Raw genomic sequence first — 60,948 nt, forward strand, 5'->3', positions numbered from 1 at the left:
CTCACGCTCACCAAGGGATTCTCTGTAGTGTAGAAACATCAGAAAAAAAAGAGGATTATGACTCCATTTACTTCTTGGCAGCTTAATTGTTGTAACACATTTTAGAATAGAGCAGATATGATGGACTCAAACCATAAGGAGTCTCTCCAGCAGTTCCATCAGTCCAGTTTGTTTCACAAATTCACTCAGAGAAGACAAAGATGTGACTTTGCAGTGTGATTGGCAGGTCAGATCAGAGAAAACACTGGACAGCGCCCGTGGTTCGATCCCTGGTCGGGAGAGAGACCTGCGAAATCTCCAGGAGATTTGATGATCGAAGTAACCACTGAGCTATGCCAGTGCACTGCTGAGCAGAGGAAACCCATCTTATAAACACTGATGTGGTCACTCTGGAGGAGCTCCTGTCCTCTGTGGAAAAGATGCATCCGTTTATAATAATAATTATACATTTTATTTAAAGGCGCCTTTCTTGGCACTCAATGTCACCTTACAGAACGCATTTGAAAACATCAGAACACATTTAAAAACAGCAGCAATGAAGAATAAAAACAACAGAAAGAGGCAGAGAAATTAACATCAAGTGAGATAAGCAGTTTTGAACAGATGCGTTTTGAGTTGTGATATGAAATGGGTGAATGAGTCAGTGTTTCTGAGTTGGGCTGGTAATGAATTCCAGAGACGTTCCAGAGAGTTTACTCATTAGCCCCTTTATATACATGCCAGTCAGATTCACTGCTAGGTGTTTGCTAATTTGTTTCTTATTAAAACAGATTGGTAACTGCAGAGTAGCTCAGTGTGCGAAATAAAGGGGAGCAAAGGGGAGCTCAGCTCCCCTAGTAGTGACATGAGCTCCCCTGACTGGAAACATTGTGAAATTTTGGGGGAGCCCGGAGCCGTGCCTGCTCGGTGCCGGCCAGCACCGCACGGCGTGTGTGACCACCAGGTCAGGTCTGACGGATCTGGTTGATTATTATTATCAGTTGATTATTGATTGTGCAGTGCCGCGATTCGCAGTTAATCGCGCTGCGCGCATTAAACAATTTTGCGGAAGCAGGAGGATGGCGATGATTTACGTTGTATCCACGTTCGGAAACACCTCTAAGAATCAACATACACTACTCACAAAAAGTTAGGGATATTCGGCTTTCGGGTGAAATTTCAGGATGAACCTAAAATGCATTATAACTTTTACAGATGAACTTAACGTGACCTTCTGTAAACTTTTGAATGCACATGTCCACAACTGTTCAATGTTTCAGTACTTTTTGCACAAGTTGCTGTTCTCTAACAAGGAGTTTAACGGCAAAATTCACATCAGGTGTTTGATGCTCCAGCTCATGGAGGTCGTATCATTAGGGAATGGCTGCTGGAAACTGGGGTACCTCAAATGGAGTGGCCTGCACTTTCTCAGACCTGAATCCCATAGAAAACCTACGGGATCAGCTGAGTCACCGTGTAGAGGCTCGGAGCTCTGTACCCCAGAACCTCAATGTCCTGAGGGCTGCCCTTCAAGAAGAGTGGGATGCCATGCCTCAGCAGACAATAAGTCGACTTGTGAACAGCATGAGATGTTGTTGTCAAGCTGTAATTGATGCTCAAGGGCACATGACAAGTTATTGACACTGACATTTTTTGTTGTGGTATATCCACCACTGTTGTTAGCTTTTCTTTCAAGAAATTGTTTGAGATGAGGAAATCACCAGTGTATGCTTATACTTAAATGCCCTACATATAATATCACTGTAGCGTGAACTTTTTACATTTTCCATAAATTTCACCCAAAAGCCAAATATCCCTAACTTTTTGTGAGTAGTGTATAGCAGCATGTTGTTTCTTGTGGTGTCATCATGGGGTCAGCAGGTCTCAACTGAGATGGTAGTTGATCAAATAAGCCGGTCTTATTGAACAACATGATCAGACACCTTCATAGGAATTCATTTTAATGTGGATGGAAGTAGACACCAAAGTGGAGTTTGACAGGCGGGATCAAAGGCAGAGAAAACACTGGACAGCGTCCGTGGTTCGATCCCTGGTAGGGAGAGAGAGCTACGAAATCTCAGACAGATTTGTGCATTGAAGTAACCACTGAACTATGCCAGTGCACTGCTGAAAGGAGGAAACTCATCTGGTGTGCAGAGATACTGCAGCAGCAATCGTAGTCTGTCATGTAGTTTTGATTCCTGTTGCCCAGTGGTACCAAACCAGTCCTCAAGGCTCTGTCCTGCAGGTTTCTGTTTCAGCTCTACTCTTTCACACCTGGTCCAGTTAAAGGCTTCATGCTGATTGGCTGAAACAGATCTACCTGAGCAGGGCGTTCATGAGCCTTAATTGAGTCAAGTGTGCAGCCCTGCATTCCAAATCGCATGCTTATACTTTTTACTTTTAGTAGGTACTGCAGCTGCCCTTACAAAGTATGTAGTTTAGTATGAAATATGCATGCATAGCCTATGCATACTATTGGGACACACTACATACATCGTCCCTGAAGTCCGGCCCTCTCGCTCACTTCCGCTGCCGTCTGTAGCCGCAAATTTGAATGTTGTTGTCAAAATGCCGGTGCTGTTTCATACTGCGCTGTCCTCTCATATTTATTATCTTCTGTCTTCCTGTCGCTTCCACTGTCACTGAGCGAGTTTTGTGCGATATGTGCGTTTTGTTGTCGTCCATATGTGAGCGTGGCCTGTACACGCAACTCAGTCAGTGCGACGTAACGTCCGCTGCACAAAGGATTGTGGGTCAGAATGGCCAGAGCAGCCTGCTGAAATCCATACTGCGAAATCTGACCGGATGTAGTAGAACATCCTGGTACTCTTGGCATACTGCATCTGACATACTATGTATTGGGACACACTAAATCTTTTTTTCCCTGCTAAATAGTATGATAGTATGAGTATTGGAACGCAGGGCAAGAAAAGAGCTAGAGCAAACACCTGCAGGACAGGGGGGCCTTAAGGACTGGTGTGGGAGCCGATGGTGCAGCTGACTGACAAAACTGATTTTCATAATACCTCAGCCATGAAACAGCACCAAAACATGACTTCATGACTGTCAATCATTTCTGAACCACTTTTCTTCAGAGAAGAAGAGAATTATGACTGCATTCACTTCTTGGCAGCTTAATTGTTACAACACATTGTAACACATGTAACACATTTCACAATAGAGCAGATATGATAGATTCAAACCATAAGGAGTCTCTCCAGCGGTTCCATCAGTTCAGGTTGTGATAAATTCACTCAGAGAAGACAAAGATGTGACTTTGCAGTGTGTTCTTGCAGTTTGATTGGCAGGTCAGATAAGAGGCAGAGAAAACACTGGACAGTGGTTTGATCCCTGGTTGGGAGAGAGAGGGATAGAATCTCAAAGAAATTTGTGGATCGAAGTAACCACTGAGCTATGTCAGTGCACTAAAGGCATTAGGCTATTATTAAAGGTATCATCACGCTATTCAACACTGAAACTAAAAAAAGATGTTTTCCCTCTTACAGCTAGTGCAATTTATCCTTCATTTGGCAATGTTTCCAGTCTGCTGAGGTTTCCCCCGTCTCCCGGCACGCCAGTACAAAGACCGGATGGATATTTGTTGGTGGAGCTCAAACCATCAAAAAATCAATAATATTTTCACAGCTCTTTCCAAAAATAATCACACAGATATCCAGGATCCACAGTGCACGAAAAACAGTATGAATTTGGGGAAGACACATATAGTTTTGGTAGGAAATAGTTCCCAGCATCAGGTTGTGGATTATGCTCGGTGTCACTGTTTTTGGATGGAGCTGTTGCTGTTGAGTTTTTCCTCTTGTAGATTTTCAGTGGATTGAACTGGATTGACCCCCTTAGATTAATAACCATCCAGCCCCATCATGTTGGGAAACAGAGAAGACTGCTGCAGACTGGAAACCCTGCCAAATCACACAGACACTATCCAAATGAACAGATCACACTAGGAGGGATATTAATTAGTCTGTATATTTATTTAGTTGTTTGTTTAATGAGAACTATTGGGTGAGCTATTCCTTTAAATAGCTGAATAAACGTAACACAGTTAAATATTGAGGCAAGGTGTAAACAGTGTTTTTTCCCAATGAAGACTGCACTCAAGGAAGTATAGTGTGCATTCCTGATGTCTAGCTTTCTGATGCGGTGCTGTTCCAGCCTCCAGCTGGCAGAGCTGGAAGCTGGTCTGCCTCTAATCTGTGATGAGGAGCCTCCACAGCCACAGGGTCACCACAGGCCACAGGACGGTCGGAGCTTCATGCAGCAGCAAGCCTGCGGTGCCACGGCAGCGCTTGATGCGATCTGAGGGTAAAGAGAAAAATTATGTTCAGTATCATTTGTTGTTCTGCGCCCCTTCACCCAGTTATATTGAACTGTATTCATGCAAACTTAATACAAGGAGTTTCAAATTTATGCTATACTTCCACACCCAGGTCTTTAGAAAGAAAGTGAGTGATGCATGATCAATTCCAGGGCTTTAAAGTAGCAGGACACTGATTTAGGACCAGAGTGTCATCACACCTACTTGTGACTTTCTTTGGTCAGAGCCATGGTGGAAAAGTTATTGATTTTTTTGTGCTTGTTTTGTTTAGATTTGTATCATCATGAACTGGAGCGCATGCACAAAAGTCACATGAGTTCACTGGGCAGACTTCTAGTAAACCTGTCCTATGCCATGTGTGAAATTTTAGAGGTGTAGTCATACATATTCCTCAATTTATGAAGAAATGTAGCTGATCATCAGACCAGACCAGACTCTTTGCTAGGTTTTCCAACCATGAAGACTTTCCATATACCCATAAAACCTGAATTTTGATACAGACCTCTGTGCTTCAATTAGACATTCTTATACCTCACTGCATTGCATTTTGTTTTGAAAAAGGCTCAGGCTTTTTAGTGTCAAGCGTCTCTGTGCAGAATTTGCTGCTTTATGTTTGAATTTTATCGTTCTGACCTGCCAAACAAACTTCAGAGTCCAAAAGAGCCTTTCCAGACATGCTTGGAGTGTATACGCCCTCAGATCATGATGGAAGTATTGTCAGCAATCTTTGTTCACAGATCTTATGTTAGGACTTGTACTTAAATTTGCATTCACATTGTTAGAAATAATATCCAACAAGTAACCAGAGGCCTTTCATGTCTGACCGCTGAGTGACCAGGGAAGCTTATCTGATGTGTGGGTGGTTAACAAACTTGTAGCTGAAAAAAGTTGGCCACAGCAAACTATCAACCATTGCTGTGGCCAATTGCTCAGAAAGGTACAATATGTTCTTTACTTGCTCAAATATTAACTGTAACACAGGTGGGTGGAGGAGGAAAGGTTGTCATGGGTGTTGCTGCTCAGTGAAAAAAAAAGTGAAAAAAAAAGTCTCCCTCCACCTCACTTCCCAGCCAGGCTGATAAACCGTCAGGCCATGTCAGTCTAGAGCCGAGTCTTAACCAGGGATGGGAACGAGTATTCGTCATGAAACCACCTACTCAACTAGTAAAATAATACTAGAAATTTGAAAAAAAAAAAAAAAAAAAAAAAAAAAAACATGAAAAATTTGAGCAGAATAGAAAAAACGATATCCTTGCTTCCCAATAAATTTCACACGTGAACCTCACAGTTCAACCTAATCCACATGCCTGCTTCCTCTGTGATGGCAGAGCACCTTTTCTCCACAGTGGTGACAGTGTGTCTATGTTTATGTATGTTAAAGGAAAATTTCACCACTATTTATGTGGGTGTCCAATCAGTGTTGATATTAAATGTAAACAACTGAAGCGATAAATTCCTCACTTTGTGCTGTATTGACTGAGAAATTTGAGTTCTCCTGCTTGCTGAGCTGTGCCGGCAGTGCCTACATGTACCAGGATGCATTGCACACAAGTCTCTGACAACCACTGGCTAAATACTTCCAAAACCTGCCCAGCTCGAGGAGGTGGCTGGTGAGAGAGACTAAACTGACATACTGTGCCTCTGATTGGCTAACCCTAACTCTAACCCTAACCTAAACCACCCTAACCAACGAAGGCAACAATTACTAACCAATCGGAGGCGGGTAGGGTGGACATGCACGTCCAGTCAGTGGCGGTTCTGCCCATGTTGCCGCCCTGGGCGAAATAACTGCCTTGCGCCTTTCTGTGTTACTACTCCCGGCCGCTAGAGGCGCCCCTCCCAGAGCAGAGGCGCCAGCACCTGCACAAATACCTTAAACCTTATCTTAAATAAAATAAATCCCCCCCTACCCATCCTTAAAATGCTAAATAAAATAAAAAATAAAATAAAATAAATTCCCTACCTATTCATGCCCTTAAATGACAAGGAACCGGAACCCAAGGTAATTTGTTGTTTGGCCTAAAAAAGCCACCGGTTGGCATCAGGCAAGCCGGCTGGCATTAGGCGGGCCGGCCGCAGCACTGGCCTGATGCCGACCGGTGTGGCACCCAACTGGTCAGGTCTGCCGGATCTGACAGGTGAGCGGCGCACACATACTGCCATATATAGCTTTCATTATAAATCAACTTTTGTTCATACACGGCTGCAGCAGCACAACGGACAGTGACACAGACAACATGGTTGATTATTGACTGCGCAATGCGGCCATTCGCCGGTAATCGCGGCATCAGGCGAGCCTACTTACTGGTTTACATATGCAAGTAAAATACATGTGTAGCCTATTTTCTTAGACCCCCAATATTAGACAAAGTTTTTTTTTCAGCGCATTTACAATGGTAAAAAATATCGTCTTATATTCAGATGAATACTGTAATAGAAAACTGCTTTGCAGTGCTGCTGATTTTTTTTTTTTTTTTTTCGCTGTTCCGCCCCCCACGTGACATGAAGCTGCCCGCTTCGCCCGTGCCTAAAACCGCTACTGCGTCCAGTATGTCAATTTAGTCTCTCCTGGTGGCTAGCTCTGTGAACAAAAAGTCTTAAAAACTTCAGTTTTTGATCAGAATTGTATTTTGATTGTATTTGATGTATTTTGATTGTTTTCGATAAAACTAGTCAAATACAAAGATTTTTGAGAAAAAAGGAGAGAGAGCATGAGCAAGCTGATAGCAGTAGTGAGACAAAGGGCAGTGGTGGTCGAGCGAGCTAGGGACTGAATGAAGAGGGGGAGCAGTGGTAGTGAGAACAAAGCAGTGAATAAAAGAGGTAAAACATTATGTTATAATTGTTTCATAGCAGGTATGTTCAGAGGCACAAATAAGCATGCATGTCCACAGCACCACACAGTCCTGAGGGGAGGGAAGACATCACCAGATTCTGTCTGAGCGCAGCCTCGGTGACTCCTAGCTGCATTTCTATTACTGTGGCTCAAATATATACGGCTGAATATCCAAGTCAGCCATAAAACTGTAAAACATATCCTAGTCTATAAAATCCTATGCACCCATGTTTGGGGATGGCATTTTTGCTGTTGAAAACGTAACTACTTTGCAAGTGCAGAGAACAAGGAAGTTTTGTTTTTGAGTTGGCACGCCCTCTGACGCAGAGACTAGAAATCCAAGCTGAACTTGCCTGTAGTTCCTCCTTGATCCCAACTACATCTACAACTACGGCGCTGGTGCTGGATTAAAAACAGATTTTGCAGCTGAACATCGGGAACAGCTGTAGGTGTTTTTCACACTATAGCCGTGATTCAGATAGACAGAGATAAGGCTGAAACACTGCAGAACAATCCTTTAGTTGTTAAATTGACATGTTTTATTTTTACTCGTCATATAAGTGAGAGGAAAGCCAGAAAGAAAAGCAAGCACAGCTCTGATTGGTTCTATAAACAAAAGAAAGCCTAAATTCTATGCATGAATCAGATCTTTTGTCAGTCCATCATTTTCCAGAACTTGAGTTCTTGTTTTTTGTATCTAATGGAGTAATTGACTGTTAAATTACTCAATTCCCATCCCTAGCATTAACCAGGCTCAAGCTGTTGAAGTGATTGAGTCGTACACAGACATGGATGACGACAGCCACTTGATGGTGCCAAAGCTTCATTAAGGGACATAGTGTACCTTTAATTTGTGTCTAAGTGAGAAGCGACTGCATGCACACTAACGTTTTCCTGCGCGTATCTTGAAGTCTACAATGAGCTGCTTCTCTTCCTTCCTGTGTTTTCGCATTAGTGTGCAGTTGTAGCTGCTGGTTCTGTTGGTAGGCGGCAGCGGGAGAAGGTGGCTACACGTTTCCTTGGTTCCGCTGTGCAGCAGGGACCCATTCTCCGACTTAAACTCACAGTGAAAGGCTGGAGTGTTGTTGCATTTTGGGTAATAGCAGTCCAACCTTCAATTGATCAAAATGTCTTTGTGATTTATTTTTCAAAGGCACAATTTACTTCATGCAAGGCAAAATATATACCAAGCAAATAGCAGAAGCGTCACTGAGAGTGAGGATGAGTGCATGTATGTGTGTGTGTGTGTGTGTGTGTGTGTGTGTGTGTGTGTGTGTGTGTGTGTGTGTGTGTGTGAGGCGGGTCTGTGTCTCTGTGAGTGAGTCGACTGGGTGCTTGAACCTGAGGCTGTTGTTTTTGGTGATGCAAGCAGTGAAAATGCCAAACTCCCATTCCTTCTTTGAGGAACTTGCACCTGAAATTAGACGGCAGGCTGTTTGTGTAAACCATCCCATCACCAACATTTACTCAAAGCATACAAAGGCACAGAAATCACCAAAGCTGCAAATTTGGACAGAATTTTCAGCTGACTGCATAAGACAGTCAATTAATTATCAAAATACATAAACTGCTGCAGCTGATGACAAGGCACATTAATCAGGTTTCATGGCGTTTGTGTGAAATCACAAATTTGATTAGTGATTAGATTTAATTACAGTGGAGTAGAATAATCCAATTATTCTATTAGGTAATCTCAAACTGTCAGTGGGTTTATGAGAAGCATGCACAAGAGAGCATGACTGTCAGTATTTTGGGTGAAAGCATTAGGCCTATTTTTACTATCTTAGGAAGGAAAAAAAAAAAAAAAAAAAAAAAAAAAAAACATTTTCATACCAACAAATCACATGTATTCAATGTTAGGCTGAAAAGGCCTCTGAAACACAATTTAGGCCAAACTAAAAATCCTCACTGAAATCCAGACGGCTGAAATTATTTTAGGATTAGCAGCATTTTGAGGCAGAATAACCCCGCCTATTCAGTGACCAGAGGTGGGTAGTACGAGTTACATTTACTCCGTTACATTTACTTGAGTAAGTTTTTGAAAAAAATGTACTTCTAGGAGTAGTTTTAAATCACTATACTTTTACTTTTACTTGAGTAGATTTGTGAAGAAAAAACTGTACTCTACATTAGGCTACATTGAGCTCGTTACCTTTCTTTTATTCCCCCGCATACAGATTATTTTATTATGTTTTATTTTGTTAGAGAGAGACATATCCAGGCTAAACCATGTGACTGTGTTTCACCAATCACCAATGTGTTTCACCAATTTTTTAATAATTTCTTTACAGCAAATAATCAATTTCATAGCTATCCCACACAAACAGCTTTTCAGCCCCTGACCGGGTGGCCGTGCACACCTGCGGTGCTGCGGCCGGTGCCGGCCGGCACCAGGTCTGCCGGATCTACCGGGTGTGCCACGCATACAGATAATTATCGGATAACTGCTCGAATTCCATATCTCGCCACCGTGCATGCCTCTCTGCTCTGCCGCTCTGACCAGCTGAAGTAGCAGCACCCGAGCAGCAGATGGACGCAGTGACGGTAATGTTTTCAGCGAATCAACAATCAGAAAAAAATATATAACACATCAGACACTGGAGTGGTTTAGAGCCTATGTAAGACTTACAGTCCAGTCATTTTATGAAAAAACCTAGGACAAATTGCAAGAGAGGCAAACTCAACTGATTTTGTATCCTCAGTTTGTCCTGAGTGAGGGAAAAAAAAGTCCCAAGAAATCCCATTGGTGGAAAGTTTTGAAAATCACCTATTTATGACCACATATTATATATAGTAACCTTGAATTAAAAGGTTACTATATAACAGTGAATTAAAAGGTTACTGTATATATAGTAACCTTTTAATTCACTGTTTAAATATCTGGGTACTGGCATTTATTCCTTATATTCCTTATTAGCGCATATCAAATCAGATAATGTGTGATATGCATGTATAAACAGAATAATTCAAAGAACTTGTAATTGACTTTTTTTCTTGTCTTTGTGTGTGTAATCAACTTGTGAATTTTTATAGTGATATCTGAAAGTAAAATTTGGAACCCCTTTCCCCTGTGTGTTAAAAAGTGTTTTTTGGTAATATGTGGTCATAAATAGGTGAGTTTCAAAACAGTTTCCATCAATGGGATTCCTTGGGACTTTTTTTTCCTCACTCAGGACAAACTGAGGATACAAAATCAGTTGAGTTTGCTTCTCTTGCAATTTGTCCTAGGTTGACCCCAATTTTGGCCTAAAATTACTGGACTATTAAGCTTGTTTATAGTCACAAATGAGTACACATGATGAGTGGAAAAATTTACAATAGAAAACAAGTCAGATTTGGCATGAGATTTCTCTCTTAAGCGTGAGAGCGTGAATGCGTGACTGTCAAGGCCAATGCGTGAGAGTTGGCAACCCTGCATTGTTTAGGCGGTCTCGAGTGATTGTATTTATCATCACTGGAGTTATCAGGAGACTTTTGACAATGTCAATGAATGAATGGGGGAAGAGAAATATGACAGCTGCCTTGGAGATGCTCCAGAACCTGGACATTTTATTTATTTATTTTATTTTTATTTATTATTTTATTATTTATTTTACTTGAAGATTATTTTAATTTAAGCTATTTTTTTGATTTAATTAATTTTATTGATTGGATGAACTTTAATTTGCCTGAAGATGATTATTTTGTATTGTTGTCTGTCTGATTGAATGCTTGTGTTAAAAAATAGACATTACTCAACAGTTACTCAGTACTTGAGTAGTTTTTCCACCAAATACTTTTTTACTCTTACTCAAATAATTATTTGGATGACTACTTTTTACTTCTACTTGAGTCATATTATTCTGAAGTAACAGTACTTTTACTTGAGTACAATTTTTGGCTACTCTACCCACCTCTGTCAGTGACTAGGGAAATTCTAGGATACTTTACAGCTTTGGGAAAAAAAAAAAAAAGAAAAAAACATTCGGCTGTTATATTATTAAAATATTGATGTAACCAAATCAATAAACAAATCGTCAGTGTAATCCAATCCAGTCTCTCAAATCTGATTAAGGCTGTTTCCACTCACTGATGAGCTTGTTATGGAAGCAGCAGAAAAGAGCAAACTGCTGTCACCACCCCCTAAAACTTGTAAATCCTACCAGAAAGCCTTACCTCTATACATGGGGAAATAGATTATGCAAATAGTTAATCATGACATTTATTTATAATATTAGTCTTGTCTGATTTCAAAACCATCGTACCTAGAAAGAGGAAGAGAACAGCTGCCACCGAGTACATTTCCCCAGTGTTTTCGATGTTACTCTGAATAAAACAGGAGGGGAATACGTATTAAAATATATGATAGTACAAATCATTGATCCAAATGCGCTTTTTTCCTCATCATGCCACACATACATACAACAGCAACAATAACCACATACAACACCACATGCAGAGGCATCTAATCTAGTGTAGTTCAATCTTAGTCGACTTTGTTTACCAGCAGTGGATAAGAAACTGAGTGTTTGCTTTAATTAACAGAGCAGCTATGGTTTAATGCTAACGCCATGTGATTATAATACGGGCATCATCTTTTACGCACAATCAGCCTTCAGTTTAAACAGTTCACATAATGCTCAACAGGTCTCATGCAGCCCTACAAGTTAATGTGTGTGAATGTGTATCAATATTCCAGTGTCTTACCGTTGTCCACTGCACGGGCAAGCTTTTTTATTTTATCTTATTTTTTTATAACCGTGTTGGTGTCTTGATTGACTATCTGTACTGGATGTTACAGTAGCGGCTGGCAGAAATTATAGCATCACTGTTACAGGCTGGGCAGGGCACAGTGAGGGAAGCAGATGGGGTGGGGTGGAAGAGTGTGCTCGTAAAGTGCTACTGTACTGTCCAGGAAACTGTGTATTTGTGCATGTCAAGAAGCCTGATAGAAATTACACATGATCACTGCATTCATGGTAAACAAAGGCAATAAAAGTAATGATAAAGAACAGTGTCTTTCCTATACACTAAATATGTCCTCATTTATCAGATCTGATCACGATACAGCACCATGTCACTGGTTTTAGGTGATGATTGCCAGTTTTGTTGATTAAAAGACCCACTTTGCAGCACTGACCTATCAAAGGCTTCTGACCATGTCGATTACATGCTGTTTGTTCAGAGACTTTGATCAGCTGGCTCAGTGCCTGCCGCTGTGTCAGATCAGTGTTAATTTTACTGACTGAAACTATGGCTATGACACTTTTTCCAAGACAAAATTAAACAAAAATGAGCCTTTATTGACAAAAAAAAACTATGCCAAATATGATTGCATTTTCCTCAGTAAGTAAAAACAAGATGAAAATGCCAGAAAGGCAGAGATGAAAATCAGCTCCTAACCTCAGGCTGGAAGGGAACAGATATGTGCAAAGGCTTGGTACAAAATACAAGCATTTATAATGAGGAATGTAGATGAGTCTATGTATAAAGCTCACTTTTTATCAACAAAAAAATGTTTTTAATAGTTTAAGGAGCTATAATATGTCTTAAAACATTTCGATATGAGTTATCAAAGAGAGAGGAAATTTCCTTTTGTATCTCATAAAAAATATGACATTAAAGACTTGAGCATCCACAAATATGCATTGATGTTTTGTAAATACTAGATCTGACAGCTGCCCGTCAACTCTCCGCTACATCAGAGCAAACTGACAGAGCAACAAGTTTACAAGGTAAATCTGTTCCCAGCAGAGGAGAAATGCTTTTAACATTATCAAGCTGACAAACTTGGGATGGGTGCTTTGAAAATAAATTATTCACTCTTCATAATAGTGCCCTTGTGAGCTGCTTGTCATTAGTATATTTGATGATTTACCCTAACGAGTGCTTTTGATGTGTATTTCCTCTGCTGTCTGCTGGATATAATAATGTTGCCTGCTCATATTTTCATCGTGTCAAAAATGAAGGCTTTTGGAACGGTGTATTTACCATATCCTCATCATAATCATCCTTTCATTTCCTGCCGCTCAAATCAACTGGCACCATGCATTCTATTGTTTGCAAATCTGTATCTTTTCTCCATCTTAGCTAATGGCAATAAATTTGATTCTGGTCATAAGTGCATTAGAAGGAAATGGTAATGGACATGGGTTTCAGCATGATACCATGATGCGTGGTGGTGTGTAATAGAGGATGTTTGTTGTAGAGACGTAGACCGTCTACACTTCTAGGGTTTCAGTCCCTGAAGAGAAATAAACATCGGCCACGCCTCGGAAATTACAGACTTGAGGTTTTGGGGAGTGGGATGGACGGTGGGCAGTTGGCTTCAGATGGAAAATGGAGAGAGATACCAGAAATTCACAAAATGATGCTCTTTTATCCTAATTATATACATGAAAGCTGGACCGACATGTGTAACGATTTTTTACAAGTAGAAAACACAATTGCATTATCTCACGATGACAGATGTGAAAGATTATCTTTATTTATTTATTTTTTAAAGGTTTTTTTTTTTTTGGCATTTCAGCTTTACTTGATAGTGACGGTGTAGAGAGGCAGGAAAGGCAGGGGAGAGAGAAGGGATGACATGCAGCAAAGGGCCCAGCCAGATTAAAACTGTGCTGTGGTGATGACTTGATTCGCTATCTGCCAGGTGAGCAGCTGGGGTGCCCTGATTTTCTGTACAGACAATAAAATATATAACAGATAGTATATCCAGCCTCACCAGAAGGACAAACGATTAATTGTGTCTATCAAGAGGACAGACACGATGAAACCCTGGCGCTTATGTTTCATCTCACTTGGAAAAATTTGTAAAGATGTACAAAGTCGATGTACTTTGAAAACGTTTATCTTTTAATGTTTACCCTACTTTTTTCATTAAACCTGCACAATGCAATTTCAAAACCTATTAATAATTGCCAGAATCTGTGATGATCTCAACTTCCTGATCACCCTATGGCCGTTAGCCTTCCATGATGCATACTTGGGGAGAATGAGGGCAGGGGGGCAGAGAGAGGGACACAGCAGAGGCTTTGGGAAGTTTACATTCAAACTTGACGCTGCTCTTCATCCAAAGTGATCAGATAAGACCGTGCATTATTGTCAGAATCCAAAATATGTCATGAATTACAAGCAACCAAGAATCACATTTTCTTGTTTATGGCAGGAGGAAAAGCGGTAGATTACTTGACAGTGAAACCTGAAATGGCAAATGTAAAAATGCACTATGATGACTTCCACTGGAGTTCTGAGCAAGGTACAGTACAGGCCAAAAGTTTGGACACACCTTCTCATTCAATGCGTTTTATATTTATATTCTAGTTTCTTCAAAATAGCCACCCTTTGCTCTGATTACTGCTTTGCACACTCTTGGCATTCTCTCGATGAGCTTCAAGAGGTAGTCACCTGAAATGGTTTTCACTTCACAGCTGTGCCTTATCAGGGTTAATTAGTGGAATTTCTTGCTTTATCAATGGGGTTGGGACCATCAGTTGTGTTGTGCAGAAGTCAGGTTACTACACAGCCGACAGCCCTATTGGACAACTGTTAAAATTCATATTATGGCAAGAACCAATCAGCTAACTAAAGAAAAACAAGTGGCCGTCATTACTTTAAGAAATGAAGGTCAGTCAGTCCGGAAAATTGCAAAAACTTTAAATGTGTCCCTGAGTGGAGTCGCAAAAACCATCAAGTGCTACAACGAAACTGGCACACATGAGGACCGACCCAGGAAAGGAAGACCAAGAGTCACCTCTGCTTCTGAGGACAAGTTCATCCGAGTCACCAGCCTCAGAAATCGCAAGTTAACAGCAGCTTAGATCAGAGACCAGATAAATGCCACACAGAGTTCTAGCAGCAGACCCATCTCTAGAACAACTGTTAAGAGGAGACTGCTCGAATCAGGCCTTCATGGTCAAATAGCTAGGAAACCACTGCTAAGGAGAGGCAACAAGCAGAAGAGATTTGTTTGGGCCAAGAAACACAAGGAATGGACATTAGACCAGTGGAAATCTGTGCTTTGGTCTGATGAGTCCAAATTTGAGATCTTTGGTTCCAACCGCCGTGTCTTTGTGAGACGCAGAAAAGGTGAACGGATGGATTCCACATGCCTGGTTCCCACTGTGAAGCATGGAGGAGGAGGTGTGATGGTGTGGGGGTGTTTTGCTGGTGACACTGTTGGGGATTTATTCAAAATTGAAGGCACACTGAACCAGCATGGCTACCACAGCATCCTGCAGTGACATGCCATCCCATCCAGTTTGCGTTTAGTTGGACCATCATTTATTTTTCAACAGGACAATGACCCCAAACACACCTCCAGGCTGTGTAAGGGCTATTTGACCAAGAAGGAGAGTGATGGAGTGCTGCGGCAGATGACCTGGCCTCCACAGTCAACGGACCTGAACCCAGTTGAGATGGTTTGGGGTGAGCTGGACCGCAGAGTGAAGGCAAAGGGGCCAACAAGTGCTAAACACCTCTGGGAACTCCTTCAAGACTGTTGGAAAACCATTTCAGGTGACTACCTCATGAAGCTCATCGAGAGAATGCCAAGAGTGTGCAAAGCAGTAATCAGAGCAAAGGGTGGCTATTTTGAAGAAACTAGAATATAAAACATGTTTTCAGTTATTTCACCTTTTTTTGTTAAGTACATAACTCCACATGTTCATTCATAGTTTTGATTCCTTCAATTAGAATCTACAATGTAAATAGTCATGAAAATAAAGAAAACGCATTGAATGAGAAGGTGGTTAAGGTTGGGGCTATAGCTGGGTGAGGGCTTATTTCAAGACTCTTTGCAGATGAGCAGCAGGCCAATTAATTATCTGTCTAATCACAGCACATGGGCATATCTTGCCCAGAACTCCAGTGGGATTCATAATAACATGGTATATGCACATTGAGATCTTGATGATAAACTACCACAGTTAACTGAAGGCCTGTACAGACCCCCATTAGGCCAGACACACATCCTACAGTATCACAGCTGATTTCAGTCTCCCAAAAGTCCCATAAAGTCAAGACCAGAGAAAAAACAGCAGGTTTGAGAAGGTCATGGTGATGTCTTGATCTCCTGATGCATTCTGAGACCATCTGGAATGACAGATAATTTTCAAGTGTGTTGGAGTTTTTGTTGCTCTTGTAGTGTGTAAGACGACAATGAGCTGATATAATAATACATATTATACAAGAGGAGTCTTCCTTTGGAGAGTATGGCAGGGTTCATCTTCTGGGGAGCACAAATGTGTTCACCTTGGAGTAAATTAACAAATGAATGACTGACAATGCCATCATGCCAAAATAATTTAATAAGCTAATTTGAATTGTTACCCATAGGAACCAAACCACCAGACGTGCAAGAGAGAATATGGTATCGAACCTCTTAGTTCTGGGTAAGCAGGAAAAGGGGTACTGAGCCTAAAACATGGCAGTATTCCTTTAAATTGTACATCGTTGTGTGGGATTTAGAGGGGAGTTTTTTTCTTGCACCTATGAGGATTAAGTCAGGGGGTGTTGTCCTATTTGGTGTTAACATGTGGACATGTAAAGCCCTTTGAGACTGTAAACAGTGATACTGGGCTTTAAATAAACCTGAACTTGACCCTGAAGTTGAACACTCCAAAATTGTTTATTTAATGAAGTTTAGCAAAATGATGATGATAATCTTAAATGATTGAAAAATATATTGAATCTAATAGCAAGTGTAGGTTCCTATCACTTATGTGTCATTTATGTAGTTTTCACAAAGATTCTGGCATTTCATCAATGTTTTCTTATTTGAGATCATTTTAGCCAGCCAATCACACATTAGGGCATTTTCAGCTCTTAGAATATTGTGATGTCAGGAGGTAAATCAGAGAACCACCGAGAGGTGCTCTGATTTACATCAAATGTGTTTGGTATTGACTCGGCTTGGCTATCAGCTCCTCCAAAGGCTGGGGAAAGGCCCTCTAAAACAGGGGTTCTCAAACTTTTTTGGCCCAGGGACCCCCTGGAGGGGTCAAAATTTTACGGGGACCCCCTGACACTCGCAACACCAATAAGCATAATACTTATAACCACATTTGTACTCTTAGCTAGTTGATTAGCAGCATTAGCACATAACCTCATCCAAGGGCGTAGGTTTGATTTTGTCATTGGTGGGGACGTAAAAGCGCTCCAAGGTGGCGCCCCTGAAAGTTGATGTTTTTTGCATTTATGACTGCAATTTCACATCATGTAGAGCTGATCAAATAAACAAGCAAACGATCATAATCAGAAAAAATCAAAACTAGTAAGGGATTGACATTAATGTTTATACTGCATATATGAATATCTATACTGACTACAAGTATTTAATAATTCTGTAATGTTGTAAGTTAAAGGTAACTAAAGAAAGACAGGCACGCAATTTAACTGATTTCTTGTCTTTAGTGCAACTGTGCATCATACTGTACATCAACAACACCATACAGAAACATAAATAAAATAAATGTTTGACACATACAAACAGATTAGTGTCCATTGCCTTGGTCTTATTTGGAAAAAAAAAAAATCTCTCACACATTTTAAATCACGGTTAGTAAAAATGGATAATTCCTGCTTCCCTAGAGACAACAGGCCAATGTGCCTGATAAAAGCTCTCATTTCAAAGACGCATGCTGAACTATTGTTCTAACTGCCACCTGACGAAATAAACAGTGAAGAAAACAGTCCTTGTGCGTAGCTGAGGGCTATTCCATGAAAGCAGCTAAAGAAAGCTGCGCTTACGTGATATAGCCTGGCTTGAATTAGCGTCAACTTTTACTAAAGCCTCCACCCGTTCCACTAACGCGATTCAGCCGTGTCTAGTCAACGCTAATTCTAGCCACGTTTGAACGAGCCTCAAGTGCGCGCGTTCACGGGGCACATAAGCAGCCCAGAACAGTCGAGTGTCGAAACGAAGATACAGCTGTCTCAAAAGGAGGGGAAAAGGAGAGCCTCGACATTTTCAGCGGCGGAGCAGACACTGCTGAACAGGGCCGGCTTTTGGCATAGGCGGTATAGGCAACTGCCTAGGGCGCCATCTGCTGGAGGGGCGCCGCTAACGGCCAGAGGGGCGCCGGAAGCAGGATTGTTGACCGGCGCGACACCGTCGGGATATGGAAATCAAAAAACTGGATAGGCCGATTATATGCGCTCTATCTATGAAACCTTGTGGGCCTCTCTGGTACTGTTTTTAACTGGTTTTATTCCTATCTCACAGATCGCCGGTTTTTCGTAAGTTTGGATACATGTTCCTCTAGAACCCATGAAATGAAGTGTGGGGTGCCCCAAGGTTCAATTTTAGGTCCAATACTTTTTAATCTCTATATGCTTCCCCTTGGGGACATCATCAGGAGACGCGGCATCAATTTTCACAGCTACGCTGACGATACACAGCTCTACATTGCTGTGTCCCCTGATGACACAGGGCCTATTGATACCCTTTTAAATTGTATTTTAGATATAAAGTCATGGATGGCAGAGAACTTCCTACAGCTCAACCAGGACAAAACAGAGGTTTTAGTTATTGGCCCTGAAGGCAAGAGAGAGAAACTTTTACCAAAATTAAAGGATTTTAAACCCGCAAAATGTGTCAAAAATCTGGGCGTCCTTTTCGACTCTGAGCTTGATTTTATTCCACATATTAGAAGTATAACAAAGATAGGATTTTATCATCTTAAGAACATAGCCAGAGTGCGCCCGTTTCTCTCTCTGGCCAGCACAGAGGTGCTAATGCATGCTTTTATCTCTAGTCGTTTAGATTATTGTAATGCCCTGCTTTCTGGTCTCCCCAAAAAGAGTATTTCACACCTTCAGTTACTGCAGAACTCAGCTGCACGTGTTCTGACGAGGACCAGAAAGCGGGCTCATATTACACCAGTTTTAAAGTCACTGCATTGGCTCCCTGTGCGTTTCAGGATTGATTTTAAGGTTCTTTTATTAGTTTTTAAGTGTCTTAACGGCCTTGGGCCTTCTTATCTGTCTGACCTGCTTTTACCCTACCAGCCCTCGCGCACTCTGAGGTCCTCCAGTACCGGTCTTTTAACTGTTCCCAACGTTAGAACAAAAACCCATGGTGAATCTTCATTTTATTATTATGGCCCACGTCTATGGAACAGCCTGCCGGAGAACCTCAGGGCTGCTCAGACTGTTGATGTTTTTAAACGCAGGCTCAAGACCCACCTTTTTAATCTGGCTTTTATCTGATTCTATTTCCGCTCTTTTCTGCTGCTTCTATTGTTTTTACTGCTTTTAGTTGCTGATTAATAATTTATTTATTTATTTATTTATTTTTTACTTTTTAATACATATTTATGTTGCCTGCATTGTTTTATTGTTTATTGTTTATTGTTTATTATTTTAATTTATTATCATTTATTACACTTCATTTTTTATATGTTTATATATATATATATTATTTATTTACTTATTTCTTCTCTATTCCGTTTAGTATTGATTGTATTTTGCTCTGTTATCTTTTAGTTTTTAGCTCCAGTGTTTTCCTCATGGGGGCCCTCCACACCGGGAGCTGTATCTGGCCTGCCTGCGGGGGGTGCCGTCCTGGGGGTTGTCCTGGCCTGGATGGTTGGGGGCCCCGCTCCAGGGCCTTATGGCCGTGGTGTGGGCTCCTATCTGTCTGGGTTGGGGTGGTCTCTGTGGTGGTGCCCCCTGTAGTCGTGGGCTGGGACGCCTCCCGGTGTGGATGGCTCCCAAAGAATGAATGGTGTTTCCTCATCTGGTCCCTCAGTGCTCAGCCATATTTTATTCTATCTTTGGGTTGGGTTGGGGTGGGCTGGGGCGTGGTGGGGTGTATGCCTGGAGTGTATGCATGTGTGAAATATGTTGTACTTGTGTGTGTGTGCGTGTGTGGGGGAGTATGAGGGGGTGGGGGATTAGGGTTGTATGTATTTTAATGTAAAGCACTTTGTGTTGCATTTGTTTTATGTATGAAAGGTGCTATATAAATAAAATTTGATTTGATTTGATTTGATCTATCACTCTATCTATCTGCAGTGTCGTGCAGTGTCACGATTGCATGGCAATACAAATGTACAAATGTTCTTCCAAAATTATGAGAGACTGAGAGTGACAATGATTATATCACATGAGCCACTGTGAAACAACTATGATTCATGGTCACACACTATTAGAATAATATAATTAAAATGATTATATCTTAATGCTTTTATTTTTATTTTATTTGAATGTAGCATAATTTGAAATTAGTCCATATACTAACAGGTGTTGAATTAACAAAGTCATTGGTTTACGATTGGAGTCATTGACTAATAGTAATTTCACAAAGTTAAACAACAGGGCACTGGATTAATTTAAGCTTGACTTCTTGCCTGGTCCGGAGCAGGCTAAGGCTTTGGCTAAGTTTCCATGGTAATTAAGTTGGGATTACTTTCATGAAACCGAGTTCAGGCTCATTATAGCCAGGTTTACTGGCCAGGTTAATCTCGCAAGATAATCCACCTTTCATGAAACCCATTAATCCCTAATCCTGGCTAGATTAAGCCAGGATAGCTGCTAAATCCAGGTTTAAAGCCTAATCTAGGTTTCGTGAAATAGGCCCCAGGGTGCTGTTCCATGAAAGCAGCTAAAGAAAGCTGCGCTTACGTGATATAGCCTGGCTTGAATTAGCGTCAACTTTCACTAAAGCCTCAACCCGTTCCACTGACACGATTCAGCCGCGTCAGGTCAACGCTAATTCTAGCCACGTTTGAACAAGCCTCAAGTGTGCGCGTTCACGGGGTACATAAGCAGCCCAGAACAGTCGATTGTCGAAACGAAGATACAAACGTCTCAAAGGGAGGGGAAAAGGAGAGCCTCGACATTTTCAGCGGCGGAGCAGACACTGCTGATGGAACTATATGAAGAATATAGAGCAATCACCACAAACAGGGCCGGATTTTGGCATAGGCGGTATAGGCAATTGCCTAGGGCGCCATCTGCTGGAGGGGCGCCGGAAGCGGGATTGTTGACCGGCGCGACACCGTCGGAAATCAATGGAAATCAAAAAACTGGAGAAGGAGGTAAGTATGGTATGGTTTGGACTGTATTTAATGCTTTCATTCTTTGTCTTCACAGCTTGAACAAAATTATGATGACTGATTTTTTTTTTTTTGAATGGTTAATAAATGATTTCAAAACTGAGGCACGATCTTTCTTAAATTATACATGTAAAAATCCAAATAAAAAGGGATCATTCCAAAAGTGGGATGACCATGAATCCAATTGGGATTAACTGAAATATGTGTTCTTGTAAACGTCCCTCACCTGTGTCAACTAACCTCTTGGCTTCGGGCAGAATAGAGGCGGATCAAAGCAAATTGCGGGTGGGGAATAAAATAAGACGTCTTTTTTTATCTAACCTCATGTTCTTTTTAACTTATTTATGTTCAACACTTGTTGTTGCATTTGATGTATGACTTGTGCTACATGATTAAATTTGATTGAGTAATTGATTGTTTATTCGGTTGATTTCAGAGACAGACAGTGGTAACACATGATTTTCATTACGTTTATTTTTATTAAGTAAACACATACATTCATGCTTGGTCACAGTATGGGAAATAAGTCTGAACTTATATTTCCGAACACGGATATGGTGCTACATAATTAAATTTTAATTTAATTGAATTGAATACCGTATTTCACCAATTAATCGCCCGGGCCTTTAATATGCAAAATCGACTTGTACCCTGGGCGTTTAAAAGAACCAGGCGGCTATTCGCTGCAGGCCTTTATTTGTTTTTGCACCAGGTCATTATCGTGATGACAGCTACTGTCCAACATATTTTCAGTCTGTCGATTTAAGATTACGGTACACTCTTTTGTTCTAACGTTAGCTAGAGTTCTTATTTTGACAGAAAACGGAAGCGCCGCACAGTTATTGTGCGGCTAACTGTTTACTTCCGCAAAAATAAGGTGAATAGCCTTATTTTGGGTTACCTCAATATAATGCAAATAATCGCCCCGGCGGTTATTCGGGTGGGCGTTTAATACGCAAAATGCGTGCAGACCGCAGGCGTTTATAAGAACCCGGCGGCTATTTGCGGCCGGGCGATTAATTGGTGAAATACGGTATGTGACGCCAGGGCAACAATATAGGCTACATGACGGGACATTTGGGGGTCTGTTTCTGTCTGTCGGACATTCTTTGACAGGCAGCTGAGCTAAGCTGGACCGTAAGCCTGTCACGGAGCAGGCTAGTTCTGCTGACTAAGTTGCCATGGTTACTGAGCTGCAACTCATACAAGCCACTTTGATGGAACGGAGCTCTCACTTAAATTAGCGAGGCCTATCGAAATAAGCCAGGCTATCCTGTTAGCCAGCTTGATGGAATAGGCCCCAGGCCTGCAACTTTTTATTTGTTTATTCAGTGAGTTTGCCGGCTTTAGGTGACCGCTAAGGTGTGTGCGTGTGTTCTTTTTCCTATTATTACGTCTCTTTGAGGCTTAATTTGACCCCCTAAACATGCTCAAAAACTCACCAAATTCGGCAGGCACACCAGGTCTGGCGAAAAATTCGATAAAATCAAAAATCGGACCCCCCCGGTGCAAAAATGGGCTCGGTAGCGCCACCTAGGGACGCAAAGGCAGCCGCTGTGGCCCACAGGAATGTGATAGAAAGACCAAACCAGCGCCGAAACGTAGATCTCATCAAGCCCGACATTTTTCGTGCCGTGCCCCCCACCTAAAACCAACAGGAAGTCCACAATTTGCATTTGAATGTCACGTTTTCGCCCAAATTTGAGCTTTGCATAAACTCTATAAACTCCCAGGGCGTTAATTTTATCGGCTTGAAATCTGAATAGATGACAGAGGACACAGTGCTGAACAAAAGTTCTTCAAGGTTAAGTAACATTTCGAATGGTTTAGATTTCAGAAGGCCGCAAAGTCAGAGTGTCCACAACCAGCGCCTCCACTTTTTCCCATGGGCCCTGGTGGGAATAACGCAGCATGCTAGGGGCTAATTAGGCCCCTGCTGACTAAAGTAAAAGTCTGACAGCTTTCCAACCTATGCCGATGGAAAGAGGACCAAAATTCCTACAAAACTATATATCATGGTGTGGATTGAAAAAAGTGTGTGGCCGCGGTGAAGACTAGTTTAACAGGTGGGACTCCGGATTCTCTGCTCTGCACTGTTCTCCCTCCCCTCCTCCACTCCTCTGACTCACAGTAGCTGCCTGCAGCCTTCTCCCAATGCACACTCATTGGGAAGGAGCAGTAACAACTCTGGGTTTGTGTATGTGTGTGTGTGTGTGTGTGTGTGTGTGTATGTGTGTGTGTGTGTGCTTAATGCCACAGCCACCGGGCACAAGTGGGCACGAGGCGGCACGGGTGCGAGGGCCCGTCTAACGCTGCTTGCAGCTTTAATATTATTGTGTGTTTTGCCAAATTCAGTTTGGAAAAAATATATTTTTCTTTGTATTTCTGCAATAGAGGTATTGCCTAATTTTACATTTTAGTGCAAGAAGGAGGAAATTTCATATATATATATATATATATATATATGTTTAAAAATATTTTCTATTGTCTATGTTAAGTGGTTGTTGATCTTGTATTAATAATCCCTTTACTAAATAGTTGAAAATTATTTTTCTAAATCCTAGAGTGTGTGTGAATTTATTGCTCTGGTTTTCTTATAGATAGAGGGTATATTCGGTGAAACTCTTTAAAAAGTTTTAAAGGTTCATTTCATAATATTTAAGATTTAAAAACTGATAAAAAGAAAGGTCAATTCATAATTTATGGTGTTTAAACTATGGTTGTGTGTTTTATATAAAAAGAGGTCCAAGATATTAAAATATTAAAACTGAGTTAATTGAAGGTTAAATAAATTAGTTGTTAAAAGAACCCAAAAGCCCTCCCTCATTGTTAATATTATTGAGGGGAGCGCTACAATTAATATATTATTATTATTATTAATTAAATCTTTAAATTATTGTCCGAAATGCACACATCTTTCCGTTTTGCTTTCTACCTGCACTTGGCATAATGACAATACATTTGAATAGCAAAAAAACTATTCACACTCACTATGAGTGTAACACTTTTAATAAATAAAACTGCACAGCATTAACGCTGAGGAAAACGCTGCCGCTGTCGCGGTAGTTTGCTTAATGACTACTGTGGATTTGACAGCTACGGCAAGAGCGTCGGGAGAGAGCCATTTCCGGTTGCAGTAGCGCCACACAATCCGCCTTTGCTTAAACTCCCTATTGACTAGACACTGACGGACAGAGGCGCTTTGAGTGTTTGTTGTTGCTGTTATTTGTGAAGCCGTGCGAGCGCCTGTGAGGTGTCATACCAGATTGCCTGATGTGTAATCACATGAGTAAGCTCCCCAAATCAATCATGGGAGACACTTAAAAACGAACACAGTGTTTATTTCACAGTTTAACGCCCCTCCCCCCAAAAAAGTTTTAAAAAAATTAATAACAATAAAAAAATACATTTCCGTGAATTTTTTCGCGGACCCCCTGACTATGCGTGGACCCTACTTTGAGAACCGTGGCTCTAAAACAGGGAATAGAGGGTTTCAATGAGATTTTAAAAACAATAAAAACAAACACTACCTTAAAACAGCACTACTGCAGCCCAAATTTAAAAGCTCAATGCACAACAGCCTTAAAACCTGCGTTGGTGTTGAGTCCACAGTCCCTGGAGCCTCCCACGTCAAAGAGATAATTGATTCACAACAGAAATCCAAACATCCGCCCTCACCATCAGGCAGGCAGAGCATGGTGAAAATGACACAGAGTGAGTGAGGCTGGCAACTCACATACTTGCATGCACGCGCAGAAATGCTGGAAAATCAGAAACCAAAAAAGGGTTCACTCTGGAACCACATGAAAAGCTTTATGAAGCCCTGCTCCTGGGCTTCTTGACCCTGGACCATCTTCTTCCTGCTTGCTTCTCAACACCCTTCAGAATAGTGCAACTCTACATTCTTTCCAAAACATGTTCACTATTAACTCCACTTATTTTACCTTAATGATACATTTCATGCATTTTTTCCCCTGATCACTTTAAGACATTGTAAAAAGTTAAGCAAGATGCTCTAACTCATCCTGATCAATCATGTCATCTTAGCATTAGCATTTGTCCTTGTATTTCATGTATCTGGCTGCTGCTCTAGTTAAGTCAAACATCCCACGCAGAGTAAAGGGCAGGCTAGTGTTGCAGAACCCACCAGATCTTAGCACTGTCTGTTGGATTATGTTAACACAAAGGGTCTTACTATTATGATGTTTTGGGAGGTCTTGACCTGCTATATTATTCTGAAATGCAGATAACATGTTGTGGATGTGAATAATTTTACCACGTTTCACCACCATGAAAGGATTATGTGACAATAGCATGAACATGCCGTTTTCATGTGCTTGTTAAAGGTACACTGTATCTGTTCCATTTTGGCACAGTCACACATGCTGTTATGTTATGTTAATTAGCTCCATACTGCATGAAATGAAATGACACAAACTAAAAATATTTAGTTTGTGTCATTTCAATAGTGGTGCTGTCATCCTCTCATTGAGACCCAATAGTGGTGCTGTCATCCTCTCATTGAGACCCACTGAGGTAGAAGTATCAAGTTATAAATGTCTCTTTCTGAAATTGAAATGCACATATGATTACACATAGGTGTGCACATGGATAAAGTTCAGCCCACTTTCAGGAGGTTATCCCCTTGATTCCACCAGGCCTGAGTATGTTGTGTTCCGGCTGTGATGCGGCCACTGGGAGCCACTCTAAACAATGTCTGTGATTCCTCCAGACACACTGCAGTGTGTTTCAGAAACGTCTCAGAAGCAGCTCTAGAGCTATCACTGTAACAGCTTGATGGGGATGAAGATCTGGGTATCGTCAACATAACAATGGAAGCTAATGTCCCCACAGGGAGTATGTAGATGGAGAATAGGAGAGGGCCAAGGACTGACCCCTGAGGAACACCATGGTTAAACTCTCGGTTCTCAGAGGTTATATTGTTTTAGTGGACACACGGCTTTCTCTCTGAGAGATAAGATTTAAACCAAGAGAGCACCAGGCCACGAATACCAATCAAGTCTTGCAGGGGCTTTAACAGCATGGTATGATTGCCTGGGTCAAATACGCCACTCAGATCAAGTAGGGTTTGTTAATGATTTGGTAATGAGGATGATCTTAATGATTTTTGAGTTACAAACAGTTTTGGCTGTGGACAGTGTGTGTTTGTAATTTATCAGACTATGCAAAATGAGATGGAAACCTCAGGTTTTGTGGCGCACCAGTCACGTTTTAATATTCTACTTGCCTGCATCAGCACAGTATCATTTCTGAATCAAGGAATTGAGGTTTTATGCCTGTTTTTTTTTTTTTTTTGTAATTAATGGTGCTACCAAATCTAATGCATTACGGAAGGTAGAATTTACATCGTACGCCAAATCCCAGTAAAAGTAGAAGCCTGGTGCTTTAGTGGGCCGCTTGACAGTGGCAATGTATACAGGTGTATAAATGTGAGGAGAAGTGTCAAAACAAGCTTATATGTCCAGTCAGCTTTTCCTGGATGATCTCAAACATGATCAACTGAATTTAAAACATATAAATTAGATAGATGTATCAAGTCTGCTGTGTAAATGATTTACTTGAATTTAGTGTGTTCAGAGTTTGTGTTTATTGTGGGTGAGGCTTAATGCAGCACAGCCTATTTAACGGAGACTGACTCTGAGGCACACACCAGACAGTCATGGGTCTTCCTGGGATTCAGACATGGCCGTGGATGCTATGTGCCCTCCTAAGTTGGGTGCATGTGGGTCAAGCGAGTCCAGGACCGTAAGTAGACCAGTGTTCTTCCAATGCTATTGTAGTTGTGACCTGCATTAAGGATAGTGTACAGTAACACTCCTCGCATAAGTTTTGCATACTGATGTTGTCCGGTGCTATATGAATGTATGTTTCTGTGGCTATAGGCATTACATGGTAGCCATTCCTGCAGTTCTTGAAGCTGGAGCTGACATCCAATTCTGCGCAAGTCTCCTGCAGCCCAACGAAACTTTGCTCATGACCGTCACTCTGACCTCGCAAGCAGAAAACAGAACCCTGCTCATGGAGGAAGCTGACACAGATGTTCACACCTGTGTTAAATTTAAGGTCACCTCTGCACACAGATCTTGTTTAGCTGTCTTTGTACATTTTTTCCTCCCACATTATTCTTTGAACACTTGAAACCTCAATAGTTGTCCAGGATGTGAAATATACCATTGCTTGGTGAACCTCAACTGCACATTTAGCCACACCATCATGGGTTATCCTCCTTAAGTAAATTAAAAATACTGCAGGTTTTACAGTAATTGTGAACGTTTATGATGACTGGTGTCTGTAAAATCTTTTTCCTTCACAGGTTCCTATGGTGCAAGATGAAGAGGTGCGGAATTTGGAGGTAGAGGTTCATGGCGAGACCTTTCATTCAAAAGAAATCAGGAAGGTGATGATCAGAGCCTATAGTCCCATGACCTTTATCCAGACGGATAAACCAATGTACCTCCCAGGACAAACAGGTAAGTGCATGTTTTACTTCAGTCTCAGCTCGTATACTGCTTGTAGTATGTAGAATGCCACAGGCTCAGAAAAACATGCATACAAAGTACATAGTGTCCCTGTCTTCTACCTCATGCATGCTGGGATAGGCTCCAGCCCCAACCCTGAACTAGTGTACATGGGGTAAAGAAAAGAAATAACATGACTGGTATATAGTGTTGCTATAGTACAGAGGAGATAGTCACAGATCCTGATCAAATTGTGTTTGTTTGACAAAGTATTGATCTAAAATTGGTGTAATACAAGACAGAGACAAACTGAGAAATCATGAAAGATCCTTTGGTCACTTTTCTCTCACCATAGTTTTATCTCACTCTTAAGTTGGATAGTAATGGTGTCAGATCTGAGCAGACAGAAGTATGTAGTTTGGTTGGCTTATTGTGCTTTAATAAAATACATTATTGTGTCAGATTTCTAAAAAAACACATTTAATCTCTTTGCAGTCCATTTCAGAGTAGTTTCAATGGACACCAAGTTCAGACCCGCCAATGAGTTGGTGAGTGTTGGAACCGTTCCTCCTATTTTTTAGACCCCATTTAAAGACCACACTATGAGCATGCATGATGACAGATCAACTTTTTAAATTGTGCCTAGATGAGCTTCACATGGCCAGTATTCTAAAATTGAACCAAAGTTACATAATCAGGCTAAATCTACAGTGGTGTGCCCTTTAGCCTCGGTCATGAGTTTCATCAGTAAGGACAAACAACTCTGTTGACGCACAGTTTTACAATCAGGGTGACTCTAAGTAAACCTGCTGAGTTGAAGGTCCTAAAACAGTTAAATATCTAGATATTTCACTTTTTTCTGAAAATTTAATTTATAGTTGGAAATATTCCTGTGACTGTAATGTTTCAGACTGAAAAATACAGTTAGGTCCATAAGTATTTGGACAGTGGCACAATATTTATAATTTTGCCCTTGCACACCACCACAGTGGATTTGAAATGGAGTAATGAAGATGTGATTGAAGTGTAGACTTTCAGCTTTAATTTAAGGGGTTGAATATAAATATGGCTCTAACTGTTTAGGAATTACAGCCAGTTTTATACATTGTTACCCCATTTTCAGAGGCTCAGACGTAATGGGACAACTATACATCACATGCATGCCTATAATTACAAGGATTATATTCAATATTTGGAGGAAAATCCTTTGCAGTCTATGAAGTCCTGAAGTCTGGAACCCATGGACATCACCAGTTTCCCCCCTTGAGCTGCTCTGCCAAGCCTTCACTGCAGCTCCTTCAGTTGCTGCTTGTTTGTTGATCTTTGGGCCTTCAGTTTGGTCTTCAGCAGGTGAAAAGCAGCTCAGTTGGGTTGACCTCTGGGGACTGACTTGGCCGTTGAAGAATATTCCACTTCTTTGCTCTCAGTAACTTTTGGGCTGCTTTCACAGTATGTTGTGTGTCATTGTCCATCTGCACTGTGAACCGCTGTCCTATCAGTTTTGTAGCATTTGGCTGAATGTGAGCACATAGTATAGCTGTATAAACATCAGAATTCATCCTGCTACTGCCATCAGCACATCATCAATAAACACTAGTGACCCGGTTCCATTGGCAGCCCCACATGCTCATGCCATAACACTGCCTGCACCACACTGGACAGATGATGTGCTCTGCTTTGGGTCATGAGCTGCTCCTTTCATTCTCCACACTTTTCTCTTCCATCATTCTAGTAGTTAATAGTTAATCTTTGTTTCATCCGTCCAAAGAACGTTCTTCCAGAATTGGGCAGCCTTTTTTTTAGATGTTTTTGTAAAGTCTAATCTGGCCTTCTTGTTCTTGAGTGACACCAGTGGTTTGTACCTTGCTTTATACTCCCCTAGATGTTGTGAATGTTTTTTTCTTCACCAGGGAAAGAATTCTTCGGTCATTCACTTTAGATGTCTTCTGTGGTCTTCCAGGCCTTTTGATGTTGCTGAGCTTACAAGTGCCTTCCTTCTTTTTCAGGTTAAACCAAACTGCTGATTTGGCTACTAGTGTGATAGATTTTTTTGCTTTTTGAGCATTATGAATTATGGATATTGTGCCACTGTCCAAATACTTATGGACCTATCTGTATTATGCGCCCCCCGCTTTCAAAAGCCTGTTGATCCTCTAATAGGTTATTCATATTGATATGCAGAGTCCAGAACATGTTGATGGAGATTTGTCATTTAAAAATAAATCAATAAGAAATGACGTGTGTCTGTTTAAAATCAAAATGAGGTATGCAACTTTTTAGAACAAACGACACAAGCAGTTTCCTCACAAAAAGTTTGGCATGAAATTCAGACAAATTTTGGGGACTTTTTGAGGAAATCAGGTCAGTGAAGTCCTTGGTTGACAAAACGAAAACACTTTTTACTGACCTCAGTCCTGCCTAAGAGAAATCCTTGGCACATGATGGACTGCATTTATGGTTTTAACGACAAATATAAGAAGCTAGAAATAAGTTTCAGACTCTGCAGTTGATGTTGGGTGTCTCTGTTGGTGTTGCCTACAAAACACCAAAGTAATGAAAGCTTACCACTAAAGGTGACAAATGGAGAAAAACAAGAATACTGGGCATTGCAGTGGTCACAGATGCCAAAAGAACCCATCTAACTCTTCATCTTGCACTGTATTTCTTTAATGCTGCCTGTGCAATATTTTGTGTTGAGATTGCTGTTGCATTTGAATTCACAGACCCAAATTTTGAGACGATGTCAGAATTGAGAATTGGGTCAATTGCAGTTGCTCAAATAGTCAAGAGAAGATTTGAATTATAAGAAATTAGAAGAAATATTATAAGAAATTGTCATAGGTGAGCACAACTTCAGAAAAAACAACTTCTCATTATGAAGGTCTCATGTTTTTTTGTTTGTTTTGTTTCTCCCCTTGCAGTATAACATCATTGAAATTATGGTAAGGCTCTCTATGTTAAATGTGAAAATATATGCACCATAAATGTATTGGATTGTGATGAGCTGTTTCCAGGTTTGTAATGTGGGAGTAGTTTGTCCTCTTAATTTCTCTGTAGTATAAGTAACTGATATAGTTAGTTTCCCAGTCATTTTAATACAATTTAAATAAAGTGTAGGATCCAAGCTTTCTTTGCATTGTTTTAGCAAACAGAATCTCTTTCACCTTCAGAGTCATCAAGTGCATTTTAATCTTCTTGGAGTGAAATTAACGCTTTTTAACAGCCTTTACAAACTCTCTACATGACAATGAAGTATTGCTGGGCTCTTTGACATGTCTGTGTTTTATACTATACTGTGTTAGCTGTTTAGGTTCAAATAGATGTTTAACAGGAGGTTTACCAAAGTTTAGCCTCTTCCAGTATCATTGCATGCTCTCTCTGCCCCTTCTTTACAGGACCCTTCAAGAAACCGGATTGGACAGTGGCTGAACACCTCATCCGATGGTAAAATAGTGCAGCTCTCTTATTCCTTGAGCTCTGAGGCCCCTGAGGGAGGCTACCAAGTTATTGTGCGGATTGCTGAAAATGAAATATATCATAGTTTCAAGGTTGAGAAATATGGTAAGTTACACTTTTTTTTTTACCTTCCATAACGTGTTGTTATGTATTAGTAAATGGACTGCATTTCTATAGTGCTTTTCTGGTATACTGACCACTCAAAGCGCTTTACAATGCGCTTTGCAATACTAAAAATCATGTTTTTGTTTCCAGTTTTGCCCAAATTTGATGTAAAGGTCAAGGCACCTGAAGAAATAAGCATTGTGCAGGAGGAAGTCGAAGCTGAAATATGTGGAAAGTAAGTATTTTTAAGTAAGTAATTATTTTTCTCTGAATCTAAATGTAAATTAATCTGCAGTTGACAAGTTGTTTACAAATATATATTGAGATTTTTTTTTTTTTTTTTTAACTTACCTTTTTATCAGCTATACATATGGACAGCCTGTGCCAGCCAAAGCTCATATTGAGGTGGTCCGGCCTGTTCGTTATCATGGTTCAATTCTGATTTCTACCCCTAAACAACCAGAGGGAGCCTTTGAAATAAGTGTCCCTTCCTATGAAGAGACAAAACAGGTAGAGTTCTGGTAGCCATCTGTGTTTTCTCCCTGTTGAAAATGCATCCAGGCCAGACATGTAAACAAATATCTATGTATATGTATATCAAATGTATGGACTAGAATAGACCCTAAGAGCATTAAAATCCCCCTCCACTCAAGAAAGAGTTTTCCCTGTGTCTATGTCCCCTAAAATGACCATGACTATAACGATATAAAAGTTTGAGGCCTATTTGCATATTCATAGATCTGCACATTTTTAATGTGAAGAGGGCAAGGTGAAGAGTTACATTTAAGCCATTTCCCCCCACCCGCACACACACACACACACACACACACACACACCCCACCCCCCTTTGCACATTCTAGACAGAGAAGACTGGCTGTGCTACTTTCACCTTCAAAATGTCAACTTTCACAAGACTTGACCAAAAGGTGCTGACAGATAAACTGTACCTTAATGCCAAATTGGAAGAGGAGGGGACAGGCAAGTGTTCATATATTGTATGTCAAACATTTTCAAATAGACAATGTCTTATTTAAAGATATGATATTTGCACTGTTGTAACATGATCGCTTTTCTTGCAGGTACTACGTATGGACATAAACGGCTAACAATATCACTTTCTTATATCATTGGAAAACTATCCTTTATTGACACCCCCAAGCTATATGAACATGGATCAATTGTGGAAGGAAAAGTGAGTGCAAAATATGGTCTTTATGTACTAGTGCATTTCTTTAAACTTGGTCCAAATGCCACTGATAAACCATTTACATTGCTAGTGCATGTTTGTGTTTCCATTAGGTTAAAGCGGTTTACTTCAATGAAACCCCCATTCCTGACTATTCAGTCTACCTGTTTGAGGGTAACAGGTGGTCAGAACGTCGCTTACAAAACCTCACGACTGACAGAAATGGTCTTGCCTCTTTCTCACTGAACACATCCGACTTCAGAGGGGACATCACACTACACGTAAGTAAGACATCAAAACTGCATCTGTTTTCTCAGCATTTGCAGTCACATCATTATTCTTAGGAAGGCAGTGGCATAAACCCAAAAGGTGAGCAGGTGGGGTCACTCACTCATATAAATGATCCCAAGTGGTTTCTAAATATTCTGTTTGACACCCCTGCTGTGGAGGGCATGTATGAGCATTTCTAATTCAGGAGCAACAACTGCTGTTCTCAGTTTACTCGTGTTTCTTCAATGAAAGAAATGGGATCTCGTCAGCTGCTTAACATGGGTATCAAACGATATGGACGGGTCAGAAATTACACAGAAGGAAGAGACTCAGTATTCTGTATGATCATGGGGGCAACCTTATCTGGAGCAACAATCAAAACCTCTGTCTTATCAGCATTGTGCTGTAAAGAGTTTTCTGACATCCAGTCCTTAATGACATTGAGACAGTCAAGGAGAATGGATAACCTATAAGTCTCACTTGTTTTGAATGTGAAATAGAATCATAAGTCATCCGCATATAAATGGTAAGCAATATTAAAGCTATTTATGATATGTCCCAAGAGCATTAACTATATGAAGAACAGTAAGCACCCCAAAACTGAGCCCTGTGGAACACCTCAAGACAGAAGAGAGGCATCAGACACTAAGGGCCCTATCTTGCGCCAGACTCCCTAAACCCGCTATTTGCGGATTTAGGATTTAGGAAGAGGCGTTCCCCCGTAAAAGTTGCTATCTTGTGCACCTCCCGCTATCCGCAAAACACCTCCGCTACCCGCTATATTATGAATAGGTTTGTTTTGGGCGTTACGCCAGTTAAACCAATCAGTGTGCCAGGTGCCATTGCCTTTAAGGGCAGGATGCGCTATCCTAAATCCTAAATCCTAAACCCGTGATGAAGGGCTTCTACTGAGGCTAAAGCAAGTTGGCTTTATATACATATTATATATTATATTATAGGCGAGTTAATTCGGGAGGTGGAGCCACATGTGTCCAAGTGGACGTGTCACAAGGTTGTACTGATTGAGTAAAATCCCCGGGTCACACCACACACACACAAGAGGCAGAGGTGGAACTATGTGTAAACTAATTTATTGACAAGGTAGATTGGGCAAATAAAATATTAAAAATAAAAATATAGCACAGCTGCTGGCTTATGATAAAACAATAAAACGTGCTGGTGTAAGTGTCCAATTAAAACAGTCTTTCCTCTAAACAGTCTATATGAGTAATATACTCAGCCCATTCCGGCGGCGTCCCGGTATCAGTCCGACCGTGTGTGTGGCGAGGCTCCGTCGGGGCGCGCATTGAAGCCGCCTGGACGCGCTCTCCTAACAGCCCAAACTTTAGGGATAGCGGATAGCGGGTGGTCAGGACCACCCGCTATCCGCTTTCCCTAAAGTGTGTGCGCAAGATAGCAACTTTAGGGATAGCGCATGAAACACGCCCACGACGCACCTCCAGGCGCAAATTATGCAGTCGGCATAACGGATAGCGGGTAGCGGGTGGCGCAAGATACCGTTTAGGGATAGCGGAAGCTCCTAAATCCGCAATTTGCGGGTAGCGGGTAGTGGCAGCGGATAGCGGGTGGCACAAGATAGGGCCCTAAGGGCCCTATCTTGCGCCAGACTCCCTAAACCCGCTATTTGCGGATTTAGGATTTAGGAAGAGGTGTTCCCCCGTAAAAGTTGCTATCTTGTGCACCTCCCGCTATCCGCAAAACACCTCCGCTACCCGCTATATTATGCATAGGCATGTTTTGGGCGTTACGCCAGTTAAACCAATCAGTGTGCCAGGTGCCATTGCCTTTAAGGGCAGGATGCGCTATCCTAAATCCTAAATCCTAAACCCGCGATGGAGAGAGGGAGGTAGATTTTCTCAGGGCTTCTACTGAGGCTAAAGCAAGGTGGCTTTATATACATATTATATATTATATTATAGGCGAGTTAATTCGGGAGATGGAGCCACATGTGTCCAAGTGGACGTGTCACAAGGTTGTACTGATTGAGTAAAATCCCCGGGTCACACCACACACACACAAGAGGCAGAGGTCGAACTATGTGTAAACTAATTTATTGACAAGGTAGATTGGGCAAATAAAATATTAGAATAATAATAAAAATATAGCACAGCTGCTGGCTTATGACAAAACAATAAAACGTGCTGGCGTAAGTGTCCAATTAAAACAGTCTTTCCTCTAAACAGTCTATATGAGTAATATACTCAGTCCATTCCGGCGGCGTCCCGGTATCAGTCCGACCGTGTGCGTGGCAAGGCTCCGTCGGGGCGCGCATTGAAGCTGCCTGGGCGCGCTCTTGTAACAGCCCAAACTTCAGGGAAAGCGTGTGCGCAAGATAGCAACTTTAGGGATAGCGCATGAAACACGCCCACGGACACACCTCCAGGCGCAAATGACGGAGTCGGCATAAGGATAGCGGATAGCGGGTGGCGCAAGATACCGTTTAGGGATAGCGGAAGCTCCTAAATCCGCAATTTGCGGGTAGCGGGTAGTGGCAGCGGATAGCGGGTGGCACAAGATAGGGCCCAAAGTCTCCAAAAGAGAAAGTAAGGCTTCTGTCAGTGACGTAGGATGTAAACTAGTCTAATGCTATGTCTGATATGCCCATCCAATCATGTAGCCTCTTTATCAGGATGTGATGGTCTACTGTGTCAATGGCAGAACTGATGTCAAGAAATACTAACACAGGTCAATCACCCACATCAGAGGACATTAAAATTTAAAACCTCCCAGAGGAGCAGTTTCAGTATAGCGCTGTTTAGGAAACCCTGACTGAAATTTATTGTAAATATTGTACCTCTCCAATGCAGTAGTGCGATGATAGGCCATAACCTTCTCCAGGATTCTGGACAAGAATGGGAGTTTGGATATTTGCCTATAATTCTTGGGCAAAGTAGGGTCTGAATTTATTTTCTTTATTATGGGCTAGATAGTAGCATGCTTACAAATTGAAGGGACAAGATGATAGTATTTGAAAGAGTCCAGTGCAGAAGGAGATATAGAGGGGCTGGAGTTAGGCATGCAAGAGCCTGGATGGATACTGGACCTAATAGCCCTTACCTTATCAACAAAGAATGCAAAGAACTTGTTAAAGTCATTATTGAAAAAACATGGTAATGAATGGGGGTTTGGTGAAACAATGCTGTTAACAGTTTCAAACAAGATCTTAGGGGTTTTTTGAAGATGCAATTAAATTGGCAGGGTAGGCAATCTGAGTTTGTTTCACTATTGCATTAAAAGAATTACAGAGATCTTTGAGATGTAGGTGATGTACTTCAAGCCCTGTGGCTTTTCTTAGCCATCCAGCCCTGCAACACTTCTGTCTGGGACTGTGGACAGAAGTGCTGCAGACAGCCCTTGTCCTAGCCTTTAAGGGTGCCTCTTTGTCCAACAGCATGGAGCAATGTTCATGAAAGGGCTGCATCAAAAACTCAACATTGTTCAGAGTTGTATGAAAATCAAAACAAAAGTGCACCAAGGACTAATAAACCATACTGAGTGATAATATGTGAATACAGATTTTTTGGACATGGCAGGTCTGCGTTTACATAAAAATTAAAGAAAATGCATTTTAGATCACTGATCAGTAGGTCCTCGCAGTAGGTCCAGAGTATAATACAATGAAGGACTTAGCTCTAACATATACTTAAATAATACATTACTAATACAGTACAAATGTATTCCATGGCATTCCATGAAGCCATGAATCAAGCATTTAATTTATTGCCACAAAAGGAAGACAAATCATATAGAGCTAGGAACTCCCATACTGCAGGTTTAATAAAACTGAGGACAAAATGAGAACAAAGTGTATCTTTTAGGCACAAATTAATCAAAAGGTGGTAGCAATGTAATTGAAATGAGGAAACAAACTGTATTATGCATGTAAATTATGTTTCAAATATTTTTATTGTGAAGCAAACAATGTATCAGTAGTACAATCTTCTTTGATATACACATTGTCTCATTTCAAATATATAAAAACATAATGTGAAACTTGTAGTATAAATCACAAAATGAGAAAATAAATAAATAAACAATGACTGGGGAGATAAACTACAATAAAAAATAATGAGACCTCTAACTACCTCCCTGTCCCACCCCACCCATGAAGTGCTACTCAGGGCTGTGCTATATCTTGTTTTAAATATGAGATTATTGGTTTTCAAATCTTTTTGAAGTCTTCCATCCTGTCATTAAGAGCATATCGAATCCTCTCCAAATGTAAGGTATCAGTCAATGCAGCTACCCCTAGTAATTGGTGTCTCCTTCGTTTTCCAGTGAAGAAGACAAGTTTTTTCACACATAGGAGGCCGTAGGACAGAAGACGGCGCTGAGTACTCTGCAGGCTCCTAGTGTTCTCTGATGTCCCCAATATAACCGAGAGTGGATCTGATCTTATTGTAGTCTTAAACACCTTTGAAAATAATGAAAATATTGCTGTCCAAAAATCTCCTAATTTGGGGCATAGTGCATAGCTATGACGTAAGTCTGCATCTGCCTTTATGTAACTTGACCCTCAAGTAGTGTAACTTATGCAGGGTTTTAAACTTGATCAAGCAATGCCTAGCGTTCAGAGAGCAAGTGTTGACATACAAGGATACAAGGAAGTTTATTTGTCATTATACAACAGGTTGAATAATGAAATTAAAGTGTGGTTCCCTCTTGATTGATTAATTGATTGATTGTGTAGAAAATAGAATTATTAAGCCTGGAGGAGTTCAGATGGTGCATTTAGTAGTCTCACAGCCTGAGGGAAGAAGCTGCTCTGTAGTCTGGTGGTACGGCAGCGAATGCTTCTGTATCTTTTGCCTGATGGCAGCAGGGTGAACAGGCTGTGGCTGGGGTGGGTGTTTTAGGATGTTTTTGGCTACATACTTCATATGTAGACATACTTCATATGTAGACATACTTCATACATATTGACATACTTCAGGCTTTCCCCCCAGATGTCCTCTGCTATTCCCATACCTAGTTCTGATTCCCAGCCTTTCTTTATGCATTCCGTATTTACTTTTGCTCCTGCAATAAATCGTGTATACATGAGATTGCGTTTCTTTCCACTGTGCAGTCTATCATGCATGTAAATTAATCAAAACACAGGATAGAATTCTCATGCCCAAATTAGCTTCTTGTTACTATAGCATTTCTATTTTTGTCATCTGGATGTGCTTGCAGGGCAAGAGAACTTTATCAGTGCTGTTAAAAAAAAATCCATTTTCTTTTCTTCTTTTCTTCTTCCAGGTTGGTGCCAAACCGGCTATGGACTACCATGAATACAGGACTCCACACCATGAGTCAGGGACACACACCCTGTCATTGGTCCAGGCCTCCACACCTGATACTGCATCAGTCAGCTCCCTGGAGGTGAAGAGAAACGACGAGACACCACTTCCTTGTGACAAAAAAGAGCCAATCTCTATCAAGTACACTATAGTTGGAGAGACGCAGGGCTCTGTGGATGTGATTTATCTGGTGAGTGTGTCTGATGTTGTGTGTTTGATGTGTTTGACTCCTGTGTTGGCTGATTGCATAACACTAACAACAGCCAAGTTATAGCACCAAGCTTTTATTAGAAGAAAAGTCTTATAATGGCTTGTAGATTCATACTTTTAAATTTTAAACATCTTTGAAGGAATAATTTATTTATGAGGGTAGGTCAGGTATTTACGTAGTTTCAGGTCAGAAACTACATATTGATACTTCAGAGTGATTTTTAATGGTTTAGTGATTTTAGGAGTTTTCAGCCCCCCTGTTGACAAACAGTCACAGGAAGCAGTGATGTGTTGATTCCCAAAATGTTTCGTTGTCATGGGTGGATGGTGGAGGACCCAAATGCAGGAGCAAGCAGGCAAAAACGCTCAATGGCAAACAAAAATATATTTAATAAACTCACAGGTAACGCAGGAAACACGGGGAATGCAGGCAGGAAAGACAAGACAATGAACAGACAAGGAACAGCACTCAAAACAGGACTTAAATACACAAGAACTAATGAGCAAACAAGACACACCTGGGGAAGGGGCTGGAGCACAAGACAGGAGAACACAGAGGATAGGCTGAGGGAAATACTGGGATAATTACCAGACACAGGGCAGGTGAGGAACTGGGAGGGGCAAAGGAAGGAAACACAGGGAAACAGAAAAACATTAGTCAAACCTATAATCCAAAAACATATAAAACATGAAACCATGACATTCGTGACAGATTGGTAAAGCTTTGACTCATATTTTGTTTCATTCTCTTAAAATTTATCTCTCCAGATCTTATCTAGAGGTGTCATTGTCAAGCAAGGACACGTGGAAGTCGAAGTGCAAGATGATCCAGGTAGGTAAAGACAGTTGCTTTGATGATGAGTTACTAATGAACCTCTTTCCATAAAGTCCTAATCTATATAAAAATATAACCCTAACTCTAACCCAATCTACCTTGTCAATAAATTAGTTTACACATAGTTCCACCTCTGCCTCTTGTGTGTGTATGTGGTGTGACCTGGGGATTTTACTCAATCAGTACAACCTTGTGACACGTCCAATTGGACACATGTGGCTCCACCTCCCGAATTAACTCGCCTATAATATAATATATAATATGTGTATATATATATATATATATATATATATAAAGCCAACTTGCTTCAGCCTCATGTGAACCCCTGAGAAAATCTACCTTCCTCTCTCCATATCTCTCTCTAAATCCTAAATCTCTTAGGATTTAGGATTTAGGATAGCGCAGCCTGCCCTTAAAGGCAATGGCACCTGGCACACTGATTGGTGTAATTGGCGTAACGCCCAAAACACGCCTATGCATAATATAGCGGCTAGCGCAGGTGTTTTACGGATAACGGGAGGTGCGCAAGATAGCAACTTTTGCGGGGGAACGCCTCTTGCACAATGCTAAATCCCTAAATAACGGGTTTAGGGAGTTTGGTGCAAGATAGGGCCCTTAGTTCCTGGTAGGGTCACCCAAGGCAAAGTGGTCTCAGGTAAGGGACAGACTAAAAGCAATTCAGAAGACCCTGTGTAGCCTCAGGGCAAAGAAATAGGGACCTTGCACTGACTGCACATGAGGCCACAATAAAAAAATCATACCCAGATTGTGGATGGCATTTTTAATATTATGATAGGCTGCCAAGACCTGACAGGGAAGGGGTTACTGGAATTTCACGGGCCAGTTACAAAGATCTCAGATTTTGCTTTCTGAATGTAGAGAAAATTCTGGGATTACCAACATTTAATATCAGCGAGACAAGACATAGCTAATACTCATTGTCCAGACATGGAGCTAGGCATTATCCACATGGCAGTGAAATGGAATATTGTGCTTACCAATAATATGAGCCAAGGAGAGTGTTACAATTGGCCCTATAGTTCGATTGTCTCTTGCATTATCCAAAGTATTACATAGTTCAGGACAGCTTGAACCGCTAAGCAGAGGACAGATAAAGCAGGCGCCAGATGTACTTTCTCTATCTTGTTAGTTAGGTCTGTTGCATTAGATACACGCCCAGTCAACATTCACACACATAGCATCACACATTCTAGAAACAAGGCATGGACAGTGGTTGGCCTGTCCATGTCCGGGTAACTGGGCAATTATTCTCGGTTGCGTCTAAAAGTCCAACCTATGTACGGGGCAGGCCCAGCCCAAGAACATAAATGTGTATCATTTCCTGATATCGGGGCTCTTTCCTGACTGAGATCCTGCGGGAGCTCTGTCACACTGAGACCAGCGCAGCGATGCTTTATATGTGACCATAATAAATATTGCATCAGAAAATTGAAGACTGACTCCAGTCTGTTCCTGGGCTTTCAACAAAAGAATCAGGAGCTAACAAGAGCATGCAGATAACAGTAAGGGGGCCAGAACTGACCCTTGGGGAACTCCAGAGGACAAGGGGGACAGAGGGGAAGAGGATTCTCATTTCAACATAAAAATGTATGTCAGTGAGGTAGGCGTGCACCCAGTCCAGGACTGAATCCCTAATTACAAGGTTATGAGCAACTGTGTCAGAACTCAAAGGAATGCCACTAGAATCAGTGGCAAGCACAAGATCAGCGTTTTCAAAGACTTTAGAAATGGAATCATAGATTAGTCTGTACAGTAGCTATGGAGAACAAGAACATTTGGCCAAGTGAATTTTATATTGCAGCTGTAAAGTTGTAGCTTGCAGCTTTAAATGTCGCATTTGTTAGAGAGGAACTGAACCAATGGAAGACTTGATCATAACTAGTGAATATTAAATCTGGTTTGATGACACCAGTTGGTTTGCTTTTGCAGTGACTTCTGGTGAGGTCTCCTTTGATGTCAAAGTGTCTCCAGACATGGCACCACTGGTCCAGGTTGTTGCATATGCTGTTCTTCCCAGTGAGACTGTGATTGCCCAAAGTGCTGACTTCTCGACCGAGAAATGCTTCAGTAACAAGGTCAGTGTCAGCAGAAGAGGTGTCGACAGAGGTCTGGTTTCATGTTTCGACTAAGACTGATAACTCGCTTTGCTAATACATCAGGCTATATATCAGGCTGACATTGGGATTTTCTTTTTTTAAAAAAAAGTGCATACTGGTCATTCAGTGCCATTCATCTCTGATATGATGAACATGATGCAGTTTGTTCAACTATGCCTGTTGCAGAATTGATCAGTACTACACTGTTTGTCTGTGTGAAGCCCCTAACCTCAGCTAATTCTAATGAGACATTTTGATCAAATTCCACTCAAGAGTGTATTGATATTTCATTATTACTTGTTACAGTTTTTGGAATTCTGGGTTTTTAAGTTTTAGAGAGCCATTAACTACATGTATATTATTTTTTGTTATTACTATTTTGATCTTTGATGTCCCATGATGATCTAAATGCTGTTTCAGCGGCTTTTCCACCTTGTTAATGATAATTCTGGAGGCAGTGAATGCTTGCAATTATGTCCATTTTGGGGGGGATGAACATTGTCCGATTTATAGATATTGAGATATTGGTTTACTTGTAATATTATAGTGCATATATAAATTCATTGTGTCAGCTAGTGGCAGTTTCAGTCCAAAATTATTGATAGTGTCCTTCAAAAGTCTTTTATCACCTCTTGAACTAAACTTTAAAGAGAGTGAGAGCTGAACCATGCCCACTGACTGCTGTGAGACAGAAAAAAAAGAGTGCAGTACAGTCTTTTGGCCAAAGGGGGCAGTGCTGAGCACTGGCCAAACAGAGTAGCAATATGGCAGTAATTTGGGGCTGAATGCTATAAAATGATCAAAACATTTGATTCCATATATTTACCAGAAACTGGCCTGTCAATGTCATCGTTACATTCTCATTGTTACACGGTTATCTCTGCTTCAACTTAAATGTCAGCTTAATGTAGTAAAATGGGACGTAGCTGACATGAGGTGACTAAGCACAGTATCTAAGGGATAAAAGCCCTAAGGCCAGGGTGGTGCCTGTGTGTGTGTGTGTGTGTGTGTGTGTGTGTGTGTGTGTGTGTGTGTGTGTGTGTGTGTGTGTCAGGTGTCGTTGGAGTTTAATCCGTCCTCAGCTGTCCCGGGAGAGGAAAACTTCCTACAACTGTTGGCCAAGCCACACTCTCTGTGTGGCATCAGTGCTGTAGACCAGAGCGTCCTCATCAAGGAGTCAGGGGAGAAGCTGGATGCAGACAAGGTAACCGCTAGAATAAACTGCATAAACTAAATAAACTGAATAAACTCTTTTTTTTTTTTCACTGTTTTGCCATCATGATCCTCTGCATCGTCATTCAGCCAGAGGTTACAGAGTGAGACTCATAACTTGAAGGTTGTCAGCTTGGAGGAAGTTCATGAGTAATGCTCTCCTTGTATATTGAGAGCATTACTCATGATATCATGCAAGCTGCAGTGACAGTCAGCTTCAAGTAGGCTTTCCTAATCTTAATAGCTACAGTTGGTCTGCAATCTGGATGCAGCAATATGGGGAAGCTGCTGGTGGGAAATAGAGTCTTTATTTATGCCAAATCTGAGTTATAATTGTTTGGTTGGGAGTTAGGTGGAAGATATCAAGGCATGCACAGTAATGCTTTCTGTGTCAGACACATAAGAGAAAGTGCTAGATCTTGAAAACAGTCTTAAGTTGGAAGAAGCTGAGTTCTTCTGTTCTTCAAACTTAAGGGAACTGTCAAATATCTCACCCAAGTTTCTAACAAGTGGTCTTACAAAGAGAGATCTGCAAGGTTCTGGGAGGTGAGACAGCCTGGAGACAATCTCAATTTTTGTGCCAACCATTTAGTGTGTTTAAACCTCACAGAGAACACGGACTGTTCTGGAGATCAAAACAGTACATTTTATTAGCAGCACTTTGTATTTTTTGTACTCTACAACTCAACTCAACTCAACTTTTTTGTACAGGTGAGTGTACAGGTGACTGCAATTGCATTTCGTGCGGTCCAAGGTGCAGACGAAATAGCAGTATACAGCAACAAAGTAACAATATACAACATATAGTATATACAACAATATACAATATATTCCATCAGGCAGGAGGTCCTTTCGAACATCCAGCCTGATGGAAGAGGGTCCGACCATCTGTGTGAGGGGTGGGAGGGGTTCTTGAAGATGTCTCCACAGCAGTGGTTCCCAACCCAGTCCTCAAGGACCCCCTATCCTGGAGGTTTTTGTTTCAGCTCTACTCTTTCACACCTGATCCATTTAAGGACCTCATGCTGATTGGCTGAAACAGATCTACCTGAAGAGGGCATGCATGAAGGTGCAAGGGCCTTAATTGGATCAGGAAACAGGAAAACACTTGGCAGTTCAAAGCAGTGACCCTTATCTTTCTTTTCAGATGTTTGATTTGCTGCCTGTGAAGAAATTGTCCCATTTTCCACAAGAGGTTGAAGATGCTACATCATGTTTGCCTGTGAGAACAAAGAGATACGTTATTCCAAGACCTGACAGAGATGACAAAGATGCTTACACAGTTTTCCAGGTACTTTTTATGCCACAGTGGGCACATCATATCAGCACTCTCTATCTATCAATCTATATATGTGTGTGTGTTTGTGTGTGTATACATATTCACAGGACAGTTGTAAAAGAGATTTTTAATCTCAATGAGCCTTTACAGGTTAAGTAAAAAATGAAGAAACACATAAATGTTTTTGGTTTATCTAGAATTTGGGGATGAAGATGGCAACAAATTTGGTTATCAGAACACCTTCTTGTGTAACATATAAGGGAAGAGAATATTACTATGGCGGCAATGGTAAGGTTTCTTTCTTTTGTTGAAGGTTAACCAGCATAATTCCATTTAAGTTCATTGTGATATTGTTGCTCCTGGTTACTGGCTGAGTAATATCTGAATATTATCTGGTTTCTTCAGTTATTGCTTATAGATATCACGCCACCCCACAACTAGTTGCGAACAGAATGGCTGAGCCAGAAGTGTCGATTACTCTTTTTAGTAGTGAACAGTCATCTCCTCCAGTGATAGAAACAGTCCGCACTTTCTTCCCTGAGACTTGGATATGGGACCTTGTGGACGTCGGGTGAGTTCCTATCATCCCTCTTGACCAAAGAGGTGCTATATAATGCCAGAGAGAGTTTTTTTTCAGGCTTGTACCATAGCAGACCTCTAAAGAACTCTTTTAGAAAGTTTCTCTGGGGCAACAAGCTCAAATGGTTCAGTACACACACTTTGTGGAACTATAAATGAAAACATTCAAGAACACATGGAATGCAGAATTCAAACAACTGATTGAAGTAACTGCCATATAATGGCTCAGGATTACAAAATGCTTAAAAAGAAGCTTTATTAGTAAATGAAGAAATGCACCAGGAATTTCTAACTGGAGAGAGAGACAGGAAAGGCAGAAGAGAGAGAGGGCATGACATGCAGCAAATGGCCCAGGCTGAAAATTGTCTCATGTATTCTGATCTAGATTGAACAGGATCTGGATTTCCAAATGTCGCCTTGGACTTCTTTTAATAGCTCTCGATGTGGCCATCTGCTGGACAAATAATAGTTAATTTGGTCATGGAAGAGCCTTTTCTCCATCTGTAAACTTATGAAGTTAATTTGTCATTGGACACAATAACACCAGGTGCATTTCTTGGTTTTTTATGATTGGAGAAATCTCATTGGCAGCTGATCCATCAGGCTGCAGAGTGGCTTCTTCTTTGGTGGTGTGGTAAAGTGACTGATGCAACCGAAACAGCAACAGTGCAAATAATCCCCAGTAAGTGTGTGTCTCTGTGCACCTGTTAAACCAGAGAGACTGGATCCAAGGATTTGCCCCTCACTGTCCCGGACACCATCACCACCTGGGAGACGGAGGCTTTCTGCTTGTCCCCTCAGGGTTTTGGTCTCGCTCCTCGTAAAGAGTTCACTGTCTTCCAGCCCTTCTTCCTCGAGCTCAGCCTGCCCTACTCCATCATCCGGGGGGAGCACTTTGAGCTCAAGGCAACCGTTTTCAACTACCTGACCAGCTGCATCATGGTAATGAAGCCCTTTACACTGACAGTGCATGATCTATTCAGTCAGCACTGGTTTTATTTCAGTTTTTGTTTTTTTTGTTTTTTAACCAGGTATGATGGAGTTGGTCTGATTGCATATTTATTAATTACATGGAATCAATCCGTGCTGCACTAGTTGTCAATGGGAAGCCCAGAAAATCCTGATGTGATTTTAATGGGACATTTTATTATTTTTGGACTCCACATGAAGTATGAATGAATATTATTTCTTATTATTATTATTGCTATCTCAGGGGTAAGAGAGTGTTTTAGTGTCCTGTGATCTAAATGGTGATTGATTTTGAGTTTCTTCTGAATACTTGATAATTTAATGTGTTTTCTGACACAAACATTTTCAGATTTAAACATCTTCAATACTGGCATATAAGTCACTATCAGAAAAAAATATCCATTGATATCAGTCAGCCTTCTAAACCGATATAAGTCAAATTGTATGCTCTCTTCACCGGATGCCATTTTATTTATTTATTCAGTCATTTTATGTCCCCACTGTAAGCTGCATTCTAGACCTATTATTTAATTTGATCTTATTTTTTTTTATTTTTCCATAATTTGTTTCTATCATGCAGTTCCAGTCTAAGATCTGACTAGTGTGTCTCTTGGCCAGGTGACTGTGACCCCAGCCCCCTCTGTAGAATACACCCTCACCCCCCTCTCTGGTGACAAGTATTCATCCTGTCTGTGTGCCAGTGAACGCAAGACCGTCAGCTGGACGATGGCACCCAGTGTCTTGGGTGAGGCCAGACCTTCACACCTTCATTTCACTGAACACTCAAACTTGAGGGGGAAGCAGGATCCATTTTTCTTTATTTTACCTGTGTTATCTTGATTTGCTTGACCTGAAAGACAAGTCAGGGATTAGGCAATATGCCAGAAAATGTGATGACACAGCAATAGTCAGTGCTGTGATCCTAGTTATTATGTCCATGACATGATATTATTGGTGGTTTTGATTTACATCTTTCCTCTTTTCTTTTATCAGTCATTTGGTACAGAAATTGAACATTTCCTGCATTGAGTCCTGCTTGAAGCTGATTGACATTGACTTCAGTGCCTAAGTCAGGGGTATTTCTGACTCTGGTTAAAAAGTACCTTTTGTCTCAGTTTGTAGTCCTTAGAGCACAGTTGCCTCAAATTTGCGATGATTTACTTTGCATGCGTTTCTGCTGCCTCTTATTTTGTTCCAGGATATACATATAGAATCAGTGAGAGCACTTCAGTCAGCTCAGCAGTAAAACTTCATCACTAAAACATCATGAGCAGAATTACAGTGTACATTGGTCATGGCCTCACAGTGCCATACAGTATCACTGTCAACACAGCATGACCATGTAAACACATGAAATAGACCACAGAACGGATCCTTTTTTATTCCTTGCATTATTTCATTTATGATCTTTTTTTGTCGAATGAATTTTTACACCATCTCACTCACAAAATATGTTGACTTTGTTAGATTCTCCAGAATCTTTCAATTAAATATCAGATGCAGAGAGACTTTATATTTTCTGTCTATGTCTATCTTTCTTTTAGGAGCTGTGAATGTGTCTGTGAGTGCAGAGGCTGTGACATCTGATGTTTCATGTAACAATGAGATTGTGAGCGTACCAGAGAGAGGTCGCATCGATGTGGTCACGCGCTCTCTCATAGTAAAGGTAGGTGCCTTGAAATCAAGGTGACAATTCAGTTCAGTGTTCCTGCAATATTAGTCTTTGTTGCATTTGAGAGAGGTGAAACTGAATTTGACTGACAGCCTTGACATGACAGATATGACCACTGAAGTTATTTTCCGTCTCCTTTCTTTTCAGCCTGAGGGAACTGAGGTCACAAAGGCCTACAACTGGTTGCTTTGTCCAAACGGTCAGTATGGTTTAGACCAGGCATTAAATGCAATAATGGTGGATTGCAATTTAGCCATTCACTGCTCCTCACATGTAACTTCATTTCATTTACCAAACAGAAGAAAGAACCCTTTGGTTCTCAAAGGAGTTTGCTCTAAAACTGTTTTGTGGCCAGCAAAATTTGGATGGCAATGAATCAGAGATCAGCTTCATTGAAATAACATGGTTGATGCAGTACTAACCTGTTCTTGTCTTAACTCTCTCTGACATTTTATATTCCTGTTCTCATGCTCAAATAGTTTTTTCCTTTTGCTCTCTTCAACTAGGAGAGACTTTGACAGCAGAAAAGGATTTAGACCTGCCTGAGAACATCATTCCTGAATCTGCACATGGTTCACTGTCAGTCTTGGGTAAAGTCATTTAACTTAATTTAAATGTTGCTTTGCTACAGTTGCACAGTGACATTCTCACGCTGGTGCTTATTTCACCTGTAGTAATGTGTTTTACACAGCGCTCAAATGTAACTGAGTGCATTTACTCAAGTACTGTTCTTAAGTATAATTTTGAGGTACTTATACTTTACTTGAGTATTTCCATATTACACTACTTTCTATTTCTACTCCACTACATTTCAGAGGGAAATGTTGTACTTTTTACTTCACTACATTTACTTGATAGCTTAAATAACTAGTACTTTGCAGATGTAGATAGTTAATACAAATTATAAACCAGCTAATACATTGTTTATTTTTAGAAGTTAAACTACCCTGCAATATATGTGTAAATAAAATTAGCTCCATTTTTACCAAATGCAACATTTAATTGATTAAAACATTAATGCATCAATAATTAATGTCCAATAAAACAATATATGATTCTGAAAAGGGCCACACAGCATTAACGCTGTCCGGAGGAGTTACCACAGTTATCTTTTGTCAGTTGCAGTCTAGGATATTTTACATGAAAAATAAAAGCATACCCCAGGTGAGAAATGTTTTGTCAAGCAAATTTATGCATTTTAAATGAAGTACTACAAAATTTGGATGGATCAACATCACAAATCAGTACTTGTACAAGTCAGTACTTGTACTTCTGTCCTCCAGAGGTAGCGCTCCTTCATTCATTACCATCAGGCTACTTATGTGTCTGGTCTTGAAGAGTCAGTGTTTTTCTGCAGGTGACATCCTGGGCCGGGCCCTCAATAACCTGGATGGGCTGCTGAGGATGCCATACGGATGTGGGGAGCAGAACATGGCACTCCTGGCCCCCAATATCTACATCCTCGAATACCTGACGAACACAAATCAAATGACCAAAGCCATTAAGGAAAAGGCAACTGGCTTCCTAAACAGCGGTGAGCGTTTATTTCTCTGAGAGTGCAATGCAGAACTGACGTTGCACAACCCCGTGTATTAAAATGATATTTTACTTTGGTGAACATTTTCATAGAGTTCTTAAAGCATTTTCACATTCGTGTACAGTGGTTATGTGCATTCACCATCATCATTTGGGTGTTTTCTTACTGTACCTGTACCAACTGCATTCAAGTAGGACTCAGACAAAGGGTCAAGGTAACAGGCAGGTAGATCAACAATAAACTGGCAAGAATAAAGTAGATGTGGCCAAGTACCCAAAAATGATCAGTTAACCATTTGCATTCAAAAGTATCTAAAAATACCAGAAAGAATGAAATGTGCATGGGCTGTATAACTGTTGGAGCACTTTTGCTTTTATTTTTTCTTTTTGCATTTGGGGGGCTTTGTGGTGCCTTTGTGCTAACTGTATAAGTAGTTTTGGGCAACTGTTTGAGGCCTTTGGGGTACTTTTAGGCACATTTGTGTAACTGACGAGCAAATTTGGGCTAAAACCCTGCGCGACCCTGAGTGTGATGTTATACAACTGTACGATCCCGAACCACCTCAAATCTGTTTATTACAGGATGTTTCAGAATGGTAAGTTATGTTTGTTAAAGATGTTGTAAATGTGTTGTGAGCTTGTTGACCTGGGACTGGAGGCTGACTGGCTAAGTTCGTAAGCTTGTGAGCTTGCTGCCTGGGGAGGGAAGGCGGGCTGTGGGCGGAGTCACCATCCTCATGACATTATCAATTAGCGGAAGTGCCATCCGCTCATTTTACAGGGACAGTTTCAAAAAACGGGCTGCGTGGACTTCTCCATGTATCACAGGTTTAATGCATGGAACAGTATTTATGTGGCCTCAAGACCTTCCCTATCATGAAAAAACAACGAAAATTGCATTTTTCATGCCATGGGGCCTTTCAGGGTACTTTGTAGTAATTTATAAGAGCGGTGAGTTATGCTAACAAACCCAACAGTGCTCCTCTTATTATGTTTGAATTTCAAGTTTAATCTAGAGCCCAAAATCACTGTTTAGTCTCACAAGGCCCACAAGTTGACAGAAAAAAAACAGGACACCCCCTGACTTAATCCACATAGCAGGCAAGAAAAAAAACAATACAATACAAAACAAAAAACAAAACACACAGGTGGAAAAAAATGGAAATCTTGAAGACCACAGAGAGAGGAGACACACTTCCTTGCCAAACAGGTGTGTGCATCATCATGAACATGCTACACTGCTCAGACAAAGCTAACAGAATGTGGAAGTCAAGAGCACTGTGAGGGTCTCAGCAAAATGGCTGCTGTCACAGGACTCCAGGAGGTCATGTGGTCTGGGTAAAACTGTGCAAATGTGCATGTTGATGGAGATCTGTGAAGGGAATACCCCTAAATGTAACCCAGGAGGTATAAACACTTGTGGTAGAATGAAATCTGACATCAAGCGGCAATGGAAGGCACCTCCACTTGGACAAAACATAGGAGAGCAGAGTAGCAGCTTCTCTGACAGCCTCTGCAGCGAGCTGAAGGCCATCTGCGGTCTCTGGAGTTCTAACCATTTGAATTTGGCAGTTTCACTGAATGTACCTCTTGATTATAATTTCAAGATAATCATGTTTTCAACTTCATGCAGGTTACCAGAGGCAGCTGAACTACAAGCATCAGGATGGTGCTTACAGCACATTTGGATCAGGATCAGGGAACACATGGTGAGAGTTAACATACTGTGCATCCGAAATACAACCTGTTGTCACAAAACACTAAAACTGAACATACCGTATTTCACCAATTAATCGCCCGGGTGTTTAATATGCAAAATGAACTTGGACCCCAGGCGTTTAAAAGAACCAGGCGGCTATTCACTGCAGACCTTTATTTTTGCACAGACCTGCACCAGTTACTGTCCAACATATTTACAGTCGGTCGATTTAAGATTACGGTGCACCCTTTTTTTCTAACGTTAGCTAGCGCTCTTATTTTGATAGAAAATGGAAGTGCCGCACAGTTATTGTGCGGCTAACTGTTTACTTCTGCAAAAATAAGGTGAATAGCCTTATTTTGGGTTACCTCAATATAATGCAAATAATCGCCCCGGCGGTTACTCGGGTGGGCGTTTAATACGCAAAATGGGTGCAGACCCCAGACATTTAAAAGAAACAGGCGGCTATTTGCGGCCGGGCGATTAATTGGTGAAATACGGTAAATTCTTTTGTTGTTTGTTGTAAGTGAATGTTTTAACAATTGTGTTGCCTATCCTCAGGTTGACCGCTTTTGTGCTGAAATCTTTTGTCAAGGCAAAGACTTTTGTCTATATCGACCCAGAAGTAATTGATCACTCCAAGACTTGGTTAGAGGGTAAACAGCGAACCAATGGCTGTTTCCAACAGTTAGGAAAACTCTTTAACAACAGGATGAAGGTACGGGGGAGGAGGCTCCCCAGTAACTTTGTATGCATGAGGCACCAACAACCCCAGTTTCTTCCTGTCACAAATGGGGCTCACTACCAGCTGTCCATAATTCCACACTGGAGATAAAAAGGTCATTGCAGTGCATACATGTTTTTTCTCTACAGGGTGGAGTGAATGATGAAGTGACTCTCAGTGCTTATGTCACTGCTGCTTTGTTGGAGGCCAATATGTCAGTGTCTGTGAGTACAACTATCTTATGCTGTTTTCCCACCCACTTGCACAACTGAAAGGCCTTCTGTTAAGGTATACAGAAACCAACATGAATTCACAAACTCTGATGAGCAGGCATGTTATTTGTTCCGCTGGGCCTGCTGGTGACATGAGACAGAAGGTTTTGCGATCACCAAAATCACCAAGTCACATTGTTTAACCAAAAGGAAATCTTGTCATAAAATTTCAGCTGTTACAACCGCAGCTACTACCACCATATTTTGGCCTGTTGGCGCTAGTCTAGAGGAAAGGTCATAGAATCATCAAAACTGACAAGTCTCATCATCTAGCCAACATGACTGACCAAATGTCATGGAGATGTTAAAGTAGTTTTTGAGACCTTAGCAGTTAAAATAAAAAAATAATTGCCTGCTGGTGGTGCTAGAGGAAAGGTTCATGGAGTTACCAAAACTGCTAAATCACCAAACTTTATGTCAATCCACCAAATAGATTTGGCTATATGGTGCTCTGGACCTAACTGCTGACCGTCAGGCCGAGCAGCACAGTGACGATAGGCTGCCACTTTCCAGCAAAGCAAAAATTAAGAACTCGCAGAGAAGTGACCTTGCAAAACAGAACATGAGGTGTAAAGATGACAATTTACAGAGGTTGGCGAGGTTGAAGGAATTTAAAACGGTTCGTTTAGCCAATTAGAAAAGAGAATCAGCCCCTCTCCACTGATTGGCTGACTGTTTTCTGAGTGACATATGGTCGGGCCAATCAACTTATGTCACTGCGCAATGCATTCTGGGACGTAAACAATAGAGCAAGAGAAAAGCGGAGCCAACGAGATACAATAACTATTTGAAAACTTGTCGAAAGCGAGTTATCTTATGTAAGGTTGTCATGGCTACTGCCAAGCGTGATGTTATACAACCGTACGTACTTGAAGCCAGCATTGTATTGCTATTGTGATGGCGACGTGCATGGATGCAGCGGCCCCTTCAGGGATCAGCGAGAGTGAATGTTTCAAATGGTTTGCTTAACCCAGACGCTCAGGTTGCATAACCTACAGCCGAGAGACTTTACTGAACATCAGGGTAAAACATGCTGCAAGAAATGAGGCACTATGCTTTGATGTGGACACACTACGCCAGCACTGGATTTTACCTGCGTCTACACCAGCAGTCACCAGGGACAGGAGGAAGCACAAGCGGTGCGAACGTAAACAAAGGAGGGGGAAGAGAGCCGGATCCACACCAGGCTGACTTTACCCATCACTCAGGGATCCCAAGTGAGAAACGCTATCTCATTTTGTATGCACTACGGCTGTAGGTGCAACTAAATGACAATAAAGCTTGATTTGATTTGATTGTGTCAGGTTGATAAAACAGTTGGCGCTGAAATGAGCCCAACAGACAAACAAATTTGGACTAAAACCCTGTGGGACCCGTGAAACAGGGACCCTGAGTGTGATGGTTTATGACCGTATGATCCCGAACCACAGACAGCAGGAGAAACCAAACCACCTCAAATCCGGACAGCCTTCCTAGAAGAGTTGAAGATGTTATAGCTGCAAAGGATGGGCTGACATCGTTAAATCCTATGGTTTAAGAATGGGATGCCACTCACGTTCATATGCGTGTAATGGCACACGAGCGATATAGTGTATGCAATATAGTGTATGTTCAATTCACCCACCCCACAGCACTCTGTGTCACACACAAGCGTGTTGTTTACAAGTTTAACATGCTAGGAATCACCCCAAGACTGTATAAAAACTGTGGCCTCGATAGTGCAGGGGGTCTCATAAAGTGACCGGGGTAAAACCAAATAAAAGTCCACTATAAACATCCCCAAAGTTCAAAAGGCAATCCACTAGGTGAGAACGGGTGGTTAAAATAAACATGCAGGGTACTTAGCTGAAAAAGGGGTGCATCGCGACCACACCCCTCTATTACTCCACGTTGCTTACCCTCAAATCCAGCCAGCAGCAAGGCCCCTTCTCTCCACTCCGGCTGTCCACCTTCCCGGGTCCGCTCCGTCCTGCTAGCTCCTGGGGCTCTCGTACCGTGGTGGTGGTCTCCTTTCCGCTGGCTTGGCTCTTGCTGCTGTGCTGCGTGGTGTCTCTCCTGCTGCGTGGTCTGTCTCGTTGTCTTCTCTGCCGCTGCTTAAAAAGCTTGTCTGCTGCTCCTGCACACCTGGCGCTAATGCTGCTGATTGCTGCTGCATTTAAAACTCACTAAAAACAAACACAACAAGGTTAAAAACAAAAAATGCAGTCCATAAAACTGACCCTGTCACATGTACAGTAGATGATTTTGTTATTTCTTTGGCACTTTCGTTACGTTACGTTCAGTGTGTGAATTCTTGCTGGGTTCTTTTGGCATACTAATTTTGAACACACATGTTTGAAGTGTTTATGAAATCATGTTTGGTCTGTCACAGCATGACAGGATGAATAGAAGCTTGACTTGCCTCAAAGAGTCCATCAGTAGTTTGAGCAACACCTACACTAGAGCTCTGCTGGCTTACGTCTTCACCCTGGCTGGAGACATGAAGACTCGTGCTCTCCTGCTGGAGCAGCTAGACAAGGATGCTGTACGCCGAGGTGAGATGTCTACTTGTAGTAAAATATTGTTTTATTTCTGTCAAAGTATCCTAAACTGTGTCTTTTTCTGTTTGTGGCTGGCTGTTTTCAGGGGGCTTCATCTTCTGGACTCAGAAGGCCACAGAGACATCTGACTCTCTGTCTGTGGAGATCAGCGCCTATGTGCTGCTGGCCAAACTCAGTGCATCCTCTACTACTCGTGAAGAACTGGGCTCTGCCTCTGGCATCGTCAGGTGGCTGGCCAGCCAGCAGAACTCCTATGGAGGCTTCTCCTCTACACAGGTACCTCCGAAACTGCTGCACATTGGAGTTTTACTTTTACAAATAGTTTTCTTGGGGCATCTTATCAATCAAAGCCTCAATGTGTGGAATCAAAAAGTTCAAGGTGATCGTCCTTTGCTTCTGTGGTGCCCACCTCTGTCCAGGCCTCCTGCTGCTTGTTTTGTTCTCTTTGCTGTCTGCTACTGTGTTTTCTTTTTACAGTTTTACATTCATGTTCTCATCTTATGTAATTTGCCAACTTGGTTAATTTTTTGACTCTCCATTTTTTAATCTCTGCATTTCTTTATATTGGGAAGTATGAGAAAGTGCATGAACATACATTAACAACCTAGATCATTATATTACATCTTTACAAAGTATAAGTGTTATTTTTTATTTGATTTTATTTTTCTTTTGCTATTGCTGAGGTCCAACATGGTGTGTATATGTGTGTGTTGTAGGACACAGTGGTGGCTCTTCAGGCTCTGGCTCTCTACTCTAGTCAGGTGTTCACTCCAGAAGGTTCAAGCTCAGTGTTAGCCCAGTCTCCCTCTGGCCATCTGACGTTTGAAGTGGACCCGACCAACAAACTTCTCTACCAGGAGAAGCAGCTGAAGGATGTGGCAGGAAAGTACCAGTTTGAGGTGAAGGGAACTGCATGTGTGGCAGTGCAGGTCAGTGGAGCAGCTCAGTTCTTCCACAGTTGGTTCATCTGGTTCTTCTGAAGATTTATTTGGCTACATTTACATGAACACTGCCTGTGCTTCTAGGCAACTACCACTTTGCAATTCCAGAAACATCAGCAACAAAGCATAATTTTGCTCTATTTGTGGTAAGACTGGGTGCAGAGTGTGGTTGCTAGGTAATGAGTGGCTTGTCAGCTTTTCTGGGCCACTAAAAATGAAGAAGAGCTAAAAAAAAAAAAAAAAAAAAAAAAAAAATCCTTAATTACATGATTTTGATTTAAAATGTCCAACTCATTGACTGTCACCTGTGTGTGTTGGGGGAAGGGGAGGGGCAACAACAGGGCAGTGGACAGATCCTGCAACAGGACAAAATATCAAGTGTTAAATTACGTAACATAAATCTCTGCTATGGATTTTAATGTTGGTGAGTGCGTGTGTGATTCTGACAGCAGGCAGCGATATTGGACATCTTATATGGAGCTAAATCAAATTACATTTAACAAAGCCCAAATGAGAAACTAAATTTTAGAAACAAGCAAAACAACAACCTCCAAGTACCAGTATTTGTTAGTGACAAGCCCAAAGTCACTGATAATTGGTGGACATGGCAGCAACGGTTGCTGATGTGTTTTATGTCCTGCCTTATTGGATTTGGACTATTGGTTAAGTCACACTGAAGAGACATTGACGACCATCGTGTTTCGACTTCCAGGTTAAAATGAGGAACTTCTGTGAAATTTTTAATCCCCAGCAAAACCAAACCTGCTGTTTTGATGCTGGAGAATTCAACCAATAGCCCTCTCTCTGCACAGAACTTCAGATGAAACTGGGTTGAAATCCAATTAAGGAAATCCAAAACATTTTAATGAAAAATTACATGTTTTAGTTTACCATGCCTGTAAATGGTGGTCTAGTGTTTTTAGTAGTGTGTTGGTAGGTCTGTGCTTGGATCGCTGAAATTTTTGGGTGAATTATTCCTTTATTGACAATTCATCACCATGTTATCAGTTAACATTAAACCATATTTGTAACCCTTAGATGGTGAAAGATAGACAGATGGTGAAAGCTAAAGGTGTTGCCATGTTACAGTCAGTGTTTAATATTGGAAGTAATCCAGGCACCTTCACCAGAGGCCTGTACCATAAAGCTGGATTAACATAGTCAGGCTTTCTCTTACTTATCTGGCTTCACTTAACGAGACATCAGCACTCAGGATTTTCGGTACCATAAAGCCGGCTATCAACTCGCTAATTCAACCCAGGCTTTCCAATCTAGCTCTGTGCGCGCTCACATAAAAAGGGTGGAGTTTGCTGCATGCGACCAATTGCAGACATGGAAAAATCGACCCGAGCCGCATACGTCACAACTGAGGAGCAGACAATAATCATTAATAAATACGAGGAATATTAATCAATACTCCAGGCAAAAAGCAACACAGTTGCAGCTGCCAAAAGCCGCAAGGAATGGTGGCAAAAAATCGCCGTCTGTGTCAGTGCGTAAATTAGTGGGATTATAATCTGACTTCCCCACCATGACTGCACGAGTAGAACTGACTACAGTAACGTGTGTGTGTCTCCCACTCAGCCGTACACTCCTGCAGAGGAACTGGCCCTCTCTCACAGTGAGGGTCGACCCTTGCTGGACCGCTGCCCTCAGTTTGAGTTTCGTCCGAATCGTCACTTTGATTCAACTGGTTTTGATATTTCATTTTATAAAGCATCTGACGCCTCGTGATTATTCTGCTGGTTAAAATATTATTTCACTGTCACTTAAAGACAGTAAAACATTTAGCATCAACTCTCATGTGGACTTCTCAGGGCAGACTCCCTAAATACTAAATATGAGCAAACTAATGGAAACCTAACGGAGCCCAGAGGCTGGTGTGTATTTTATCAAACTTTTATTTAACCCTCTGAATTAAATTCCCCTAATTTATTTTCATAAACATTAAAAAAAAAAAATCATTAGGATACATCAGTCTACAAGATCAATTTTTGGTTGGACAGTGCAGTCATGAGTAACAAAAAAAAACAAAACAAAAAAATACAAGAAGAATTGTAAAATGTATTAATTTTAATTTTATAAAAGAAGAAGAAAGGGAAAATGGGCAGGCCATTTTCCAAGAGAGCTGATTGGTCAGTAGGTGGGGCTTTTCTACCTGCTGAGCTCTTATCCTGAACTTAACCTGCTCCGGAGCAGGTTAGGTGTTCAGCATACGTTACCACGGCAACGTAGCCCGATAAAAAGTAAGCCACCTTTATGGTACAGAAAACCCAGGGTTAACCCTGAAGTTAGCTCGCTAAGCCGAAATCCAGCTTTATGGTACAGGCCTCAGGTTTCTCAAATTCTGTACACGTTTACCTGATCATTCCCACCTAGTTAGGTTGTTCACCTGTAGCCACACAAAACAGGTTACCTGCGTAACCACATTAAAATTGAAACCTCTTTACATGTCAACACAGCCGATGTCACCTGTACAACTTCCATGTATTTCATGACTATTAAAATCCTCCTCAAATCCTCCTCATTTATTTCCTAGTTGGCTCTTCACTACAACATCCCAGTTGTTACAAATGACACCAGTTTCAGCATCCAGATTAAACCAGAGGCAGACTGCAAAACATCTCTGAGACCTAAAGTTAATCTGAAACTGACGTCCGAGTAAGTAACAATGAACCATGAACTCTAGATTATAGTTATTGTAGATGGCTGTTCTTGTAGCTGGTATTAAATGATTAGTGATGCATGGGGAAGTCATTTACAACTGATGTTTCATGCTATATTGGGTTTTATTTAAATCAGCAGGAGAAAGTAAAGCAGTGCTGCATACAATCTCACACTTTTATGGTTCTTCCACAGATATAGAGGAAAAGAGTCTACAACAAATATGGTGATCCTGGATATCAAAGTACTGTCTGGATTTGTCCCAGACCCACAGTCTTTGAATAATGTGAGTTATTTGAGAAGCAACTTTCTCCTCAGTGTTACTTCAGCATTCGTAGATCCTCAGCTGAATTTTATGTCTTTGCAGCTCAAGCATGCTCTCCTGGTAGATCGTGTTGAACAAGAAAAAGACCACATCTTGGTTTACATCAAAGAGGTAAGAGGAATTCACAGTGATGATTATCAGGTGATATCCTCCAGATCTGTCACTGATCATGCCATCTGTTTTTGCCAACAGCTGTTGCCTGGAATACCCATCAACCACAACTTAGAGCTCGTGCAGGAGCTTCCAATGCAGAACCTGAAGGCAGCAGTGGTCAAGATCTATGACTACTACCAGCCAAGTAAGCAGATTCACAGTCATTTTATGCAGCCTCTCATATCTATTACTGAATTCCTAATCTGAGAGACAGAGAAGTTCTCACAGCAACTTACCCAAGAGTTGAAAAGCAATCTTTTGCAAGCACCAGATAGTGGATCTGTACAGGAAATATAAAGAGACAAGGAGTAGGACTTAACCTCCTCTTCTGCTAGTAAAACAGTCAGCAGTCACCAACATGAAAGCACATAAACACTATCAGAGTGGAGCCACATGGAGACGGTTTTTGGCAGGTTTGTGGCTGTTGTGAAATTGGGAGCAAAAGTTTATTACATCAAGGTGACATGGAACTCAACACTAGCTCAAATTACTACACTAAATATGTGGAGGACTCAGTTGTAATTCATTTTCATGTATCATTTTCATCATGAAGGAACAAATGAAATAGTTACATAACAAGTGAAGAAGAGAGTTAATTGTGTCCAGCTCATGTTGAAGAGCTGAGAGAGAAAATTAGCTCCTGAGTTGAGCGCTGTGGGCATGCATTGTTCTGTAGCGCCTTTTGGAGGGCAACAGGGTGAACATATGGTGGCCAGGGTGGGATGTTCTTGGCAGTGCCGGTAGCCCTGCAGAGGCATCGGGAGTAGTAGATGTCATCCAGGGTACAGCCATACCCAGAGAAGCAGTTGAGCTCCTCATCTAGTGAAGTGTTGCTGGTTGGCCGAGGGTCACTGCTGTATTTGTAGTTGGTGATGTGCTGGATACCTTCCCCTTGCACGTTGAGGGTTAGAGTAGTTGGCGTAGCTGTCAAGCAGGTCCAACAACACTCACAACAGTACTGCTCACAGCAAGAACAAAAGGAATAGCACTCCCAAGCAGACACTGTCTGACCCTGCTGAAAGTGATTCAAGAAAGACAGTATTGTCTAAAGTCTCACCCAAAGAAGAGATGCTCTCAATGAGTGTGCATCCAAAACCATTGAACAACCTCAACCCCAACTGCTGTATGTGAAGCAGATATGGCAGACATGCCTCTTTCTCTGATGGGGTACAAATGAGGCAGTTGACCAGATAAGTAACACTTGTCAGACCCTTTGCTGCTCGCAGAGCAAGGACTGGACCCATGCACTTGGTAAAAGTCTGTAGTGCAAGACAACGCCTGATGGCCGGGACCCTGAAGTTGTAAGCCTCCTCTTCAAATACAAATCAGAGAAATTTCATTGGGGTAGATGTATGGGGGTCTGGAAATACGCATTCTTCGAATGAAGCGTTGTGAATCACAGGCCCCCGCACATGGCCTGGAAAGCACACAGAGTTTTAGCTGCTTTAACCACTGATCCCACTGAGACACTTCTTCTACCTCCTTAATAGGGTTCCCACCTTCACTTGAGGCATGGGGTTTTCCCAATTGCATCCTTACATGGCAACACCTAATGATTCTGGCTCTGTTCTTTAACATTACCCCAAGTTCCTGGATCTGAGGTAAAATGGAGGCGGACAAAACCTGACTTTGATTCACTAAGCAATGCTGCTAGTCAGGTCTCATGTTCTGCCTCTCCCTTGTTTTCTTGGGGGAGCTCCTGAGCGGCTGAGAGGACTAAGTACATAAGAGGAAGAGGTCTGAACAAGATCAGAACAAGAACACTTGGCATCCAAATGGGCCAAGAGCAAACGGTCTGAAAATACTGTGCAACACAGGCTGGGGTGTTCCACTACCTTTTCATTGTACTCCAAGCCCAGAGAATGTATGCAAGATATACTGTAGGTATGTGTGTCTCCAGTGGGAATGGCTACCTCCACATGTATCACAAAGATAAGACATGGCAGGGCTACACAAGGCTGAAAAAACTGAACCCTTCATAGAGATTACCAGCCTCTTTAAAGAAAACATGCTAGTTCCAAGACTGACCGGTAAGGACCTTATGCAACTGCAATCCAGAGCAATATGTAGTTTACAGTACACGTGGTATACACCTCTCAAAGATGTGCTCCTATGGAGAAGCTAAAGAGCTGCTGCAGGCTGATAGCCACTGACAACTTTTGAGAGAAATCAAATGGCAAAGGTAAGGAAAACCTGTTCAGCACTGACTTTGAACCCAAATGAAAACCAAGGGCAAAAGCATCAGTGCAGAAGCAGCCTTTATAGGCTCACCCCACTTTCATGATACACATGCAGGTGAGCACAGTAGTGAATTGGGTCTGCCTTGGAGTGATATCAGTGTGAGACTGATTCAACTGAGGGAAACTTAACAGCAGATTCCAGTTTTTAGGACATGAAGGAGATCGTCTTGTATGTATTCTTCCAACAATTCTCCTCCTTCCTCTCAGGCGACCAGGCTGAGACAGAATACACCTACCCGTGTGCTGCAGGTAATAACCCCAATAACATACATCAACACTTGAATCTGATTATGTAATATTGCATGTGCAAGCCATCATAAGTCTCTCTCAATGACCTGTATTATTATGTAATGTAATTATCATAGTCACTGAGTTGTCCTCAGTCAACAATCTTGCATAAATCCATGAGCTCTTGCATATTTTATGTTTATATAATGACTATGTAATGAATGAAGTCAGCTTTTGTCGTAAGTCAGTTTTGTGAATGTGCCGATGTCATAACTTCAAGAGATACAGATTTGAGATCTGTTTTATATATATTTATGGTATAATTTTGTTTCATTTGCAGCATCTTGAAGAGGAACGGGAGTCGTCACTGACTCCAACAAAAATTTTTAACCATGTGTGTACTTTGTTTTCCTCCACATCCGCTTTTGTGCAAATGTATGTTCACATGTAGCATACTTATTAGACCTGTGCTTGATTGCTAGAACAATAGGACAGTTCCTTCCATTTTTTAAACTTTCTTTTGAGTGCATGTATAAAGACCACTAGCTTGTTGTGACCCTGTATGATTGAATTATCACAGGAAACACTAGAGCTACTCTTTATAAAATAAAAATTATTGCAAAATCTAAGAGTTTCAATGGTGTTTCTTTTGGGAATGGTATGTTTTTTGACTTTGTTCATTTAGATTTTATTTTATTGACTGTATTTCAATGGAGCTAATAATTGACCTCTCTGACTCAACCCACTACACTCCTGGC

The 60,948-nt window shown here is 41.3% G+C and overlaps 1 protein-coding gene across 1 annotated transcript; it reads left to right on the forward strand.

Annotated features, from left to right (window-relative positions):
• Positions 1-26,876: 26,876 nt before the first annotated feature.
• On the forward strand, positions 26,877-60,662 carry LOC115369996 (alpha-2-macroglobulin-P-like). Its single transcript, XM_030066772.1, has 36 exons — positions 26,877-26,962; positions 27,100-27,280; positions 27,531-27,687; positions 28,171-28,223; positions 30,597-30,617; positions 31,071-31,236; positions 31,387-31,471; positions 31,599-31,746; positions 32,097-32,220; positions 32,316-32,428; positions 32,536-32,703; positions 37,955-38,185; positions 38,974-39,037; positions 40,991-41,136; positions 42,212-42,361; positions 43,517-43,660; positions 43,846-43,936; positions 44,054-44,219; positions 44,944-45,169; positions 45,815-45,941; positions 46,741-46,862; positions 47,016-47,067; positions 47,375-47,458; positions 48,226-48,402; positions 50,038-50,113; positions 50,665-50,821; positions 50,977-51,051; positions 53,471-53,633; positions 53,725-53,915; positions 54,356-54,568; positions 57,120-57,241; positions 57,440-57,530; positions 57,612-57,680; positions 57,762-57,867; positions 60,170-60,211; positions 60,531-60,662. The coding sequence occupies exons 1-36, from the start codon at positions 26,877-26,879 to the stop codon at positions 60,536-60,538; spliced, it is 4,395 nt and encodes a 1,464-aa protein (XP_029922632.1). The 3' UTR covers positions 60,539-60,662.
• Positions 60,663-60,948: the final 286 nt, after the last annotated feature.

Source organism: Myripristis murdjan, chromosome 13 (genome assembly GCF_902150065.1).
Source record: "Myripristis murdjan chromosome 13, fMyrMur1.1, whole genome shotgun sequence".
Taxonomy (NCBI): Eukaryota; Metazoa; Chordata; class Actinopteri; order Holocentriformes; family Holocentridae; genus Myripristis; species Myripristis murdjan.

Excerpts from the sequence above, each read along its gene's own strand:
- LOC115369996 (XM_030066772.1), top strand. The coding sequence starts at position 26,877 with ATGGGTCTTCCTGGGATTCAGACATGGCCGTGGATGCTATGTGCCCTC. Across the intron at positions 32,429-32,535 it reads GATCAATTGTGGAAGGAAAA|GTTAAAGCGGTTTACTTCAA; the intron begins GTGAGTGCAAAA and ends TGTTTCCATTAG. Across the intron at positions 57,242-57,439 it reads AATCTGAAACTGACGTCCGA|ATATAGAGGAAAAGAGTCTA; the intron begins GTAAGTAACAAT and ends GTTCTTCCACAG.